General features: G+C 39.7%; 8 protein-coding genes across 11 annotated transcripts in view; 5 read left to right on the plus strand and 3 right to left on the minus strand.

Annotated features, from left to right (window-relative positions):
- Positions 1 to 386: 386 nt before the first annotated feature.
- Positions 387 to 18,256, plus strand: hcfc1b (host cell factor C1b). The gene is made up of 27 exons (XM_057356723.1): positions 387 to 1,570; positions 3,363 to 3,511; positions 3,668 to 3,828; positions 3,936 to 4,144; positions 4,242 to 4,326; positions 4,547 to 4,653; positions 5,201 to 5,380; positions 5,474 to 5,797; positions 6,392 to 6,543; positions 6,639 to 6,833; positions 7,008 to 7,232; positions 7,329 to 7,430; positions 7,520 to 7,730; positions 7,897 to 8,036; positions 8,139 to 8,277; positions 10,008 to 10,204; positions 10,302 to 11,802; positions 12,009 to 12,151; positions 12,341 to 12,586; positions 12,678 to 12,927; positions 13,127 to 13,396; positions 15,053 to 15,171; positions 15,267 to 15,404; positions 15,508 to 15,693; positions 15,796 to 16,093; positions 16,396 to 16,459; positions 16,572 to 18,256. The coding sequence occupies exons 1-27, from the start codon at positions 1,396 to 1,398 to the stop codon at positions 16,609 to 16,611; spliced, it is 6,006 nt and encodes a 2,001-aa protein (XP_057212706.1). The 5' UTR covers positions 387 to 1,395; the 3' UTR covers positions 16,612 to 18,256.
- Positions 18,257 to 19,412: 1,156 nt separating this feature from the next.
- cdk20 (cyclin dependent kinase 20) lies at positions 19,413 to 23,528 on the plus strand. Its single transcript, XM_057357552.1, has 8 exons — positions 19,413 to 19,713; positions 19,787 to 19,900; positions 20,106 to 20,294; positions 20,366 to 20,487; positions 20,567 to 20,629; positions 21,080 to 21,203; positions 21,271 to 21,426; positions 21,510 to 23,528. Exons 1-8 carry the CDS (start codon positions 19,639 to 19,641, stop codon positions 21,699 to 21,701), a joined length of 1,035 nt encoding a protein of 344 aa, XP_057213535.1. The 5' UTR covers positions 19,413 to 19,638; the 3' UTR covers positions 21,702 to 23,528.
- Positions 23,529 to 24,114: 586 nt separating this feature from the next.
- Positions 24,115 to 27,779, plus strand: gata1b (GATA binding protein 1b). The gene is made up of 5 exons (XM_057357551.1): positions 24,115 to 24,783; positions 24,939 to 25,337; positions 25,748 to 25,893; positions 26,005 to 26,130; positions 27,202 to 27,779. Exons 1-5 carry the CDS (start codon positions 24,594 to 24,596, stop codon positions 27,472 to 27,474), a joined length of 1,134 nt encoding a protein of 377 aa, XP_057213534.1. The 5' UTR covers positions 24,115 to 24,593; the 3' UTR covers positions 27,475 to 27,779.
- Positions 27,780 to 31,129: 3,350 nt separating this feature from the next.
- Positions 31,130 to 41,061, plus strand: hdac6 (histone deacetylase 6). Of its 2 annotated transcripts, none has more exons than XM_057357490.1 (28): positions 31,130 to 31,425; positions 31,741 to 31,838; positions 32,211 to 32,321; positions 32,833 to 32,918; positions 33,165 to 33,249; positions 33,318 to 33,358; positions 33,448 to 33,544; positions 33,655 to 33,752; positions 33,852 to 33,956; positions 34,088 to 34,156; positions 34,265 to 34,391; positions 34,754 to 34,819; positions 34,904 to 34,963; positions 35,050 to 35,139; positions 35,217 to 35,323; positions 35,412 to 35,479; positions 35,656 to 35,782; positions 35,889 to 36,017; positions 36,110 to 36,278; positions 36,371 to 36,573; positions 36,717 to 36,909; positions 36,992 to 37,141; positions 38,094 to 38,268; positions 38,359 to 38,753; positions 38,906 to 39,022; positions 39,135 to 39,281; positions 39,925 to 40,053; positions 40,285 to 41,061. In XM_057357490.1, exons 2-28 carry the CDS (start codon positions 31,758 to 31,760, stop codon positions 40,351 to 40,353), a joined length of 3,294 nt encoding a protein of 1,097 aa, XP_057213473.1. In that variant the 5' UTR covers positions 31,130 to 31,425; positions 31,741 to 31,757; the 3' UTR covers positions 40,354 to 41,061. The 2 variants fall into 2 exon arrangements, with proteins under 2 accessions (XP_057213473.1, XP_057213474.1); XM_057357491.1 differs by having other exon boundaries at positions 38,359 to 38,642.
- Positions 41,062 to 42,102: 1,041 nt separating this feature from the next.
- On the plus strand, positions 42,103 to 44,597 carry lhfpl4b (LHFPL tetraspan subfamily member 4b). Its single transcript, XM_057357236.1, has 4 exons — positions 42,103 to 42,236; positions 43,533 to 43,957; positions 44,070 to 44,303; positions 44,550 to 44,597. The coding sequence occupies exons 2-4, from the start codon at positions 43,540 to 43,542 to the stop codon at positions 44,567 to 44,569; spliced, it is 672 nt and encodes a 223-aa protein (XP_057213219.1). The 5' UTR covers positions 42,103 to 42,236; positions 43,533 to 43,539; the 3' UTR covers positions 44,570 to 44,597.
- Positions 44,598 to 45,759: 1,162 nt separating this feature from the next.
- pcsk1nl (proprotein convertase subtilisin/kexin type 1 inhibitor, like) lies at positions 45,760 to 51,419 on the minus strand. Its single transcript, XM_057357235.1, has 3 exons — positions 51,254 to 51,419; positions 47,334 to 47,818; positions 45,760 to 47,070 (listed from the first exon to the last, which is right to left on the minus strand). The coding sequence occupies exons 1-3, from the start codon at positions 51,326 to 51,328 to the stop codon at positions 46,680 to 46,682; spliced, it is 951 nt and encodes a 316-aa protein (XP_057213218.1). The 5' UTR covers positions 51,329 to 51,419; the 3' UTR covers positions 45,760 to 46,679.
- A 3,490-nt stretch (positions 51,420 to 54,909) lies between these two features.
- Positions 54,910 to 58,382, minus strand: LOC130568288 (uncharacterized). Of its 2 annotated transcripts, none has more exons than XM_057357038.1 (6): positions 58,128 to 58,382; positions 57,981 to 58,009; positions 57,824 to 57,896; positions 57,059 to 57,382; positions 55,724 to 55,846; positions 54,910 to 55,645 (listed from the first exon to the last, which is right to left on the minus strand). In XM_057357038.1, the coding sequence occupies exons 1-6, from the start codon at positions 58,174 to 58,176 to the stop codon at positions 55,530 to 55,532; spliced, it is 714 nt and encodes a 237-aa protein (XP_057213021.1). In that variant the 5' UTR covers positions 58,177 to 58,382; the 3' UTR covers positions 54,910 to 55,529. The 2 variants fall into 2 exon arrangements, with proteins under 2 accessions (XP_057213021.1, XP_057213022.1); XM_057357039.1 differs by having other exon boundaries at positions 54,910 to 55,573; positions 58,128 to 58,377.
- Positions 58,383 to 61,337: 2,955 nt separating this feature from the next.
- ssuh2rs1 (ssu-2 homolog, related sequence 1) overlaps positions 61,338 to 68,433 on the minus strand; it is a 10,135-nt gene continuing 3,039 nt past the window's right edge. For both annotated transcript variants that reach the window (XM_057356104.1, XM_057356102.1), the window contains 9 exons: positions 67,393 to 67,522; positions 67,191 to 67,251; positions 66,542 to 66,663; positions 66,023 to 66,085; positions 64,825 to 64,907; positions 64,387 to 64,479; positions 64,122 to 64,227; positions 63,122 to 63,229; positions 61,338 to 62,999 (listed from right to left, as the gene is read on the minus strand). In XM_057356104.1, the coding sequence (XP_057212087.1) occupies positions 62,859 to 62,999; positions 63,122 to 63,229; positions 64,122 to 64,227; positions 64,387 to 64,479; positions 64,825 to 64,907; positions 66,023 to 66,085; positions 66,542 to 66,663; positions 67,191 to 67,251; positions 67,393 to 67,522 (907 nt within the window). In that variant the 3' untranslated portion in view covers positions 61,338 to 62,858. The remainder of the gene's footprint in view (positions 63,000 to 63,121; positions 63,230 to 64,121; positions 64,228 to 64,386; positions 64,480 to 64,824; positions 64,908 to 66,022; positions 66,086 to 66,541; positions 66,664 to 67,190; positions 67,252 to 67,392; positions 67,523 to 68,433) is intronic.

Below are 68,433 nucleotides of genomic sequence, written 5' to 3' on the forward strand. Positions count from 1 at the left end.
CGATTTTTATAGTAAATTAACAAATCGGAACGAGTAAGTATTTTGTACTACGGAATGAAAGAATAATATTTTGCAGCTTTCTGTGACGGCTAACGGTACATTCGCCATTTTTTAGGGAAGCTAAGCGAGTAGCCAGGGACGAAACAACTGATGTTGAACTGTGCAACTCGAATAAAATGCCACTTGCTATTCTAACAGTAAATAAAACAGTAAAATGAAACATGTAACATTTTCTGTGTTATGCCGAATAAATATGTAGAATTGACAGCGTCTAACGGGATATTTGCTATTGAAGCTAACTGGCTGCCCACTGAATCTCATTGAACATTTTAGCTAGCATGCTAAAAACTAGCAGCCAATGTAAGTTGTATTTTAATATTATTTTGTGGTGAAAGTGTAAAATGAGAAAGTTTAATGCAAGACAGCGTATTGTTCAATAGCGTTTGTGTAAATGGTCTTTATTTAGAAATGCACATGCATTTGGATCATTGAAAAAAGCGCTAGATTTTTCTAAAAGGGGTGGATTGTTTGGTTTGTTTATCAAGATGGCGGCACCCAGACAAGGGAGGCATGAAAATCCACATATGAACTCTTAACACACAATCCTGCAAAATCAACCTCTCTAATAGCATTTTATTTTGATGCATACTGGAAATATTATTTATACGCCATATAAGCAAAGCCACATTTAACTTTGCGGTTTATTATTACGTTGTGATATTTCATAGTAACCACTTAAGCGAAATGTGATATTTTGTTTGGTTCACCGCCCATTTTTATTCGTTAGCTTGTGTGTTAGCATAGCCGCTTAGCTGCTAACTACTAGGCGCTTGTGCTGCAGCTAGCCTCGACAAGATGGCGGCATTCACATCTTCGCTGTGCTACTCATTATCTCAGATAAACATTTAACCCAGTGCCACAATTTTCTTCCAAAAATGCACGGAAGGCCAGCTGCATGTGACGATAAGGATTTGGGATTGTTTTTCTTTATTACTCCCCGAATGAGCATTTGTTGAACTGCCGGTATTTGTCTGTTATTCGCTCGTGACCGAAAAGCGTCTTTTGCCGCTAAAATGGCGGTTCGCGCATATTTGAGCTAACGTTAACCGGCTAACACCCATTACGCTCGCATTTTTCGTTATATTTTCTACCTTTGTGGTGTAAACAAATACAATATTCAGGTTTTAACGAACATTTCAAGTACGACGGCTACCGTTTGTTTGGGAAACCGTGTGGTTATCCGCCGCATTTCTGTGACCTATTTAGCTCGCGAAGCTACGTAGCGCGCTAATCCTGTTAGCGCTAAAACAATAGCTTTTGACACACGAATGCTGTTTCCATCCACACTAAACCCCGGGCTGTGCGTGGGATTTGTGTCTCGCTAGAGACGTGGAAATGGCTTCTTCAGGCACAACGGTTCTGCAGCCGCGCTGGAAGAGAGTTCTGGGCTGGTCCGGCCCGGTTCCGCGCCCGAGACACGGACACCGAGCTGTGGCCATTAAAGAGCTGATGGTGGTGTTCGGCGGAGGGAATGAAGGGATTGTGGATGAGCTGCACGTTTATAACACAGGTGATCAGTTTATGTGTTATTTGCAATAAACAGGTCAACTACTTGCATACATCTTTTTTTAAACGGGCTATTTTGTGCAGCATTCCAGCTGTTGTTATTTTGTTAGCCAGATAACGTTATTCTCCTGCTATGACTTGGTGGCCAGATTTAGTATTTTGCTGCTTCTGGTTTTATAAAGAAAAAACATATTCAAGTTGATTTTGAATGGTACGTACAGACACCAGCACAGCTTTCGTTTTAATTCTTCACCATCTAAATTGATTCCTGGACTAACTTAAATGTTTACAGCGTTAGCCCGGCTGCATTAGCTCGCCAAGCGGTTAGCAGCTAGCCACCCAGGAAAAGAAAATCTGCATAAATGATCAGCTACCCGAGCTAACTAGCCGTAAGGAATGTGCACGAATTTTGCAATAATTAGTTGAGGAGTTGAGACTCGCAACTAACAGTCCTCACATCACTGGAATGTCATGAATGAATTTGTTGCTAAATATGTTGTGTATTTGGGTGAGCTGCTTTGTGTTGCGTAAAGCTGTTGTGTATAACCCTCAGAGAGCTAAGTGTATGTTTAGGTGTCAGCTAGCCAGCTAACGCTATAGCACTAGCCGTCTTCAGCTAGCCAAGGTGCAGAACTGGTAACGTTACGCCAGAAAAAAATGCAAAGAGAAATGGCGGGTTAAAAAGAACGCCTGTTACGTCATCACAACACACACAAGCCCCGCCCACCGTATTTCCCGCATTGCTAAATAAATACAGTGGAAAGAATGAATGAACTAGAAACAACACAGTGAGTTTTTTTAAATGCCATGGAAACTTATGAAATCTGTTTGATACGTCCAGGAAATGCTATATGTGCATGTTATACATATGAGAAATACAATAACCCCAAAATATGCAGTGTATAGAGGAATTTTGTGAAATGTAGTACATGCAATAGATTAGGTTAAAGGGTAGTTCACCAAAAATTCTGTCATGATTTACTCACCCTCTAGTTGTTCCAAACCTGTATACATTTCTTTGTTCAGTTGAACACAGAAAGATATTTCACCTAATGCCCCATTGACTACCATAGTAGGAAAAATCACAATGGTAGTCAAAAGTGCCCCAGAACTGTTTGCTGTCCTACATTCTTCAAAATATTTTTTTTTGTTTTCAACAGAACAAAACAATTATGAAGTAATTTCCTAATTGTGTAGTCAATGGGGTCCAAGAACTGTTTGGTTATATATAAGCATTCTTCCAAATATCTTTCTCTTTGTTCATCAGAACAAAGACATTTATACAGGTTTGGAACAACCCGAATGTGTGTTAATGATGACAGAATGTTTATTTTTGGGTGAACTATCCCTTTTAATATAGTATTGATTATATGATTGTTAGTTTGATTATAAAGTGAGTAAATTAATGGGATGAGATATAAGATTATCATTCGTTCGTCAGTTGTTCGCCCTCATTTTCATTCCCAATCTTTTTTCTTCTGCAAAACATAAAGATATTATGAAGAACATTGGTAACTAAACAACATTGTCCCCCATTGACTTCCATTTTATTGACACAAAACCGCTGAGACATTTTTCAAAATATATTTTTCATGTTTTGAATGACAAGATAGTAAATAATGACAGTTAATTTTATAAACTACCCCCAGCTGACCACAATATTGCCTTGAACTTGTTTTACATTTTACAATTGTGCAACTTTTAGCATTTGAAGCAAAAAATCATTGCATCTCACCAGTGAATGACCATTTTTCATCACAGCACTTCACATAACACAGTTATATGTTTCTCAACAGCGACCAATCAGTGGTTTATTCCTGCTGTCCGGGGGGACATTCCTCCTGGCTGTGCTGCATATGGGTTTGTGTGTGATGGCACCAGACTTCTTGCCTTCGGGGGTATGGTCGAGTATGGAAAGTACAGCAATGACCTTTATGAACTACAGGTAAGCCCATCACCATAATTTCAACAAGTAAAATGTTGTATTCAGTGTGACCTTTTTTATTTTTGCATCAGCTCTGGTCATTTGACAATTATTGCTTCAATAACTGCAAAGATGTTAACTACTGTTTTGGATTAAAGAGTGTTTGTGTTTAAACAGGCCAGTCGATGGGAGTGGAAACGGTTGAAGCCAAAAGCTCCTAAAAATGGACCACCGCCTTGTCCCCGTCTGGGTCACAGTTTTTCTCTCGTTGGAAACAAATGCTATTTGTTTGGCGGGCTTGCTAATGACAGTGAAGATCCCAAAAACAATATTCCAAGGTACAAAACCAATTTTTACAGTTAATGTTTAAAATGGTTTTCGACAAGGTCTTATAGGAATGTTTGAGGAGCAGGTCCAGAGTTCCAAGTTCTTTGTCATACACCAGATACTTAAATGACCTGTACACACTGGAGCTTCGTCCGGGATCAAGCGCAGGAGGCTGGGACATCCCTATTACATACGGCGTGCTGCCGCCACCTCGTGAGAGCCACACAGCTGTTGTTTACACAGAGAAAACATCCAAAAAGTCTCGTCTCATCATCTACGGTGGTATGAGTGGGTGCCGCCTTGGAGACCTCTGGACTTTAGACATAGGTAAGTAAAAGCACTGGATCAAAACTTTCTTTTAGGAAAACACTTTTTTTAACTGATATATGTGAACTGTTTGTAATGATCCTTCTCTGTTGTGTAGATACTTTGACCTGGAACAAACCCGCTATAAGTGGCACAGCACCTCTGCCCCGCAGTCTGCACTCTGCCACCACTATAACCAACAAGTGAGTCTTTTCACATGCGCTGCAACGTGCCTAGCTACATATTTAATTTAGGGAGAAAATGGTTAAGATGTGGTTATTAATGTACATTAATGATCTTATTGTGCTTAGTGTAGCGGTGCATGTTATTTCACAAGTAGTAAAAACATTGTGACCGCTTCTGTTGACTTAGATTGGTTTGTGTGGGTTTTTTTTTTACTAATTTCGCCTATTTTCCTCATAGGATGTTTGTATTTGGTGGATGGGTCCCTCTGGTTATGGATGATGTCAAAGTGGCAACTCATGAGAAAGAATGGAAGTGCACTAACACATTGGCATGCTTAAATCTAGGTAGATACCTTTATCTATATTGTTCAGTAATCAAATCTGTTTAAAGGAGTAGTTCACAATCAAAAAAAAAAGTCTGTCATCATTTAGTCTCTTGTCATTTCAAACCTGTATGACTTTCTTCTGCAGAGCACAAAAGAAGATATTTTGAAAAATGTTGGTAACAGAACAACACAGCCCCCCATTCACCATTCATGTAAACAACATTCTTCAAAATATCTTCTTTTGTGTTCTGCAGAAGAAGTCATACAGGTGTGAAATGACAAGAGGGTGAGTAAATGATGACAGAATATTCGTTTTGAAGGTGAACTACTTCTTTAATATTTCCACCTTTTATCTGTGGTCAGCATTTTGTAACTGAGCTTTTGTCACAGTGCATTTTGCGCGTTCAATTCTGCCTTAGAATGTGATTAAAATGAGCGTCTTGGGGAGGTGGTATATGTTGCCTTTTGTAAAAGCATAATAATCGCCTGTGATGGCTTTAAATGCAAACTTAAAAGGTTTGTAAACAGTAAGTCATTAAAGCACATTTGACTTTTATACCTCTTAGATGCAATGTCTTGGGAAACTATCTTGATGGACACACTAGAGGATAATATCCCAAGGGCCAGAGCTGGACACTGTTCAGTGGCCATTAACAACAGGCTGTACGTCTGGAGTGGCAGGGATGGCTACCGCAAAGCCTGGAACAATCAAGTTTGCTGCAAGGATCTTTGGTACCTGGAGACAGGTAAGCTAAGCATAATCTTAAAAAAAGTAAGTCCTTCATTGCATACTACATTATTTTATACATTTTTAAAATGTATAATCTTCTCCTAATCAGATCGTCCTCAGGCCCCGTCGCGGGTACAGCTGGTCCGTGCCAACACCAACTCTCTTGAGGTCAGTTGGGGGGCGGTGCCCACTGCTGACACTTACCTGCTACAGCTGCAGAAATATGACATCCCTGCTGCAATGGCTGCCACATCTCCGACTGCCACCCACACCCCTTCTTTACCGACAAACTCGCCCAAGAGCCCTGTTCCCGCTGCTGCCGCGCCTGCCACTCAGAGCATGCCCCTGTCTGGGGTCACGCTGTTACAACAAGTTCCTTCACCCACCACCTCCATGCCAAGCAGTCCGCTGGCAGCCTCACCCCGTGGACCAGGTAGAACATCGCCTAATCATGCCAATAATCTAATCTGAGATATTAATGTGTCATTTTTTAAATTTAAACTGTAAGGTTGCCAGTTTGTGGTATTACTTCAATAACGCTTACTCATTCTCATATTACTTCTCTTTTGGTGATAATGCCTTGTTTTGAAAAAGACAAGAAAAAGCGATAGCAGTATTTCCCTTGAAATGGGAATTATTTATACAATGTTTTGCACTTGAGTGCAAGCACAAAATACACATGCAAGCACGCACACACATGCAAGCACGCACGCACACACACACGCGCACACACACACACACACACACACACACACACACACACACACACACACACACACGCAGCATGGTTATCACAGAGAAGCACACATGTAAGATGAAGGAGAGACAAACACGGGTCAAATATTATACAGACTATAAATTCCTTTATGTAATAATACATAAATTAAGTAGAATGTTACATTTTATAGTTATTTTAATAAATACGAAAACTTAAAATTCTTATGCTGTTGTTAGCAGCTCCCCCGGTCAGGCAAACAGTGCAAAACAATTTGTAATGACAATGTCCCGATGTTTTTCTCATTCACAGCTATTCTTAAAGTGGCAGCACCTCATTCAGCAGCTGGGGCTTCAGTTGTTACTGTGCACCAGGCAACCCCAGGGAGCAAATCTCCAGTCACAGTTACATCACTTCCTGCGGGAGTCCGCATGGTTGTCCCTGCGCAGAGCACCCAAGGAACTGTATGAATCCATCTTAAACCTTATTGTATTTTTACTTTGAAACGAATTCAGTTGATTTTGTTTTTAAAACATTTTTTGACACTGTTTTACTCTAGCCAATCGGCAGCAGCCCTCAGATGAGCGGCATGGCTGCTTTGGCTGCAGCTGCAGCTGCCACACAGAAGATCCCGCCCTCTTCCACAACCACTGTGCTAAATGTTCCAGCTGGAGCAACCATCATGAAAACTGTTGCTATGACTCCGGGATCCACAACTTTACCGGCTAATGTCAAAGTAGCTTCACCTATAATGGTAAGCAGGTTTCTTAGCAAATGGGTGTGTTGTACTGCAAAAGCACATTTAGGTAGAAACTTATGAACAGTGCAGACCCTGAATTTCTGCTGACCCTTAATACTAAATATTGCTTCCTTTTTTTCACTCTGTTTTCTCTCACTGATGTGTCTTGTTCCATCTTTTCTGTTCTAGGTTACTAACCCTGCTACCCGAATGCTGAAAACGGCAGCGGCACAGGTTGGCACTTCAGCCATCACTACTCCCAACACCCCGACACGCCCCATCATCACTGTACACAAATCAGGCACGGTGACTGTGGCTCAGCAGGCTCAGGTCGTCACCACAATGGTTGGAGGAGTCACCAAAACTATAACTCTTGTTAAGAGCCCCATCACTATGGGTAGCGGTGGCACTCTGGTAAGTGGACAATTTAGAAATTCAAAGCGGTTTATAATAATGTGTTAACTCAAGTACAAAAATGAAGAGTTTTATTGAATCATTTACTGTTTATAGCTCTCCAGCCTTGGAAAAATGATGTCTGTCGTTCAGACAAAACCAGTGCAAACCTCTGCTGTGACTGGGCAGGCTGGAAGCAGTCCCGTCACACTAATACAGGTCAGCTGCGCCGCCCTTATGGAGGAATTTAAAGGCATGGCTCTATATATGAATGCAAATTGGGTGAATTTCCTTTGTCTTTCTCTTAGACAAAGACTCCTTTGCCCGCCGGTACCATCCTGAAGCTGGTGACTTCTGCAGATGGCAAGCCCACTACCATCATTACAACGTCTCAGGCAGGAGGAACCGGAACGAAGCCCACTATACTGGGCATCAGCAGTGTCTCTCCAACCACCGCCAAACCAGGAACAACCTATATTAAAACCATTCCCATGTCTGCCATTCAACAAGGAGCAGCAGGTCTGTTTTTCTGCTCATAAAATTTGTGCTTATGCAGAAATTGAATGGACTTGCTTCTCAGCATTTATGTACTCGCATAACAAAACGCACATAAAATCATTTTGTTTATATGAAACTGTGGGCTTACAATGAACAACTTTCTTTTATTTTCTGTCTCTTTTCTTAGGTTTGACCAGCAGTGCTGGCATCAAATCCCCCTACACAATTATCACCACCAAAGTTGGCACTCCTGGCACAGGCACACCTGGCAAATTCATAACCACTGTGCCTAAGCTGACAGGCGCTGGACAACATGGAGTCACGCAGGTGAGTACTGTTTAACCCCATGACCTCTGAAAATGTAACAGTCATAACAAATAGATAAGTGACCCTTAAGCACTCATCCAAACGTATTGTATTTGTTCTTAGGTGGTCTTGAAGGGGGTACCGGGTCAGCCAGGCACCATCCTGCGCACACTTCCTATGGGTGGAGTGCGTCTGGTTTCTCCAGGCACTGTGTCAGCTGGGAAACCCACTGTTACGACACTGGTGGTCAAGGGCACCACAGGTATGAATATTCAGACTAATGCTAAACATATAATCTAAACTATGCTTTAATATTAGAGCTCCGGAGGTCACGTGACCCATTCTCTTTACACCACCATACTGGCTGGCAATGACAGTCGGGAGTGAATATGAAATGAATGGCACCAGCATGAGTTTCAAAGCAACAGAGTTCACTGCACACTTTAATTCAAAAGACATAGACATGTACATAGCAAAACTGAATAGATTAAACGTAACAGGTCCCTATAATCCCCCCGGGGTGCTTTTAACATGAATCAATAACGCAGTAATACTCAAATATGGCTCGCTAGATCCATTTTCCTCTAGAGTTTAGCCCCAACTCTGATAAACACCTGAACAAGCCAATCCAAGTGTTAAAGAACATGTCACGTTCGACTTAATGCGGGGCTGCGCAGATTGCTTGGCGTATGACATTAAAGGACCGCGAGAGCGATCGCGATTAGCTTGTTCAGGTGTGTTTTTTTTAGAGTTGGGGCTGAACTCGACAGGAGAATGGATCTCGCGAGCCAGACTTGAGTATCACTAGCCAGGTTTCCATTACCCTTCAAAATGCACAAATTGAAATGGCACATTGAAAATACGCCCAATGGAAACGCATCAATTTCGCAAAAACTCCCATGTATCGCAAAAAAGTTCTCACGCTCGTATGAGGTGTTTTTCAGGCAATACGATGAAGACATATTTCGCAAAACTGCAATGGAAACCCTTTTTGTCGTATTTACAAGTGGCGTATAAAAAGTTAAATGACCATTCGCGGTATGTTTTGGCAGAACATTTGAAAAGATAGGATGTAAGGAATTCACATTAAGTAATATATTATTTGATGGGCCAAATGCAGGAAAACGAGTGAGTGTAGTATGGAGATTTATTAGGAACAGTGAGGTAATATGAAAAAATATAAGGAAATATAGACATTTCTCTTCACTCTTTCACCACAGTAGGTGGCACTATGCACTAAAGTTTGTTTGCAACCTGCCATAAAACGTACAAAGTACGGCCAGAATGTCTTAATACACTTTAATCACATAACATCATTTAATGGAAAGGCAGTCATTCCGCGATATTGTTTTAATCGACATTTAGGGAACACCGCTTGAATTTTGCGCAAATCTGTAATGGAAACCTGGCTACTGCAATAAAGGAACGAATGGCATTCCTGACCTACACTATCCTGATATCTAACGTTACAACTACCTCATCAACTTTCCCTCGTCCTACTCCGGAGACTTTTTAAAAAGCCTGGAGAGGTACAAATGGAAGCAGTCTAATTTTGTGATAAATATTCAACTTTGGAGTGTGCCGGCTAAAACTGGCTTTGTCTTCACTGGAGGGTTTGTTAGCTAATGTAATCGACTCTAGCTGTCCTTGTTTGGATAGCCAGCATAGCTAAATCGTTGTAAGTAACTTTACAATAGACACCATTCATGAAATCAAAATAAAATGATTTCCCCTTTGCTTTCCCCCGCCTGTGCTGGAATCCTGTTGCATAGCATCTGTACACCATGTTGAAATAGTAAGGTCTAAACAGTCTTGTTTTAAATGATTGTTCGACCACTGTCGATATCAATGCTTCAGCCGCTCTAGCTCTCTCCTGAATACCTGCCAAAATGGCGGAGATTAGATTGCGTGACATCAACTTCCGGAGCTCTATATGCACCTTTCTCAAATCATTTAATAAAATTACATACGAATTTCCCTGTATGAATGTAGGTGTCACGACTTTGGGTACAGTGACTGGTACTGTGTCCACCAGTGGGGTTGGGGGCAGTGTGGCAAGCACAATCGCCAGCCTGGCAACTCCCGTCACCACCCTTGCCCCTGTAACTACTTTATCCAGCCAAGTTATCAATCCAGCGGCTATCACTGTATCTGCTGCACAGACAAGCCTCGCCACCACCACGATACAAGTGAGACATCTGATCCAATTTAACTGTATTTACTTTATTTACTTATTAGCAACACAGTTTTTTTATTCAAAATAAAAATATTTCATTTTTCTTATAGTCTGCTGCACAGCCTACTAAAGTTACTCTGATCACCACACCAAGTGGTGCTGAGGATCAGCCCGCACAGGATCTTCCTGTTTCTATCCTGGCATCTCCCACCTCTGATCAGCCCTCCAACACTGGTGCTGATGCTGGTGATGCCGCTGGCGAAGGTGCTGCTACCGTTACTATCATCTGCTCCAACCCACCATGCGAGACCCACGAGACCGGAACGACCAATACGGCTACAACAGCTTCTGCCAAGATCTGTTCCAACCCTCCCTGCGAAACGCACGTCACAGGCACCACCAACACGGCCACGACTGCCTCTGCTAACATGGGCGGAGTGCAGCAGGTGTGCACCAACCCACCCTCAGAGACACACGACACGGGCACCACCAACACAGCCACCACTGCCAGCTGCAACATGGGCTCTACAGAGATGGGCACGGTGAACAGCAAGACAGAGTCTTCTACGGCGGGTACATCCTCAGCCTCTGTTTCGGAACCAGCGGGTTCTGCTGGGGAAGGCGGTTCTGCTGGGGAAGGCGGTTCTGCTGCGGAAGGCGGTTCTGCATCTGGCACCATGCGTCCTGAGAATCAACGCACGGGTACCACCAACACCTCCACCACTGCCAGCTGCAACATGGGCTCTACAGAGATGGGCACAGTGAACAGCAAGACAGAGTCTTCTACGGCGGGTACATCCTCAGCCTCTGTTTCGGAACCAGCAGGGTCTGCTGCGGAAGGCGAGTCTGCTGCGGAAGGCAGTTCTGCATCTGGCACCATGCGTCCGGAGAATCACCGCACGGGTACCACCAACACCTCCACCACTGCTCGCTCCAACATGGGCTCTGATCAGACAGGAACAGTTCAGAGCTCCAGCAAGAGCCAAGCTGCAATCTCTTCCACGATGTTGCCTCTCTGTTCCAGCCCCTCTTCAGAGACGCTCCAGACCAGCACTGCAAACCCGGATGCCTTGTCTGCTCCAGGAGATGTCGAACAAGACTGCTCAAATCCACCTTGTGAGACACAAGAAACAGTCACAACCAATAGTGCTACACAATCAACCTCTGCGATGGGCAATGTGCAAACCAATGTTGCGCAGAGGGTGTGCTCTAATCCACCTTGTGAAACCCATGAGACGGTCACTACCAACACACCCACCCCAGCCTCATCTAATATTGGCGCTGGTCAGAATGCCACTGTGCAAAGGCTATGTTCCAATCCGCCCTGCGAAACCCATGAGACCGGCACTACCAACACACCCACCCAGGCCTCATCTACTATTGGTGACGGACAGAATGCCACTGTGCAAAGGGTATGTTCCAATCCACCCTGCGAAACCCACGAGACGGGCACTACCAACACGCCAACCCAATCTTCATCTAGTATTGGTCCTGAACAAAATGCCACTGTGCAAAGGGTATGTTCCAATCCACCCTGCGAAACCCACGAAACTGGTACTACAAGTACAGCCACCACAGCTACCAGCAGCTTAGAAACTGGAGATGGTACTGGTATGTACCTCATGCCACTGACCTTCTTTCTTATCCGTATATTAAATCTTAAGATGTTTATTTTTAAGTCAAATCTTGTCTAAAACAGCTTCTTAAAATGTTGTTGAATCACTTTTAATTTGGTGCGAGCATGTCAAACAGTGCAGTTGTGCTTTATCAAAGGTAAAGATTGTTGTTGATTGTCGTCATTGGTGTTGGTCCTTCAGCTCAGCAGGGTGGTGAAGAACAGGTTGACAGTGGAACCAGCTCAGAACCCACGTCCTCTACAGAACCAGCCAATCCCACAACACAAAGCAGAGCCATCACCACAGTGACACAAGCCACACCCACTCCAGGACCATCAGTACCGGTATGAATCTGTCATTGCATAAATTCCGATGTTTTGAGGTGCATGGTATCATATAAATGAGAGATGCGTGATGTAACCACCAATTAAAAACTTGTTAGATGATTTGTTACAATTGAATTACACAAATTCTATTTTCACAGATGCAAAGTACTTTTATTTCTGATTGTTTACTCATTTTCTCTCGTGCAGGAGATCTCATCCATGGCTGGTTCTGCAGTAGTGGCTGAGGTTCCAGGAGAGTCAGAGGCTATGGAGCAGACCAGTGCTGAAGCTGCGGCCGCTGGAGAAGAACCCATGCAGACAGAGTGCCAGGGAGACCTGGGTGAGGAAGCAGCCGTCAGGGTGGTTGCCATAGATGAAGCTGCGGATGAGGGCACCATGGTGCAAGTTCATGTTGCCATGGAAGCGCAGCCAGGCCAGGGAGATCAGGATGAGGTAACACCTTGGAATAAGGTTGACGTAGAGTAGTTTGTGTTTCATTTTCATATCGTGCAGCCCTAATCAAGCCAATGATTTCTTGTCAAAGCAGATGGAGGCTGGTGTTGAGGGCACAGAAGCGATGAGTCTTGCTCCTCAGGACTCAGACGCCCTCTCTCTACCTCAGGAGCTGATGTCTGCAGAAGGTCAGCAAACTACCCTCATGGTGACCGGACTGACCCCGGAAGAGCTGGCTGTGACTGCAGCCGCTGAGGCAGCTGCGCAGGCAGCAGCTACAGAGGAGGCCCAGGCCCTCGCCATCCAAGCCGTACTGCAGGCAGCTCAACAGGCTGTGCTCAGTAAGTGAAGACCACTTTACACCAGAACTTTGAAAGTTTATACTACATTTATGCTGTTTGTTGTTTAGAGAGAGACAGAAAACCAAAATACACCTTGCAGATCTGTTTATTTGCACCCAATCAGATGCTAAATACAAATGTCACATTTGCACGACAACATTCTCACCTTCCTGCCATTCCTGTCGATGTTCTGTATCAGGCGGAAATGCAGGTCAGGAGCAGCGGTCCACCACCATCCCTATCGTCCTGACACAGCAGGAACTCGCAGCTCTCGTTCAGCAGCAGCAACAGCTGCAGGCAGCCGCAGCCCAGCAGCTGAGTGCCGAAGCGGCCGCAGCTGCGCTGCCCACCGAGGGTTTGGCTCCAGCAGACAGCCTCAACGACCCTGCATCTGAGAGCAACGGACACGAGATGGCGACTGCCGTTACGGCAGCTGTGGCCAGTCTCTTACCGCGTGCTGCTGCTGAAAGTACGACTTTTTCCCAATAATATTACATTTATATAGTATATTTACACTGAAAAAAATTTGGAGTGAAGTTTACTTGAAAAAAGCTAGGCAAGGTTTTCCACTCAGGAAATGTTAGTAAATTGATCAGAACTGTCCAAGTAAATGCTAAACCCATGTATAAGTAGTTTTTACTAGAAATTCCCAAGTACGGGGTCAAGTAAATTTTACTCATCCTTTGTTTGTAAATTTTATTTAAGTAATGCTTCTAAATATACTTATTTTATACTTAATATTTCTTAACAAGAGTCCTAGTTATCTTTTCCTCAGTAGTCTTTACTTGTTTGTTTTTTGTAAATATTACTTGAAATCATATGAGGTATTAATATGTGTTAAGTAAAATGTATCTGAAGACCAAAAACGCTGACAGGTATTTCACAAAAATACTTTGATTCAGTGTTTGAATTCAAATATTTAACAGCTTATTTAAAAAAACAGAGAAACAAATAAAAAAGGTAATCAAATAAATCAATTCAGATCCATTAAACCACCTTCACATTTCCTCTGGCATCAGTTAAAAATGTTTTATTGGTGAGAATGGTGAGTCCAATACCTGTGGAACAGATGAACATGGATGTTAATGCCACAATTAGATTATTTGTCATTAATAATTCAAATGAATTTATTGACCTTAATGCATTGAACATAGGCTAACGTTATACCAATTTTTAAACGTTAGAACAAATTAGTTCAAGATCCACCATTCTATCTGTAACAACAACGCCAGTTCAGAGCTAGCTAAGGCAGAGTTAGCTAAGGGTAAGTTAACACAGTAGGCTACTGCAAGTTTATCAATATCATATTGGTTATATACGGAGCATAAACTTGATTTAACTTTATGAATATGCATTACATGGTTAAGTTATTTGTCTAAGTTACGTAATGTTAGACATACGAGACTTGACACTACGTTAGCAAACTGAACACTGTCAACATATTAATAGCTTAACTTAGCATCACGTTAATTCTATTATCCATGTGCATAATAAAAAACAACCGCGTTTGCAAACGTTGTCCAGAAATGTTAGCAATACCGAGACTCGATAACAAGAACTCGAACTCAAACAAACCAGCGAAAATAAAGTTTATTAACGCTGCACTATGCTGCAAACGTTACTACATGAATTAAAAAGAAAACATTTAATGACTTAACATAGTTTAATCCCCTCAGGCACTGAAAAAAATGTTTCGATGCGCAAGCTTTCCTCAGGCTCTTCGCGCCAGTTGTAATGTCCGAAGTGCGCACGCGCAGCTATTATATGGCTGTGTGGAGTATAATTTACTTGCGTTCATCAGTTTTATACATCGCTTAATTTAATGACAAAACACCAAGAAAATATTACTTGGCATTTTCATTTAAATTTACTTATGTATTAGAGCACAAATAATTACAAAGGAACCTCAAGTAACACATTGAATTAAACGCGACATTTTAAAGTAGAAAGACAAAATACAACTTGCTTGTAAAACATACTCGAGTAATGCTAGCTTTATTTACAAACTCAAAAAATCATTTTTTACAGTGTACATCACAACTTGATTAAATTCTGGTTAATTCACTTAAATAAAAATCTTTCATTATATTTGGTGTGACTAAAACGTTTCAATTTTTTACTGTAGCTGTGGCCCCATCGAGTACTTTCGCACTATCTCAGCCCATGGTGGTCGCCAGCCCTGCTAAGATGCAAGCGGCCACTGCTTTAGCTGAAGTGGCCAATGGGATCGAGTCAGCATCTGGGGTGAGTTCAGCCATGGATCTATATAATCAAAATCTGAGATGAGTGTCAATGCAGCTGACAAGTTTCATATTTGAATTCAACTACCTTCATTTCAGAAGCAAGCAGCCCCTCCAGCAGTGGTGAAGCCACCTGTGAAGAAAGAGAATCAGTGGTTTGATGTTGGTATCGTCAAGGTTACGAACACGGTTGTCACTCACTATTACGTGCCGGCAGATGATTCGGCTGTTACTGATGTAAGTAAAAATGCTACTTTTTGCTTTTTTAGTAGTTTATCAATATTTGTGGTGCCAGTTTTATACTACCTATAAAAATATCATCTTGGCTGTATTTTTGCAGGATGACTCTGGTGCCATGCCGGACTACAGCCGAATGAAGAAGATAGAACTGTCTCCTGGCACTGCGTACAAGTTCCGTGTAGCTGGTATCAATGCGTGCGGTCGTGGAACGTTCTCCGAGGTCTCCGCTTTTAAGACCTGCTTACCTGGCTTCCCTGGAGCACCGTGTGCCATCAAAATCAGCAAGGTTGGTCACCACAAGCTAAAGACGCTTGTGTTTAATGCCAATCTACCTTTGAGTTTGTTTTTGGTAACTAATATATTTTATTCCTCAAATCTTTGCTGTCAGAGCCCTGATGGTGCCCACCTGACCTGGGAGCCTCCTTCAGTGACATCAGGGAAGATCATAGAGTATTCAGTGTATCTGGCCATACAGAGCTCGCAGACAGTCGAGGCGAAAGCGTCTGCTCCGGCACAGCTTGCCTTTATGCGGGTGTACTGTGGACCCAGTCCATCCTGCCTGGTGCAGTCGTCTAGTCTCTCCAACGCCCACATCGACTACACCACCAAACCCGCCATCATCTTCCGCATTGCCGCCCGTAACGAGAAGGGCTATGGTCCCGCCACGCAAGTCAGGTGGCTGCAAGGCAAGTAGCTCAGAATCTTTGTTTTGAAGGATTTGAATGTGTTGACATGTATTAACCTCCTATATAAGCGTCCCTATTTTTGAGCATTCTATTGATTGCAAAAACAAGTTCAGAACAAATGTTGAATGTTTTGGCTTTCAAATGATGCATAGTTTGGGAAAGATGATTGAATAATAATAGAAAACAAAGGTCATTCAAATGAGATGTGACGAAAAACGCCATTTTCATGGGCCCTGTGCATGTTAAAGTGTTAAAGCTATGAAAATATTGCTTATTGGTGCAGAATTTGGTTAATTTTGCAGAAACCAGTAAGGACGGTTCCGCAGCCAAACCAGCAGCAAAGAGACCAGTGTCTTCACCTGATATGTGAGGTTCTTAAATGTCTCTGTAAAAACCTACAAAATAATCGTGGTTGTGTTACTGTAGCTTGTCCAGACTTGAAAAACATTCAACGCGTTTTGAACTTCTTTTTTTGTAGGAAAGGCACCGGTATGAAGAAAGCCAGATCTGACCAGTGAGAGCTCACATGACGTCTGACCTCGCCCGCCTCTATGAGCTAAACCGTGACTGAACTCCACTTCCTGCTGAATGACCTTCTTGCTTCCACTCGCTCCCCATTTTCATCCTCTTCAACAGGATACGGGAGCTAAAAATAGGAGAACGTTTCAGACAAAAAAAGGATAATCCATTCGTGAAAAATCAGCTCCCATCACCGGACATATTGGTGCCATGGTGTATTTTTTAAACGAATCATAAATGTTCCTTCCTCCAAGTCGAAAGGACATGCTTTTGCTTTCCTGACAATTTTCTCTAAAGAGATTTCAATGGCAGCGTTCAGTCTAGTTATCAGATATTCGTTCTTTATCCATCCTTGATATTCATTTATTTTTAAGCTTATTTCAATACAAGCAATAGATAACAAAATAACATTTGCTCTTTGTCGGTTTGTTGATGTTTTCATTATTTGAACAAGGCTGTATATTTCAACGGTGTGCTAAGAAATGAAGGAGGAAGCGCGGACGAGACTTCACTGGGAAACTTCGAGATACGATTACAATGAAAACGAACAGCACTTGGTGACGCTTGAGAGGGAAAAGACTCTGCCATTATTAATTCACTGCGAGTTCAGTAGCTTGTTTTACATCACTGTGTTCATACATTTGCTGTGAGGGACAGAACCCGAGAGGCATAATGCTGAAGAGAAAAGGACTTCAACCCATGTAGATGAAATCGTACTACTTTTGCATTGCGTCAACTAAATCTTGTATAAAGAGCAAAAATCCCAAAAATAGTAAATGGTGATACAGGAGTTCTTCGTGTGTGGTTTATTTTTGTATTTTTTTTTTTAAGAAAAGTTCTTTCCTTCTTGTGTACGTGTGCTTCAGAGCAGCGTTTTGAACCTCACACCTCTCCTGAACATGTTACCAGCTGATTCCTGAAGTCATCTTGATTGTGGATTTGATGCGCTGGCTAGTGTCTGAAGGCCACAGTTTTTCATATCCCATCGTTTATGAATGATTTCAACCTTATTTTGGGAATTGTAGTATAAAATGTATGTATTTGTTCAGAAAATTTTCCCACAGCAAGGTCGATGAGTGAGAAAATATTTTGCAACCTTTCGTTTTCCACCTTGCATTTTTATTCTTGGCATTTATAGAAGCCTATACGTTAGACAAAGATGCTTTTTATTTTAATCTTCTCCCTGTCACCCTTTGCCTAGTCTATAGTTTAATTTAATTTCTCAATCTTACCTTTTATATTCTTGGTTTTGTGCGTTGGTAGATATAAACCGGAGTTTTCTCAAATTGTGCGGCAGATGTTTTCAGAACCTTTTCTGCGGGCGGTTTTGGGATGGTTAAGGATGCAGGCCTGTGTAAATGCTTAAGTGATGGGATTTTAGGAAAGGTGTGATGGACATTTCATTTTTTTGAATGGATATTAGAAACTGATTATTTCTGTTTCTCTAGTGGTTGGAAAATGTAAAGACGGATTGTTGGCTTAGCCGGAGTGCGAACTCAGTTGTAAATTAGTTCTTTCACATAGCAAGAAGTAAAACGAAAAACTCTTTGCCTTTTTTATATAATTATCTGTAACAAAATGTTTTTACATGTTGTCATCTATGGTTGCTTTTGTGTCTTGACATATAAAAGTAATGGAATTCTGTGGGCGTGTTCGTGTCCTGTGTTGCCTGCCGTTTAATTTTTGGTTTGCTTCATTGTTTTGTTTGTGTTGCTGATTCTGTCTTAGTCTTGTCCTTGAGAAATGTTATGTACCATGAATACAGATTGACCAGCAGTGGATTAAAGATTATTTATATTGGGGAAAAGCAAAGTTTTGGAATACGAACATTTGCCAATACAGTAGGTGAAGAGAATGCTGTTATTGAACCCAATTTGATTTAATTACAAAATATACATTTGTTGTATTCAAGGTTGTATTGGCCTTGATTTGGATTTTAGAAATTGAAGAAATAAAGTTTGGCTTCAGTTACTTGTTAAACAAGAGATGAGGCTTTACATTTGTAAATATCATTTAGCTAACATGGACATTTGAGTGGCATTATTAGCCTACATGAAGAAATGTAAACATTTTAATTTAAAAAATACTTTAAAAAGTTACTTCAAAAGAGTAATTAATAACTACCAGTTAGTTTGGATTTAAATTGCTCAGTAATTAATTATTAGCTTTATCAATCTTGACCACGTGGACCAAAGAAAATGTTCAGATATCACCAACCCTGTTCAATTATAAATTACGTTTTTAACCGAAATGTGCCTTTTAATTCAATATTGTTTTGTACAGAATTCTTAAGAGTATGGAATAATATTTATTAGGCAAAGCGACTACCGATGAAAATTAGCCTTTGGTTACATTTACATTGAATCTTAATAAATGTTCACTGTCCATTTCGACATAAATATTGCACGCGCTCTGCATTCCTTCATTCTGATTGGTAGGTCGTGGCATTCCGCGGTCCGTTATTATCTTGATGCTACTTGTATGTTTATTGTATAACGTTACCTCCGCTGTGTTTTTCTTATAAGTTGAAATTGGTTACAAATAAGCCAATTAAACAAATAAGCTAATTAAATATTTCAAAAGAATTTTCGTTTTTTACTTGTGTGATAAGTAGCCATGTATAAAGTGGGCTTTTATCGCAAAATAAACCCCGGATGTATTACACTCGACTAAATTAAATACTTCTTCTCTTAAAAAGTAAGTGAAAGTAAGTATTTTCTTAACAGCTTATTATTGCACCAAAGTCAGCTCCTGTGAAAGTGCATTACGGTCTTCCAGAGATAAATTTGGACCCGCTTGCTTGCCGTAGAAGAACGTATTGTCTTGGCAACTGCTCGCGTACTGCAGCCAGATAAGGTCCAGCGCAGCAACCTCTAAAACAGCATTCAACTTAGCGTTTCTTTTCATTTTCTTCTCATTTTAATTGCTGTTTTTCTTTTATTGTCATGTAGTAATGAATGACTAAAAGTTGCTAATGTTTGAGAGACGACGTCCTTTTCGGTGTTGTTAGCAAACCGTCCTCCGTAATGGATCAGTACAGCATCCTCGGCAGGGTTGGGGAAGGAGCTCATGGCATTGTTTTCAAAGCCAGACACATCGAAGTAAGTCCATGTTACTGTGCGGTTTTCTTAAATACCTGAAGAAGCTGATGGCTCAGATGAATCTGTTTTTCAGACCGGAGAGACCGTTGCTTTAAAAAAAGTGGCCTTGCGAAGACTTGAAGATGGAATTCCTAACCAGGCTCTCAGAGAAATCAAAGCTCTGCAGGAGATTGAAGATAACCAATATGTAAGAATGTCGTTTGTGCCTTTAAACATTTACCACATTTGTAAGATATATTCTGAAAGAACTTGCGTCCTACCTTACTTTTATTGATGTTACAGTTGTTCATGTTTAATACAGTTGAATGTAAACAGCTGGGTATTCCTCTGTTGATTTATGCTTAAAATGACATATATTTAACATTAACAATAACATTATATGATTTCTGTAGGTGGTGAAACTAAAAGACGTCTTCCCCCACGGCACCGGCTTTGTGCTTGTGTTTGAGTACATGTTGTCAGATCTCTCAGAAGTCATTAGAAATTCTCAACGTCCTCTTACCGCGTCTCAGGTCAAAGGATACATGATGATGCTGCTAAAGGGAGTGGCCTTCTGCCACGAGAATTCCATTATGCACAGGGTAAGACCTTTTCTGTCCGACTTCAGAGTGTCTCTTTTGTGTGATCTGTGCATCATGTGTTTTTCTTGTAGGACCTAAAGCCCGCAAACCTTCTAATCAGCTCCACCGGTCATCTTAAGATTGCTGATTTTGGCCTGGCAAGACTTTTCTCCAATGAAGGGGATCGTCTGTATAGTCATCAAGTGGCAACCAGGTGATGGTTCACTTCTGTCAAGCTTCACTTGAAACTGAGATATGATAAGATTATAAATATCAGCTGTGTCATGTTTCAGATGGTACAGAGCTCCAGAACTTCTGTATGGTGCTCGAAAATACGACGAAGGAGTTGATCTCTGGTAAGTAACGTGAACTTCATTTAAGTTTATTTTATAAAGTGTAAAAAACAACAACTTAAGCCTATTAGGGAATGAGCTTTTTCTTTATTTGATATATAATTCTCGTGTCAATTTATTGTGATCAAATTTGGGGATTTTGGGATAGTTCACCCAAACATAAAAATGATCTCATCATTGACATTTACTCATGCTTGTCATTTCAAACAATCAAGAACATTGGTACCCAAACAACATTAAACCCAATTGACTTCCTTTTATAGACACAAAACCTCTGAGACATTTCTCAAAATATCTTCGTTTTTGTTCCACAGAAGAAAGAGTCACATACAGGGTTTGATTGATATGAGGGTGAAAAAATGATGACCCGAGTTATGTTGATCTATGTCCTGCTTTCAGCTGTCCACTAGATGTCAGAAGTTCACGCTTAACACACACTGCTTGTTGTTTTAGGGCAGTGGGCTGCATTTTCGGGGAGCTGTTGAACAACTCTCCTCTTTTCCCCGGAGAGAATGACATTGAGCAGCTGTGCTGTGTGCTCCGAGTGCTGGGAACTCCTAACCAGAAAGTTTGGCCAGTGAGTTTTTTTTACACATTCATTCAGTTTTTTGCTGCTTATTATAATCTCTTACATTCAAATCTAGGAAATAACAGAACTACCAGACTACAATAAGATCACGTTTAAAGAAAACCCACCCATTCCTTTGGAGGAGGTCGTGCCTGATTCTTCACCTCAGGCTGTGGACCTACTAAAGAAGTTTCTTGTCTATCCATCCAAACAGCGGATCAGTGCCAGACAGGTGCACACGCTTAAAATGCAGTGAGATTCTGTCCAGAGAAATGTCAGTGGTTTCGGTGACACTCATAATGTGTCTTTCTTTAGGCTTTGCTCCATCCGTATTTCTTCACAGACCCTCTCCCGGCTCATCACTCAGAGCTGCCCATCCCTCAACGCGGAGGAAAACCCTCTGGACAGCGCATGCAACCCCCCAATGAGTTCACTGTGGATCGACCCTTACACGAGAGCTTGGTGGACCCTGCGCTGATCCAAAGGCATGTGTGGGGTTGTTTCTGATTGCACATATGTACAGTTTTTGTTTACTTTACAAAAAAATGATACTTTATAGTTTACTATATGCATTATACTGTAATAGCTGTGATTAAATGATGAAATATTATGGCATACTTTTGAACAGCTTTTTCAACTACGCACTTCATTAGTTTAGTTATTTATTTCTACACAGTTACACATGTTAGGTTCAAAGGAATTGCCTGTTTGACTTGATAAAGCAGTTTGACCCTTCGGTGAAACGATTCTTTCTTTCTGCTGAACAAACTTTAACCTCATCGGGTTATGGAAGCTTGTTTTAACCGATCAGGTTGTATTCAGTTAGCAGAACGGGCTCATACAATTTTGTGCCAACATTATGTAAAACCATCTGCTTTGTTTAACACTAAATTGTGGCAGGTATTTCAAACGAAAGAGAATATTATTTTCCACAGTTACAGGTGATAAGGCTTTTCTCTGGTAAATAACTTCCTCCATTCCTTTCTGAAATGCAGAGATAACTTTCACGAAACCATTCGTGTGTAAACTCTGGGCCCTCGTTTGTCCTGTTAATGTTTTATAGCTGTTTTGATTTGACTTGCACTACTATACTTTACCAGTGTGAATTAAACGAATCTCTTCAAATAACAGACATGGATCATACACGTGAACTCTATAACCACAGCAGTAATGATGTCGTGAATGCATTTGCAAGTTTTTGTTCTGCTATACTTTACATTCACTGAGCCGAATGACAGCCCCGCCAGCACACTTGTTGATTCATCTCTCGAATTTCCCTTAAAACTGAACGAACAAAAGAAGAGAAAACGGTAAGCTTTGATTAACAAATGACTTTGACGGTCGTGCTGTGTGTTGATGTGCTCGGACTGTACATTTTTAAGATGACTGCTGCGTTTGTCTCTATTTGCATCACTGCAATCGCTCAACTGTCCTCTTGTGTTACATATTAAACTACGCTTTGCATTTTTTATTGGCTGCATTTTCCCTTTTGTTCCTTTTGTGGTTTGGCTTTTATCAAAGACTTTATTGTGCCGGTTAAAATTCTCAGGTTTCTAGTAAGTTTAAGAACTTTATTTCTTCACACTTCATTTTTGTTTGGAAATTGTCATGTTGGTTCAGTCTATAATTGTGTTTGACTGTTCATAGAAGATCCATTGGTGGAATATATGAATATTGATTGCATATGTCAGTGTTAATGTTTGGGTGTTAGTTTTGGCTGCAGTGTTACAACTTTACAACCATTGAAACTATTTTAGCAGATTTTAACAGATCATATTTTTAAGACCTTATTTGTATTTTCTAATTAATTTGTTTTTTTGAGTGAAAACTTGTATTTATGTCAAGTGCATGTATAATATTTAGGGATGCACCGATACCATTTTTTAAATACCGAGTACGAGTACCGATATTTTTTCTGGTTCTCGCCGATACCGATGCCTGTACCTTTTCACAACACAGTGAGACCAATAAAAATGAAATAACTTCTTAATTACAAACAACTCCACCTTAAACACATTATGAAAAATAAACAATTTCATGTGCTTTTCACAAACTTTCAAAGCAAATTTCACAACAAATTTCTGTCAGTTCTGTCACATGACGTATCGGTGTACGAGTACGAGTACATGAGCTTGGTATCGGTGCATCCCTAATAATATTTTATTAGTTTATAGTTTAGATTTGAAAATACTCTTACTTTAAAGTATATAAGATACATGTTATATTACTTTTCAGCTGGTTATGAGTTTGTACGTTAATTGTGTAACGTCGTTACCAATGTGAGACACATTTAATTATTGTTGTATGTCTCCACATATAGCAGAATGACAATAAAGCTCACTTGACCATATACATTTTCCTTTATATATTCTGTATTCTATATTGGAAATAAGATTTATGATTTATGGATTTATACAAAAAGTTAGTTTACGAAACAAATGAAGTATTAGCCCTACAAACTGATATTCTAAATCCTCCCTGAAGAAACGTGTGTGTGTTAGAAATATTTAACTTTTGCTCTCAGTAGTTTTGTAAATTTGAAAATGCTGTGATATTTCCAGACCTTTTCGTATTTTCCACATACACATTTGTGTGAAGCAACACATTTCCCAAAGCTGACCTGTGTGTAGCTCCGCCCACCAGACGCACATGTCTAACCTCAATCACCCACAATACCAGAGCACATAAACCTTCACACATCAAGTTCTGATCCATTATAGCAGAGCTGCACCCCACACTGACTCCTGTCCTGCGCACAGACTTAACAGATAAACTCAGGTATGTCACATTACGTCATTTCATTACAGTCTTAACATTCAAAACAAAGTAAGCGAAGCTGTTGGAGTGAATGTGATATATTTTATATTGGTTAGTAAGACTATTATATTGTTTTGTATATATAATAAATCTCCTTATTATAACTGATGCAATAATATGTATATATAAATATACATGTGCTTTACTTGAAGCAATGTGATGATAACGATGCCTTTTTAAATGGTGTCACACTGTTTAAAATATGTGGTGAGTTTATTTTTGTTCTATTTATAGAACTTTAAATAGGAAAGAGTTTACAAATTCGATTTTACCCTTTGAGGATAATTCACCCAAAACTAGCAATTCACTCTCATGTCATTCAAAACCTGCATTTGAGTCTTGCTTCTGTGGAACACACACGCACAAAGATATTTTTCAGAATGGTTTTGTGTCTAGACAATGGAAGTCAATGTTGACCAAAGCTGAAAGAAAGTCATACATACGGCATTGGGATGACATGAGGGTGAATGAATGATAAAATTATTTTCATTTCAATACTTTGGAATTCCCGTATCTCTAATCGATTTTTAACATTTTGTAATGAAATACAGCTATAGTCTCCATACATAATCCTTGATAGTCATGGAGACATCCGTCGAGTCTCGCTGGGCATCATCCTCGACGATGCCTACTTACCCATCTGAGTCCAGTTATCTGATCCACACTGAAGACGCCTCGACGTTCCCCTTCACTGAGACCGATCACAGCAGTGTGTCTTCGTTCACAAGCCCCATCCACAACCGTGGCCCTGGTGCTTTTCAACACGGCCCGGGTCAGTGATGCACATACAGAACTGACTAAGAATGATCTAGCTGAAAACGTTGGACATTGGGCGTTTTAGATGGATAGAAATATAAAAAGTGTATTATAAAATTATTTATGATTTGTTTTTATTTAAGTAACATTCCTGTTCTGTTTCTCTCTCAGTACATCCCGTTTTCTCCTCTCCGTTCCTGTCCTGGCTGGAAGGTTCAAACGGTCCCCCTCTAACCAACCTCCTCCCATCATCTCCATCGTCCTGGCACAACGGCAGCTTCTCCAAGACAATCTCTTCATCCCTCCATGTCTCCAAGCCCCTTTCCCCTTCCAAACAACCTCGTTATGCTCCATCTCCTGCCCTGGACCACAAGGAGACCATCGGTCTACAGGAGGGCATGAAGGTAGAGAGGCTGAGTCCTCCTGGAGGTGGGGAGGTGTTTGGGGGGATGTACCCTCTCAGCACATACTGCGGTCCATCTGTGAGACTGAGCCAGGATTACAACAGTTCGCTTCTCTATGCACCCTCACCCTTCTCTCCGAAATCACACTGCAAGATAACATTCTCAGGTGAGAGCATCGCTGACGGGCGGTTAGTTGTGGGTGATGATGGTAAAGAATCAAATCGCTTAGGACAAATTCAAAATAGAAGGTGTAAAACGAATGTAGATTGTAGAGGCAAAACAATCTGGATTTGATTTCATATCGAGATCGTCAATAGTATTGAATTTTGATTGCAGACTTGACAAATCTGAGCTCAGTTTGAGACGTTGTTGTTGAGATCTCTGCTGAAAATCAAATGGAGACATTTGTGAGATTTTTATTTTCAGAAGAAATATCTGAGATGCAGGTGATTTAAGCAAGAGTTGCTCTCCGTTTAATCTCATTGATGTCCAGGCAAAATAACTGGGAATAATCTAATCTGTGATTACGAAAAAAAAGGATTACATGCAAAAGTGATAAACGCTGTTTCATTACAGACACGCGGGAGTGTGTAAACTGCGGAGCCACGGCCACCCCTCTATGGAGACGTGATGGAACGGGTCACTACCTCTGTAATGCCTGCGGACTGTACCACAAAATGAATGGACAGAACAGACCCCTTATCCGGCCCAAAAAGAGACTGGTACACACACAACGACCAGTGTTCGTTTATGTAGCCAAATCTTGTTTGTAATCGTTGGCACTTTGATCAAGAATATGTGATGAACGCTGGTCTCTGACTCTCTTTCTGTAGGTTGTCAGTAAGAGGACAGGCACTCGGTGTGCAAACTGTCAGACGAGCACCACCACGCTCTGGAGACGCAACGCTAGCGGAGAGTCCGTGTGTAACGCCTGTGGTCTCTATTTTAAACTGCACAATGTGAGACTTCTTTTGTCATTTTCCCCACTATGGTAGTCAGTGGTGGCCAAGAACTGTTTGGTTACAAGCATTCTTCCAAATATCTTTCTCTGTGTTCTTTAGAAAAAAGACATTTATACAGATTTGGAACAACTCGAAGGTGGGTAAATGATGACAGAATTTTCATTTTTGGGGGAACTGTCCCTTTAAGGCCACAAGGAATGAATTTTGTCATTGTTTACTTAAACATGTAGCATTCTTTGCGGAACACAAAAGAGGACAGATTGAAGATGGTTTCTACCTCGCTTTCCCCCCATGCAATAAAAGAGAGACAGAAATCCACCGTTTGGTTTCAAAAGACCCCTTGGCGACTGTATTATAGAGTCAGACCTCTAGTAAATCTTTGCTCTTTTTATGAAAAAGTGTAGTCTAAAGCAGTGGTTCTCAAACTTTTTCGTTGTAAGGCCCCCTTTGTGTTAAGTGCATCGCTTTGCGGCCCCCCATATAAAGACGTATAATCTTAAACTTAGAATTTTAATTAATTAAACCAAAAACATTCAGTTATACAATGCTGGAACCTCAATTCTTTTGGTTGGTGGTGTCATTTTTCTGATGTTTGATTGCATAAAATCTATGATAAATTTCTATATTTCATAAAATGCCACAACATCTGTGGCCCCCTGAATCCATCTTGGGGCCTCCCAGGGGGCCACGGCCCCCAGTTTGAGAACCACTGGTCTAAAGGGTGATCGTTCACCCAAAAATAAACATGTTTTCATCATTTACTCACCCTCATGACTTTCTTTCTTCTGCAGAACACAAAGGAAGATATTTTGAACAATGATGCTAACCAAACAACATTAGCCCCCTATGAAGACATCTTAAATGATCTTCTTTTGTGTTCCACAGAAGAAAGAATCATATACATGTTTTGTACGACAGAATGTTTAAATTTGGTTGAACCATCCCTTAATGTTCTCCCTTTGTGGGAGAAAGAAACTCATGCAAGTTCAGAGCGATGAGGAGTGAACTAGTCTTTCATGAAGTGTGTTTTAGACGTTTGCATCTAATACCTTCGCTTCTTCTCACCAGGTGAACAGACCGCTGACAATGAAGAAAGAGAGCATTCAGACGCGCAACCGGAAAGTTTCCAGCAAGAACAGGAAAGAAAAGAAACTTAGTGCTGCGGAGGAGAATCTGCATTCCGATTTTCCCAAAAGCCTCGTCTCTGAATGTGACTCCTATTCTCTGGGGGTCTACAGTCACTCCTCCCATTCACTGCCCCAAAATACTGCCTACCACAGCCATGCCACCCTGCCCTACCCATGCCCCCCGCCGGCTGCCATCTTACCCAGCATGCTATGAGAGACACGAGACTATAAAACATTTATGGAATGACGGAAGAGCTTTGACAGGAGTTATTATGCAGAATTTCCCAGTCGGCCAGTTATAAAATGTTTGGTTTAATACTTTTGTTTGTAACTCAGTTGGCATTAGCAGTGTAGAGGTCATGGGTTCAATCTCAGGGAACACACATACTGATAAAATGTATAGATTTTGATCAACTGTTTGGATTAAAGCATCTGCCAAATGTGTAAATGTAAACTGTACCGTTTGTAGAAACCCTTTCTGCTGTTTGTAATCTTTTCCACTACAATAAATCCTTTTGAAACTGTAGTTTTGTGTAATATCTTTGAATTGGGTCAATTAACATGAAAACCAAAACTGCATGAGAGAGTGACACTAGAAACGTTTTTTTAAAGGATGTTTAGATGTTTTTAAGGGAAAACAAGACAAACAAAAGTTAATCATTTCTGTATTTTGGTTTAAGTCTTGAAACAACCCGGTTTGCAAGAAATCTTGTTCACATTTATTTCACAGAGTAAGTTGCTGTTAGCCGCTCTTAAAGGAGAAGTGTAAAGAGTCGCTTGAACAGACTTTGAATTCTAAACAAAAAGTCACGCTTGACGTTGTGGTTTTTCTGTGATGCCATTATGAGCGTTGCAGCTTAATTGGTCTGCAGTGCGAGTTCGGCCGTTACGCTGTGATGTGACAGAACGTATGCAAATTCAACACTTTCCGTTGTACAACAGAGCAGATCATGTGCGACATTGATACGCTCCAATGGTTTTGTTCAACAGTATTTGGTTATCATGCGAAGGAAATGACATCTATGATTTATTGTTTACATTCATCTCACACACAGTCCTTTTACATTTCTCAGTTGTTTCATTTAAATATCTCAGATGTTTCTCCTAAAATTGCTTTTAGGAAATAAAAACTTGTTGAAACACGAAGAGTCTGTTGGTGCAAAACGAATGTAGATTGTATAGAGGTCAAATAATCTGGATTTGGGTCAATTTGATGAGAGTTCGTATTGAGATCTTCAATAATATTGAATTTGATTGCAGACTTGACAAATCTGAGCTTTCTTCTAAAATTCAAATGGAGACGTTTGTGAAATTGGGGCCTTTTCTCAAGAAAATGATCTGAGATGCAGGAGATTTAAGTTTCTCTTTAGGCGGGCCTACTCAAAATTGAATCTCCTTGATGGCTCGTGGTTGGTGGTCTGTTCAAATCTTCTAAAAAGTGATGCTAGTAAACCCCTAGCAAACAACAGAGCAGTTCACCTCTCCTCATAACTGTGGCCAGGCTCTTTTAGCAGACATCTTCCTTCCATCAGCCCATTCTTAAATTGACAGTATTTTGTGCAACATACACGCCAAAACCGCCAACACAGGCTGGGTCGCAATGGAAATTCACCCCAAATGCCGTGGAATATGGGGTTAGGTCTCAGCGACGTTGAACTTGGGTTGGTGATGGTATTGCTGATGCTGCCCCTCCCCTCCCTTCTCCTCCATCTGTTTCCATCTCTCAGGGTTGACCACACAGCTCTGCTACCCTGGCTTCTAGTGGAGCCTCATTGTGCAACGCAGGCAGCTTCTGGTTTTCCGGACTCTATAAAAAAGTGCAGAAGGGAAAAGGAGATGCACAGAAAGAGGTTGCAAGTGAGGGCATGGGCCTCGCTGGTTCGTTTTTTTCAAGCATGGTACACCAGGCACATCGTTCGCTTTTTTTGTCAGTGGCTTCCTCCGTTTAGGGTGAACCAGTGTTATCTGGTTTACTGGGCAACTTAGTAGGGGGAAATGGTACTGAATGACTTGGAGAGATTAGCAACCACAGGACCGGTCCAGCCAACACGCAGGCCTGTAGCGCTCAACCACTTCTCTCGCTCGCCAACTTGCCACCTCTTTTCCGTACACAATGCGCTATGAAGGGTTAAAGGCTTTTTAAATCCCATTAACAACGATATCTCTGTATCTGTTCTCCCCAGGTGGTTTGTTCAGGGCCCTCCCTTCAGGGGAAGCCATCATCTTTAGCTTAAAAATGTGTCTGTTCTGTTTCAACGGGAGTGTGAATAAACTGTTTTGGCTTATCAAACAGTAAATGAACTGCATGTCTGCTCATTTTCAATATGTTCGCTCGTTCAAATATTCCATATGGCCCAAAATGATGAACCTCGCCCTGCCCGAAGAAATAAGAAAGTCACTTTAAAGTCACTTTTAAATGCTTTAAAATCCAGTCTTAAACTTTTTTCTTTACACCAACTTTTGTTTGTCTACTTTGTTTATCTTCATATGCATACATTCTTATAGTTTTATCATGCATGGTTTTCTTTACTTTTTTCTACTACACTCATAAAGATAATAAGTGATATTCGCCTAAATTCTGATTCTGGTAAAATATATCTTAGTGATCTTAGTGCTGCATTTGACACTGTCGATCATAACATACTTCTAGAGAGACTAGAAAACTGCTTCGGTCTTTCTGGGACGGTCCACAAATGGTTCAGGTCATACTTAGATGGGAGAGGTTATTATGTGAGTATAGGAGAGCATACGTCTAAGTGGACGTCAATGACATGCGGAGTCCCACAAGGCTCTATTCTTGCGCCACTCTTGTTCAGCCTGAGTCAAATAATGAAAAAGAACCAAATTGCATATCACAGCTATGCAGATGACACCCAGATTTACCTATAGGCTTATCGCCAAATGACTATAGCCCCATTGACTCTCTCTGCCAATGCATTGATCAAGACATCAAGAAAATTTGGCAACAGACAGGATTAATGTGCACATTGACTACACTAAACACATTCCATAAATCACAATAAATAAACAAACAAACATAAACTTACAACCTATTGAATCTTGTCAGTCTAAGGTTCATTTAGATGTGAGAAAAAAAACCTTTATAGACTTTATAGTGTTTCTACTGTAGAAACAGTTTATAGTCTTTTTATGTATGGGTTTTGATCATCTTTTATGTGAAAGTGCTGCTTTAAAATAAAAAATAAATAGCGCAAAAACGTAACACAATCTAAAAAAAACATATCTCTCTAAGAGTGGAATTATATGTGCAAAAACAATATATTAAAAATATTTCGTTTACATTTTTGACCTCCAGCGTCACTGCTCCTCTGCGCGTCACGTCGCACACGGCTGCGCGCAATCCTAAAACATTTCGACATTATGCAGCGCTGCACAGACTGCTCAGCGTATGACATCAAAGCACCGCGAGAACTAGTCAAAGCAGACTGCTCTGTATGCTCTAGAATCGCTCTCGCGGTACTTGATGTCATTTTTACACCGACCCGTCTGGGCAGCGCAGCGTGAAGTTGAACACACACACCTATAGTCATCAAAGCCAAATGTGTATTTTTAATTTAATCATTAACAAAGTTCCTCATTATGATTATTAAGCGAAATATTCTCCAATCCGCCGCTGAGGCATCACATGATTAGTCACATGATAAATTACACTTTACTCAACGATGTTGAAAATAAACCAATCACAGTCCTTTGCAGTTACTTGGTTAAATCATTATAAAATTCGTTTTTATAGAATAAAGTGGTGCTTATTTTAAAAGTGTATGACAAATAATTAAAAATAAATGTAAACACGAGTGTTCGGGTTTAGCGCCCCCTCGCGCCCCTAGACGCATATGTTTTGAAGCGAGTCGATGGCGCGCTCCTAGTGACGTGAACTGTTAGCCGGTTAGCATTTCCAAACAAAAAACATTGCGTGTTTACATTTACGCTGATGCAAATTGATCTTAACAGTTGTTTTCGCTATGTTGCCCCAATTTTGGCACGTCCAGTCCTCACTTTTATGTCCAGTGCAGAGAATAAAAGCAGACATTGAAACTTAAGGGTGTGTTGCTCATACGACTGGCAGATCTGAATCTCGAATAAGCTTTGAATTGCAGTGCTTTTTGATCTGTGCAAACATACACGCGACATATTTCGAAAAGCAGTAAGTAAATCTCGTTATGTATTTTCTTGTTTATTTTCTGCAAGTTATTTTTAAGCAATGTAATACTACAATGGTTTAATATGTAGCCACTTTCTTATTATATATGCAGTAAATATATGCATTTGATCTTTTTTAGGCCATAGGTATAGCTATAGATAGGTACAATAAAAGATCTATGGTCAGTTCTAGTTTATTCTGGTACTGTTATACTACACCATTTATTGTACTACACATTTTTCAGACATGCAGTTATTTAAATGAGGAAATAAACCTGATAGGTATGGTATCACATCTCTACTTGGATCTTTGATGCAGAGTCATAAAGTCCTGCAATGGATTCTGCACCTGATGAAAATGGAGACTTCAAAGGTTCCTCTGGATCTCCAAAAGGGACACGAGAGAAGCGAAGCACTGTAAGCCAACATCCATCATCTATTACCAAGAGACGGTTCATTCTTATTTTTTATTAATGCACAGTTTAGCACCTGTCAGTCATTGTATGCTGACGGTTTACTTTTGCCTTTTCAATGTGACACGAGTAATCTCATTCATTAGTAAATAATCCACAGATATGTTTGGAGTTTGCCCACTTGCTCTGGGCAGTTTCTTGCTCTGTTTAGCACCTTCAGAACATGTCAGGCATGTGAGAACATTAGATTTCAAATATTCGATCCATCGTCTTGAATATCGAGAGTACGCTTATTGGGCAATGCTTAACCGGTTGAGCTACAGAAACCGGGTTTAGGGGGTAGATCTTTGTGTTTTAAGACGTCTGTGCTCTCCAGAGAGATAACAGCAAGCCGAGCCATAGGAAGAGCCTGCAGGAGGCACGGAGGAAGGGAAGAATGGATCGGAGTAAAGCAGAGGAGGAGATGAGCGGTCGGCTCCAAGACCTGGTAAATTCTTTGTCGTCAAGAACCAATGGATGGATCGAAATAGGAACCCAACTGTTGGGTTAAATGAACCCAGAAACTATTGGGCTTGTCCCTTTTTGACCCAGCCATGAAAGTAACATGAAAGAATGTTTTTCCAGAACATAATTTAGTTTTTGTTGTACTTACAACTTGTTACAGAACGGTTTGACTAACTATCTGTAGGTCAGTTAATAAAAATGTAATAGGTCTGTTACTAATCAAATAATAGTATAACAGTAAAATAACGGACTGATATAAACTTAAATAAAGGAAATAATTAAGAAAGCTCAACCCCAAGCTTCTTAAAGGAGTAAAAGCACAATACATATTTACATTTGATGTGTTGATGCAGGTCACATATTGACAGCTCAACCAACAGCCAATAGGTTGAACAGATGTTGTGTCTTTAAAATATTGCCAATACAAGTGTCTGTTTGTGATATATCCTCAAAGATGTGCTTGTGTAAGCGGGATATGTTTTTATCTGTTTTAGGATGTCCGCGGGAAGACTAAAGCGGCAGGAACCGGTCTCGTCTATGTGGACGCGTTCATTCGCTATCACTGCCTCTGGGACAGCAGGTGACGCTTTAGTGTTGTCTATTTTGACTGGATTCACGTATTTTAGACTTCAAGGGCTACACAACATTCCAAGACACAATTGAAACGAGCATTTATTTAAATGTGTGTATGTGTGTGTTTTGAGTTATAAGCTTAATAAGAGCAAAACTACTATTCTTCACTTTTTAAACCATATTTCACGAAGGTAGTTTACAACGGTTCTTATATAACAGAAGATTGAAAGTTGTCTTGTTTTTTTTTCTTCAGTCATCCAGAGCGTCCAGAGAGAGTGGCTGTTGTAATGGACACGCTGGATAAAGAGGGTTTGCTGGCACGCTGCGTACGGGTCGAGGTAGTCCTCATGTGATTTGATGTTTTAAACGGTCCTGTTATTGTGCTTCATGCTTGTGTGTGTTTCAGGCCAAAGCTGCATCAGAGGACGAGCTCTTACTCGTTCATACGTACGTAAACATTTACATTCACTGCAGACGCTTTCATCCAAAGTGTCATTCAACAGTAAAACTCTGAGCAATGTGTTGTGTTTGTACAGGAAAGAGTACATCGAGCTGATGAGATCCACACAGAATATGACAGAAGAAGAACTGAAGACGCTTGCTGATCAATATGACTCTGTCTATCTCCATCCTGTAAGCCCGTCATCAAATCACACGTCTTCTTCAGTCCTGGAGCTCTTTCATTCAAATGTTTTGGACGGAAGCTTTCGGTTTTAATGTAGAAAGTTTGTATCTTTGTACAGGAACTTTTCGCTTCGGCTTGTTTGGCGGTGGGATCGGTTCTCCAAATGGTGGATAAGGTGATGATGTCACAGCTGCGTAACGGGTTCTGTGTCGTCAGGTTGTGCAGCGCTTTTTCTTTTGCATTACCATCGTCTTGCATTTTTTGTTTGTTTTGAATCATTCATCGATCTGTTTTTGTTTATCTGCATACACACAGGCCTCCTGGTCACCACGCTCACGTAGATCAGATGAACGGCTACTGTATGTTCAATAACCTGGCTATAGCGGCACGATACGCTCAGAAACGGCACGGAGCGGAACGGCGAGTGATGACCACTTTTAATACATGCACAGTATTTTTTTAAAACAACATAAATTCACATCCAGTCATGTCCAGGCCCACATTATTATTGGTTTGACATGCTTGAATGTTGCGTTTTTTTTCTTCCCCAGAGTTCTGATTGTGGATTGGGACGTGCATCACGGCCAGGGAATCCAGTATATGTTTGAAGAGGATCCCAGGTACACCTGTGTTAACTCCTCTTGTTTATTCATTTGCCACAGATTAAGCACCATGCGATGGGTGATGATGTCATCGTCTCATCTCTGTTCTCTCTTTTTGTGTGTCAGTGTGCTGTACTTCTCAGTGCACAGATATGAAGACGGCTCGTTCTGGCCTCACCTCAAAGAGTCTGCGAGCAGTTCTGTAGGTTCAGGAGCGGGTCAGGGCTACAACATCAACGTACCCTGGAACAAGGTAAATAACGCTAAACCCTCCCTCCAGTGAAGTCTTGGTGGTCATTCGACTGCCCATGTTTACATACTGTATAAGCACCCTTTCCATGTTAAGCAACTTATCTACCACCCAGATTTAGCTAAAAACACTTTGAAAGATGAATTTTTGTGCACCCGCTGCAATTATAAAATGATGGCAGTGATGATTTTCATATAGATGTCTTAAAAGTTACTATATGCGCGTCACCCATTCCAAAGGATCCAGAGGAGTACAAGCTTCATATTGCAAGGACAGAAAATGATCAGGGAAAATATACAAATGTAGAACATGGCTCCTATAAGTAAGTAAGTACGTCAGTTGAGTGACCTCTGAATGTTTTTCAGACAGGAATGGAAGATGGAGATTACGTGGCAGTTTTCCAGCAGGTCCTCCTGCCGGTGGCGTACGAGGTACAAACAGCTCTCGGATCGGTCACATGGACATGCGATGAAGTGTTTGTTTGATAATAATGATGTTGTGTGTGTTCCACACAGTTTCAGCCGCAGCTGGTGTTAGTGGCGGCAGGCTTTGACTCTGTGATCGGAGACCCGAAGGTGTGCAACAGATTTCATATTTGATGCTCTGCATGTACGATCAGGCGTGACGTCCTTTTGTAAAGCAGTTCATTGGGTATGTTTAGGGTGAGATGCGAGCGAGTCCACGGTGTTTCTCCATCCTGACTCACGTGCTGAAAGGCATCGCTCAGGGGCGACTCGTGATGGCCCTAGAGGTAAAATCATATCGTGGCATAAAAAACGACACAATATTTCTTATTTCTTCTCGCGATTAAACATCTCGTTCTGTTAGGGTGGATATAACCTGGAGTCCACTGCTGAGGGTGTTTGTGCATCTGTGAGGTCACTTCTGGGCGACCCCTGCCCTCATCTGACCTCTCCCGGTACCCCGAGTGAGAGGTGACGGAGCTGAGAAGCTCATGGTTTATCTGCATCGTATCTTCCTTCTGCATTTTGGTTTTGAACTATTTTTCTTGTATCGTTGCAGTGCACTGAAGTCCATCTCACAGACCATCTCAGCCCTGTATCCATTTTGGAAGAGTCTTCAGACGCTTGGTATGAGCTGAGAATTATTATTTACAAACAGATCGTTCTATCAGTGTAATATGTAAAACCGATCTCCTGTCATCCTTCTTCAGTCCTTTTTTCGTTTCCCCAACATTCGCATAAGCGTTTCAACTAGTTTCATATGGCAAAGACATTTCAACACGTGTGTGCATGTTGATGTTTAGAGGGCGGTCCTCTGTCTGATGTCACACCCCTGCCCGCACCAGTATGTGCAGACGTAAAGGTTTCTTCCTCCGTCACCGGGCTGGTTTATGACCAGATGATGATGCTCCATCACAACATGTGGGATAGGTGAGAGCCGAGCGGCGCTGACCAAAATCATCCTGCATCTTTGTGACGTGGGAGAAGAGTTTTTATTATGAATCCATATCAAATAAGGAAACCTCTCTTCCCACAGTCATCACCCAGAACTCCCTCAGAGAATCTCACGAATCTTTGCCCGTCACGAGGAGTCGGGCCTGCTGTCTCGTTGCCATCGGATACCAACTCGCTTAGCAACGGAAGAAGAGCTGGCACTATGCCACAGGTAAAATGCCTGCAAATATTGTATTTCAGTCAAAAATCTGTATTTTATGATCGTTTCTTGGGTTAATGTATGTTGATTCTCTCTTGTGTCAGTTCGGAGCACATCAGCACTATGAAGAACACAGAGCGCATGAAGCCCAGAGATCTTCATCGACTGGGGAACGATTACAATTCCATTTACATCAGTAACGAGAGCTATAAATGTGCCCTGATGGCCGCCGGAGCGTGTTTGAACTCCGTACAGGCCATTCTCACAGGCCAGGTCTGCGTTATTGATTCTTCTGTACAAAACTTCAGATGTCAAATTATCGTTGCTTATATTTGAGATGGAGAAGTGTTTGTTTCGTGTTGTAGGTGAGAAACGGTGTGGCTATAGTCCGTCCTCCAGGTCACCATGCAGAGGAAGACAAAGCCTGTGGTTTCTGTTTCTTTAACACGACTGCGCTGACGGCACGCTTCGCCCAGAGCATCACCAGCCAATCGCTGCGCGTCCTCATCCTCGACTGGGACGTTCATCATGGAAACGGCACACAGCACATCTTTGAGGCGGACGACAGGTTTGTCCAGTGTGCTGAGTGTTAGCTTCTACAAGCTAGCTACCCTTTGCCTAGATTACAGTTCTGCTCACATTCTTTCATGTAAGTTCATCTAGTGCATTATGGGACATTTTTCAAACGTTAAAGTGTTTCCTGTGTGCCAGCGTTCTGTACATCTCCCTGCATCGCTACGAAGACGCAACGTTCTTCCCCAGCTCTGAGGACGCTAACTATGATCAGGTGGGACGAGGGAAAGGAAAAGGTTACAATGTCAACATCCCCTGGAACGCAGGGAAGATGGGAGACGCCGAATACATGGCGGCTTTCCATCATGTAGTGATGCCCATAGCCAGAGAGGTAAACACACACACTCATTCTCAAAGACATCTTCAATGTCTAGAAGCATGTTTGGCGGTTAATGCAAGTTTTTGGGTTGTAGTTTGCTCCGGAGCTGGTGCTGGTGTCTGCTGGGTTTGATGCGGCACGGGGCGATCCGTTAGGAGGGTATCAGGTCACACCTGAGGGTTACGCCCATCTCACCCACATGCTAATGAGTCTAGCAGCCGGCAGAGTGCTGGTCATACTAGAGGTGAGTGTTTGGAGTTTTGCCTTGTTGTAGTTTTATTCATATTTATTCACATTTATTTGTAAATGTCCATGTTAATTTGTTTATTTTTTAGCATTTTTGTTGTTTGCTTAAATATTACCTATAAAGTACTTTTACTATTAATATTACTGTTTTCTGTTTTTTGGCCAATGAAACCACCTACTATGTTGGAGTGTCATCCAGATACTGTATTACTTATATTTATATTTATGCATTTGGCAGATGCTTTTATTTAAAGCGATTTAAATTGCATCGTACTATACATTTGTTTCTAAGTATGTGCAATCCCTGGGATCGAACCCACGACCTTGGCGTTGCTACTGGAAACCACTGAGCTACAGGAAAGCTTAAAGTGATAGTTCACCCAAAAATAAATATTCTGTCACCATTTACTAACCCTGTCGTCATTTTAAACCTGTATGACTTTCTTTTTTAGGCAGATTACAAAAGAAGATATTTTGAAAAATGTTGTTAACTGGACCCCATTCACTTGCATTGGTTTTGTCTCCGTACAATAGAAGTGAATGGGGTCCAGTGCTGTTCAGTTACCAACTTTCTTCAAAATATCTTCTTCTGTGTTCTGCGGAAGAAAGAAAGTCATAAAGGTTTGAAATGACAAGAGGGTGAGTAAATGATGACAGAATTAAAAAAATTTGGGTGAACTATCATTTTAAGATTTTATAATATGTGTAGTATTAACACTATATTAATATGAATACTTCAGTTATTAATATCACGATTATTGTCAGTACCGGTATATTGTGAAACGCTTAGCCTCAAACTAAATGAAAATGAGAAACACCTTAGCAATAAACTGAAAGTTTTTCAAATAATATTTAGGCCTATATTTGAATAAGCACCCTCTATGGATAGTTAAATGTCTTAGTCTGTAGTATTTTAAAGAGATTTTAACTTCTGCCGTGTTCTATCGCAGGGAGGATATAACCTCACCTCCATTTCTGAATCCATGTCCATGTGCACCAGTATGTTACTGGGAGATTCGCCTCCCGCTCTGTCCAGCCTAAACCCTCCTCACCCCAGTGCTGCTGTCACCATAAACAATGTCCTGCGCGCTCATGCCCCCTACTGGAGATCCCTGAGAATACAGCGTGAGTTTGCACTGAACTGAGGCGGACACAGAAATGTATCACAAAATGTAGAATCATATCGGTCAAATTAAATGTGTTTGTCTGTTTCAGTACCAGAGTCTCTCCGCTTGTGTTTACCATCTCCAAAACCCAAAGGCAAGCGGACGTCAGTGGGCAAAAGTAAGAAATCTCCTCGCCAGTCCACCCCCTCCCAAAGTACCAGACAGGTACCGCAGCATCACGCCTCCCCCGAAGCCTCGGCTCCGCCCACTGCTGCCCACGAGCAGTCCGGCCTCGATGACCTCACTCAGGGCATGCTCGCTCTGGATCTATACACGAGTGCCTCATCTAACCCCAGCCCTACGTCAGTTCCCATTGGAGGAGCCAGACGTAAGGTAAAACCTTCAGCCGGACAGATGTCAGGTTCACCTCTAAAATTGGTGTCAGAGAACACCAAAGACGAAAACGGCACGAGTGTGACCACGGACATGACATCAGAGGGATCTGTAAGCATTCCTGTTAACAAAAGATTACAATTTTGAATGTTGTTTAAACGTTTTGCCAACGTTGTTTAAATGTAGATAAAACAAATAGAGGATTAGGATCACTTTAAAATCAAGTTTCAAATATGACGTTCTCTCTGTTAATTGTCTGGTAGACCCTGAAATCCGAGGCCACTGTAGAATCAGGTGGTGCCGGTGACCGTAAAGGAGCCTGTGGTCACACAGAGAAATCAGTGTTTGAGCTGGTGTGTGGAGCCCAAGATGTAGATGGGGTAAAGAATCTGTGTGTAATGTAATAGCAGAGTGCCGTGGTTATCTCTGCTCTCTATACCCCTCCACTCAAGGATTTGAGCGCTAATCTAATTGTGCGTCTTTTGTTGCTAGGAGACGATGTTCGTGGTGGACCCGTTGTCATGGTGCCCACACTTGGAGTCCGTGCGGCCGGTGCCCGCAGGTGGCGTCGACGTCTTCCTGCCGTGTGAAGATTGTGGGGGGGATGCTGAGAACTGGATGTGTCTCTTTTGCTACAAGGTTACTCTTGTGCAAATTACACATGTGTATTCTGACAGAGTGCTAGAGGGACATTTTATTTATATGTGAAAATCCCATCATTTACACACACTCATGCCATATCAGCTTTTGATGACTTTGGTCCTCCGTTGAATACAAACAAAAACTTTTGTTATCTTCTTATATAGAAGATATAAGTCCTTATATATATATATATATGAGACAAAATGTTCAAACTTAAAAAGCAAACACATCCAACATTAATGTAATCCAAATGAATCCAGGAAGCAAAACAATGTTGTGATGGAAAATGATTCATATTAGCAAAATTATAACCAAAACAAAGGCATAAGAATGCAAAATTCCAATTTGGTAACATATTGATAACTTAAAATCTCATTGGTTACCGATGGGTTGCCATATCTTTTTGCTAAATAAGCTTTTCATATTTTATGGCATTCAATGCTTATCTTGTTTTCGTGTCATGTAGATTACATGTTGAAACCTCTTCTTTTTAGGAAAAGTATGAAATTTAAAAAGCGAAAATGACCAATATTGGTGAATTATGAAAAATATAATGTTCAAATGACATACCGTTGACAGTGACAATATGAAACAAAATGTGGTTTCATATCTCTGTGTTTGTGGTGCGGATGGTTTTCAGGTGCTCTGCGGGCGTTATGTAAACCAGCACATGGTGACCCACGGCCAGCTGTCGGGTCATCCTCTGGTACTGAGTTTCGCTGATCTTTCGGTTTGGTGCTATGCCTGCGAGTCATACGTCCACAACAAGGTGAGTTCAGCTCACTGACGGACTGACATTCTGACTTCTGCTCGACGTCACATTAACATGTTTATGAGCTTAATTTAGTTAATGGGGTAATCTGATCTGACTTCGGAGAGGATTTATTCTTTACTGTGCGATTTCTGAAGGCTGGTGAAGAGACAGGAGCGCAAATGAAAAACAAAAGCCAACGTCAATTCACCTGTATCTGTCTCTCTTTCTTTCTCTCTGCACATGCAGGCGCTCTATGAAGTCAAAAACGCGGCTCATTTATTGAAGTTTGGAGAAGAGATGGCTCCTTTCAACTAAACCGGCAGATGGCAGGATTCATAGCCAAACAAGCAGAAGAAATGTGTGTTATTGTGTGCATGTATTTTGTTCTGTAGTTTGTGTGTGTTGAATTCAAGTATTTTTTCTCGCTCGCTTCTGTCACCTTTATCTTCATCTGGAATGATGTTCTTCATTGGTTGTTATCCTGCCAACTATGAGGCCATTTGCCAAAATACTTATTTTAGATTTATGTTGCAAGCTATCCTAAATCTTGATCAAAATTTTAATTGTCTGTGCAAATTCACGTGTAACTTTTTTAATTTACTGTAATTTGATTTTATACAGTTACCCCGAAAACAATAATAGTTTACTAGTAGCATGGTGCTTAATTCACAAATCTCCACCAGCCTTCTTTATAGGATTTTGAATGATTTGTTTATCAAGTCACAGGCAACGTTTTGCACTGTACTGTTCAGATTTTATTTTGTTATTGCTCAACTCCAGGCCACGATGATCAAATAATAACAAATATAATACCTTGATGATAAAGCAATATATAGTGCAATATATCCCGTAACAGTCTGAAGACTCTGTGTCGCCAAGCTATTTTTCTGTTACATTTCCTTTTGTTCTTTTTGCACATGATATAGTAACACAATTATATGCTCTTATGTTATCTGAAAATCAACTTTGTAACTTTTGGTACACATTGCAAAGTAAATAATAAAACCTTCCAGTGTTCTTACAAACCAATGTTTATCTTATGATCTTGTTTGTGAAAGGCTTAAGTCTTTTTTTTTATGCATTTGGCAGACGCTTTTATCCAAAGGGACGTACATTGCATGATACTACACATTTTTTTGATTTTGGGTATGAGCAATCCCTGGGATGAAACCCAGGCACCTTGGCGTTGCTAGCCCCATGCTCTAACCGCTGAGCTAATATTTCAAATATAAACATATATTTGCTTCACACTGCAAAAATGATTTTCTTAATTAAATATTTGTACTGCAAAACAAGACAAAAATACTAAGTGTTCTTACGATACATTTATTTGCAAAGCAAAAATACATGATATTAGGCCAATTTTGTAAAAAACAAAAGTATGATTATTACTTTTATTCTTAATTTATATAATATATATAAAGTTGGCATATATTTGTTCAGCATAGACTATATTCTAAATATATATTTTTCCAAAGATTTGCTTCTCAAGTAAATGGTTTTGAATTTAAAATTTAAGTTTTAACATTTGAATTGGAAAACAAGAAAAATATATCTATTTTGCTATGTATTGCATGAACGCAATGCAATCTAGAAGGGGAATAGAATTGAGGTTATTAATGTGATTTTGAAAGCGATAAAACATTGTAATGTCCATTCTTGATTTAAGAATGTAGAAATCTGTATTGGAAAACAAAGCAGAAATACTAAGATTTTTTTTGCTGTGATCATGGTTGGGGGGGTTTTTGCATTATAAAATAAAATGTCGCAATGTAACAAAAACGGATGCATTCATGTGATACACAGATGATGTTTCTCCCACTAACATTCGCATATCTAATGGATTTCTCTCCATCTCTCCATCTCTCGGTCTCTTGTTCTGACGTACATCACCCCTGCATCAAGTCAATCTAACACTCATGACTCTCTCTCTCCTCACAGAAAATGGTAAATCACCCATCACCCATTTTTTCTGTTTCTGCCTGTGTGTGTATGTATGTGCGCAGAGACCCTTCCCACCAATCAGAGCATCCCTGACCTCCCTCCCTCCTCTCCTCCTCTCCCTCCTCTCCTCCTCTCCCTCCTCTCCTCCTCTCCCTCCATATGTGCACGAGGAAGATGGTTGCCACTGCTGTGGGCCTGTTTTTAATGTCGCACGTCCTGCCATAGTCCCACAAGAAAAGAAGCCCTGCTTTCAGGTCATTTTCTCTCTTTCTCTCACACACACTTTTACAATAAGCTGTTCTGCCGTGATTACATGTGTTTGTTATTGATGTGATTTTTGCCACTCACTTCCTGCAGAGCCTCACTTTTCTATTTATTTCTCCTGTTTACATTGTTTAATGTACAGAGATAAGCTTTTGTGCTTTGGATTGTGATGATTATCTGTCAGCATTATATTTCTCATCTACCTTTCTCGTTTTATTTGCCGTTTTATCTTTTTGTGTGTGTGTGTAATAAGCTGGACTTGCGACATAAGTGCAATGATATTATAGCAATACGATGTCATTCTTTAAAGGGCCAGATTTGTGTCATTTATACAAAAGGTCATGTTTTTGCTTCCATTGATGCCCACAAGATGCTTTTGAAAGAAATCTTAAATCCTCACAAACTGGAAAAACATCACAAACTTGTGGAGTTCAAGTGCTGCTGTAGGACATAAAGATGCTGAGATGTTCCTAAATCAAATATTTCGATTCAGTTTTTCACTAAAATTATTATTGTGGTTTACATGAAACATTATTTCAGATTATAGCATTGAAGACATTTAAATCCAAACACTATAAGAAAGCTTTACATGCATGAGAACATTTTTGCAAGGTTTTATATTAAAATATTACTGAATGTACTGTACAAGAGGATGTATTTTAGATGGTCCTGTCGCGATTTCATTCAACTTTTTTCAATTACATTTACAAATACACAATTGAGGTAGTCTCTGAATTAGTTTGAGCTTATAAAACTACAGCAATGATCAAAAGCGATGTGCAAAGGACATTTTTGTAAAATACAGTATTTGCTTTTATTTGTACCCATCATCAAAATCTGAGGTACGAAATGGACCGAACACTAAACTTTAAATGATTTATTGGATAAAATGATTTAACATAAAAGGCATATCAGAGAATATGGGTTTGTATACAAAAACAGGGAGAACAACAAAAAGCTCACGGCAAATAAAGCAAACATCGACTACAGTTTTATCTGTTATGAAAATTTGTTCATCCTTTCTTTTAGTAATATTTTGTAGTCATTTTCCTGGGCCTTGACTCAATACGTTCCTTTTCAAAGTTGAGCTTCGCTTTTGCACAACTTTGCAACATGTATACAAAATTGTTAAAACATTTTTTAAACAACATTTAAAAACAATTTATTTAAACAAATAGAGCAGGGACGTCAATTTTCCAACACTCAACGATCAACATTGGAACCAGATAACGCAGTAAATATTATTGCTTGAACAGAACTGAATATGGACTGTTTTTTCTCTCCAGCTGCAGAATGCAGCATCACTCCCCCGAGGTGGCCCGTCTGTATCAGACGGAGTTTATCCGGAGCGCCCGGGCGGTGGGAGTGCTGTGGGCCATCTGCACTCTCTGCTTCGCTGTCATCGAGGTGGTCATTCTCATCCAGCCGTCCTGGGTGGGCACACGAGAGCTGCACTACAGAGGCGGGGGTCCGGCCCCTCCGACCGGGACCCTGGGCCTTTTCGAGGTGTGCTTGGAGACGGATTGGCCCGTCCCGGAATGCCGGGGGTCTCTTCACACCCTGACGCCTCTGCCTGCGTTCCAGTCTTCCGCTGTCCTGGTGTGCATTTCTCTCACCATGGTGTGGGCCAGCGTCGGCTGTCTCTGTCTCTTCAGGTTCTGTAATGCAGCCACCGTCTATAAAATATGTGCGTGGCTGCAGCTGACGGCAGGTGAGACTGTTTTTCTGATTATTATTACATTTTACTACATCAGCTTATTTGGACACCCAGAGCATGAAATTGGGTAAATATCACAACATGCATTTATTTGATGTCACTTCAGGGTTCTGTCTGGCCCTGGCGTGTGTGTTGTTCCCTGATGCTTGGGCTTGTGCTGAGATGAGGGCTCTTTGTGGGCAGCGTGTCAGCAGTTTCTCCCCGGGAAACTGCTCTGTTCATTGGGCTTACATACTGGCCATGCTGGGAGTGCTGGATGCTGGTATACTGGCCACACTGGCTTTTGTTTTGGGAAATCGACAGGATGCTCTGCTGCCAGAAGATGCCAAGGATGGAGAGGGTAAACACATCATCATTCCCTGATAATGTCTCTGTTTGTTCATTCATAATTTTCATAATGTTCCCACTTAGAATATTCTTTTGTACATTTTTGCATTCCACTATATTATGGTTTTATATAAACAATAATAAATATTATAGAAGTGATACATTTTGACAAAGTTTCAAAAGGTACTCGATTTTTGTTTTATGATGATGTTTCATGCAAAAAAGGTGTTTAATGTTGCCTCCCTTTTCACTTTCACAGTTACTGGACTGTTACTGTGAGCGTAATCCAGACACAAGCTATCAGAATGGTAAATTATTTGAGTTTTTCTGTAGTTTTATTCATATTTTTTATTAGCGTTGATTTTTGTATTTTTTGTGAAAAAAATGGATCCTATTAAAATGAACTTAAAATGGATCTCATTTGCAAAAACAGATAGAAAAAAGGATAAAATCATGTTTTTTATTATGTTATCATGTTTTATAATGTTAGTTAGCTGTACTTTTTTTAGTTTAATTGATATTAATTGGAATGCACAATAAGAAAATGTGATTTAAAAAAATGGTTAAAATGGAGTTAACTCTTGATTTGTGATTAGGGAAACATTTAGAAATAAATCTGACATTTCTGTCATGATTGTTTTTATATTTGCAATACCTCCTCTGTTCTCCTCTTATCATCTCTGGTTTTCTGTAATTGATGTCACTTCTCATCCTGTCAGATGGCCATTTTATCATCTTATTGTCCCCATCTCTCCAGACAAACAATGATGACCAAATGGTGTTAAGAGACGCTTCTCTCTTCCACCCGAGCATTACGTCATCATCCTGTGAATTCTGCTTACATAAGCTGTCTGCATAGAAACGGTCACCTGGCAACTGCGTCTTTTCACCCCGGACGGAGGAACCTTCCGCTCGTTTCATGGTGGCTTTCAGTAGAGCAGAGAACAGACCGCAGGTCGCAGGATTTCAGTTTCATCTTTACTACATTTACGCTGAGTGTAGTCGAGGTCTCTGTGATTTCTTGCGCTGCACAAACATAAACCAACGTGATTATCTTGTCAGCAATCAAAATGACTGTTATTATGTCTTCTGTGTTAGTGATCTTCAGGGATTTGTCCTGCGCATGAATACATTTTGATGTTTTGTTACAAGACGTGTGAAGAACAGTTCCTTTTTATGTCCGATTTGAATGTTTGTGTCAGTCTTAACCTTTAGATAACAGATATATTTTATAATCTTTAATGTTAGTGACTGATAGGCTAACGTGTTCCGATCTAAAACCGCATGAACAGATGTGTTGTATTTGCATTTTTCTTCACATGCTGTAAGTTCTAATCATAGGCATAGATTTTATTTTCAGATTTCTTCATTAAAATGCTCATTTACCATCATTTTACCAGCCCAGTACGTTAAATCTTGAACGTGATGTGAGATTTTTGCTTGCACTTATATTAAAGCAAAACAAAACATTTGTGGTCACATTCACTTTATTAACACTTACAGTGATGGTGAGGTTTGACAGAACGTACAGTGCAGAGATATGTATTTTTTATACAAGATTTCAGGACTGGATGAAAAACGAACGAGCCCAGCGGGCAAAAAGATCAGGTGGGACAGAAAACCAGTTACTATACGACAACCAGATCGATTTAAGGACACACATCTCACTCTATACAGATACCACAACCAATCAGAGGAAAAGAAAACCGGAAACTCACTCTTTAAACTCATTTCGTCCGCCGCAGCTGATCTGAATGTGTTGTGCAATTTAACCATGTAGCAGTTCTGAACGTATCTGTTCTTTTATGCAATAACAGTGATGCTGCAATAAATCATTCCAGAGATTTCTGTCTTAATGGATTTATTAAAGTTGTCCGTGTTTAATTAGCGTTCAAATTGATCCAACTCATGGTTGGGTCAAACGGGCAACCCAACTGCTGGTTTAAATTAAGATGGGAAATAACCATATTTGATCCAACCATGTTCTTAAAACAATCTTTTTTTTTTACTCTTGCATGACCTTGATTGTAATATAACATCATTTGGAGTCAAGAATCTTAATGTGATTTTGATCCTGTTGATTCTGACAAATACAGACACATGTTTGTACGAGACACTTCTACAAGCCAATGGCTAAAAGTATAAATGATCCATTTCAATAAGATCTTGTTATGCCTGCACGAAATGCATTGTTTTGAAAAACAGAAAGCATGTTAGATAAGCTGTTACGTGTGGATTTTATTATAGTATAACATCGAACCTTGGCAAGCAGGCCTGAACTGACTTTAATGACAATGCTGGCATGTCTGTAAGCGAGTGATATTTCCCTCTCTGTCTATATTCTTTCTCTTTTTATCTCACATTCCCCCTTTAATTTCTCCATATCTCTTTAGGCTGGTAGGTACTGCAGGATGTGCTGTGCGATCAGGTTGGGGTCGTAGGTCAGAGCCCGGCGCTTGCGGCTGTTTTTTTTGGGGGGTGGCAGGTCAGTGTCTATGCGCTTCATCCTCTGCAGGCCGACGTGTGGCGTTCTGTTGCTCTGGCCTGTGACACCTTCATCGTCGTCATCATCGAGCCTCTTCACCCTTAACAGCGAGGCCTCGGCCTGGGTGGAGGGGATGGGGGCGGAGTCCAGGGAACGCCGGGTTCGTTTAAGGGCGGAGCCTCCAGCTCGCTCCACGTTGGACACGGCGGCCAGGTCGCGTTTTGCGCGCTGGCTGGAAGGTCCTGCTTGGTTGCCGCCCGATGCCAAACCGGAGAGGATTTTCTCAACAAGGTACCTTTATAATGCATAGGAAAGAAAATAGTCAGATGCAAAATACGCTTGGACGACTTCAAGGGACAAAAATCCTATCATCGTTTATTCATCCTCATGTTTGAAAACCCGTCTCTTACTCTTGTGGAACACACGAAAAAAGATATTTTGAGAAATGTTTTAGTGGTTTTGTGTCCATACAGTGAAAGTCAATGGAGTCCAGTGTTGTTCGGTTACCAACATTCTTCAAAATATCTTCTTTTGTGTTCTGCGTAAGAGAGTCATTACCTGAGCATCTCTTGATCTCTATCCTGGTGTCTCTCAGGAATCCTGTTGGCACTTCCGGCCTTCATCAGCATCTCTTGCTTGTAGCGGTTGAGCAGGGCTTGAGTGAGCTGAGGATCCAGAACGCCCTGCCATGATGCCTGGGGCTTTGCCATACTCACCGCCTGCTCCGTCTCATCGTAGTCCTGAGGATACGGACCCTGGAAATCCCCCTCATCCTCTTCCTCCTCCTCCGCTTTGCTCTGTCCGTTATTCTGCGCGTCGTTCAAGAGGCGCATCAGAGATGCCAGATAAGCCGCTTCCTGTTCCCGCCTCTGGTCGCTCTCCACCAGTCGCTGGAGGGCTTGTCCTAGACCTTGAGCCCTCAAGGCCTCTGGCTGGTAGTAAAGATCATTGCTTCTCCCAGCGGCAGGATATGACATCATCTGTGCCTCGTAGGGCGCTGCGTCACGGAGGTCTCTGCGGAGACGAGCTGCTGCAGAGAGAGACTGCGCAAAAGAGAAGAGACATGAACATTTCATTTATTTTTGTTTATCGTCTTGTTTTATTAAAGACATTTATTGGTTTGTAAAGCTTACATTTATGAGTGTCACTGGGTTACGAATTGCTTAGTTCATCATGTTGAACTTTTTTATATGATTTTGCAAATATGCAATCACTTCCAGATGATCAGGTGGGTCTGTTTCTGCTTCTTGTGACTTTTATAAAGGACTTTAGTTGTTGAAAACTAACGTTGGGATAATTGAATCCCATCAGAAAGAAAAAATCTTTCTAATATCTCAACTTTTTCCATGGAAACTTATGTTTCAAACTGAGCTCAGATTTGTGAAGGCTGCAATCAAGTCAATGTAATTGAAGATGTCAATGTCAACTCAAACATTTCTCATCAAACTTACCCTTTATCGTTTTATCTCTACGCATTCCACACCTCCACACTCTTTATGCATTTCAGACACGAATGCGTTTGACTCAGTGTAGCCACATTTCATTCAGAGGAAGCATTAGTAAGCGTGTTGTCATCTCATTTACACCTCTTCTCCATCCTCAATGAATCAGAGGTTCAATTACACACACACGCAGCTGCTTCAGAGTGAAAAAGAGTCTTTTCTAGGACCCGAAATCACTCCGGTCTGCACAGCAAGCACATTCAGACCGTATGAATGATCTGCTCCTCCTCAGCCAATATTACTTCTGTAACCGATGCTGAAATCTCCTTCCACCATTACTGCCAGAAGACCTGTGTTCCTCTGCCTGTGCTGTGATTTAATGTCGCGATCGATTCATTTTGGCCATTTGAAAGCCTGAGGTTATCACCAAAGTGCTGATTGATTGGTAATATACCACCCCCATGTCTGTGTGTGCAAAGCACAAAGTACTAAACTGCAAATCAAGCACTAAGAGTCGGCTAGCATCTGTTATTATAAATCATATTCAGCATCAGCTACTTACAAATGATAAAACAGTCAAATCATTTGCAGCATCTCTGTCGGGTTCCGGTCTGTTTGAATCTTTATGTCGTGTAGTATTTCAGTGTCTGGAGGAGTTGCTCCGGTTAATAATGAATGAGGCAGACAGTGACGCACACATTCAAGGGAGCAGGATTCCTCCGAGCGTTATGCGAGTCAAAGAGCTGGTGAGTCAGTGCTGGTGCATTGTGACGTCTGTACCTCCACAGACAAACGCACGGTGTGTGGGTGAGAGATCTCGCTGTTCATATCCTGAGTCCAGATACATGTGCTTGGTATTCCTTCCTCACCATCTGTTCATCAGTGCGCCAATGAAAACATTTCCATTCTGAAGTTCTAAAGACATTAGGCAGCAGCTGAAGATCTAAATAGGTCCTGTGTGTTGTTATAAAATGCATTAGGTTTGCATTGTATTTCACGAATGCCCCTTGAATTAGTTATAAGAAAAAGAAATGAATTTATTAAGAAGTGACCACGTGAAAAATCCCTTTAGTATTTACTACATAGAAACTACGGTGATTTAAACCTTACCATAGTAAATAATTAAGTTTACTACAATATTTACTACAGTTTATCAATTCACTGTAGACTATAGCATGCATTAACAAAGTGTAATCATTTCTATAATGTACTAATGTAGTTTACCATAGTATTTTTTCTATGTGGGTTTGGTTTTACAATATGATTGCCTAAATTCAATTATTTCTAGTTAATCTATTTTGTAGAAAGCACTATACAGTATAAGCAGCTAATTGTCTCAAGTCGGAGAGAAAGAGAGAGACACTGACTGTGTTCTCTGAATGCAGTTGCTATGGTAGCATTCCTCCTCCGCTTGGAGCGAAAGACCGGCTGTGTTTTCTTTTAATGACATTGTGTTTGCACCCCTATTGATTGTATTCTTTGTTTTGTCCTTCAATACAGCTTCTTATCCTTCAATACAGCTTCTTATCCTATACCGTTTACTTTCACTTCGAAAGCATCTACATTCAATTCAACTGAGCTGTGGCCGCTGTCCATGGTGCTGAAATTCATTTGAGTTAACTGCACATCTGAATTAAAAAACGGTTGTGACTGCGGTCCACACATCTCTCCAAATTGTAAAATGAAAGTATTAAATAAATCATTTTAAAGTATTAAAATCAGTCAAGCAATTGCCCTACATCTTTTGAATAATGCATCAAACGGAGCTATGATTTTCGCCTACTTCGAAAGGTCTTACTTTGGGAGAAATTGAACTATAGAGGAAACGGAATATGTTGGAGAGCACCAAACCAATAAAAACCATTAGCACCATAGCGATCACATAGCAACGCTCAAAAATCCTCTTAGAACACCATAGCAACGCGTTGGCATGACAGTTCTCAATCTTATCTCTCTTGCATCGTTCATAGATACACCTACATTATCATCAATTGTCCCAGAAAAAAATATCAGCAGTGGTTGAAATGGCTAAGATGAACTTATTTTATATTTGTAAACCATATAGAAAAGTCCACTCTATTTCTGTTTGAAATTTGCATTGTATTTGGAGGTTATTACATGGCTAAAAGCTGAAAATCCTTTACAATTTGATTGCATCATTTGTTGCCTCTTACTCAATGATTACCTCGTGAATCATGCTTGACGTTATTGATTATTAAACATAATATGATTGACATTTTATAAATGCTTGTTGCAATGACAACCAAATACAATATCCAAGAACGCAGCCCACTAAAAACAACAGACTTGATATTTGCTCAAATAACGTGGGTCGTAGGATACACATGCTTTTCTCCACGATAAACCAGCGTTGCATGAGTAAACATAAACAAGACAAACATCCTCTCGAGCACAGGAGGAGATATTTGATTCATTGTTTTGATATACCTCATTTTATGTGTCGTGCACAAGAAACCCTGAACGTGTTCTTAAAATACATGCAACTAATGTACAACATTACTGTTTATCCAGTTGATCTAATGTGATCTCAGGTTGTTATTTACCCTCCAATCAATTCTGGCCATTGCCTTTCTGAGAAACTTCCAGAATTTAATCAGAGGCAACAAGGCCTTGTTGATTTATCCTCCGTGTTGCCAGGCAATGTTGATTTGTACGCCCTATTTCACGCCATCTGGCTTGAGTGATCTCATTGCTCTAAGTGAAATATCAGTTATGCAGAAATTAAAAGTGCTGTCATACGCACGCATGCACACCGAATAGATGAACATGTCCTTTTTACAGAGAGTACACCATGTTCTATACAGTATGATACACACAGTATATTTAAAATAATGATTTATTTAAGACTAAATGCTTTGTATAACCATCATATGTTTAAAATGACATCATGGCGAAACCTCAACACAGTTTGGGTTAAAGAGGAATTTAACATTTTTCAAAATGAAGTAAGCATGCAGACACACAACACATTTATTGTAATGAAACACAGTTGATGATTGTGGTGTTATATGTTACCTTTGCCTCTAGTGTTGGATTTCTGAGCAATGTCAGGGAGAAGAGCAGAAGAGAGCTGGTCAGAAGGCCCGACATCCTGGAGATAAGAATGTAGCTGCCCCTGCAGTGAAGAGAAACGCTGCCACTGAGCACCAGCACAGAGACAGACACATACACTCACACACACACACAGCAAGTCAAAGATGGAGGTGGGGCCGGAGGGGGGTGTGGCCAGGAACGGTGGGAGGGTTTAGTTGTTCCTCTGAACAGAGATGCTGGTTAGCCATTTAGAAATAGGGAGAGAGTCGGTGGAAAACAGTGCGTGTGTACAACTATTGTAAACACACTATTCAATGGTGAGCCAAGAACATACTTCATTTAGATGCATTATGATCAGGAGTGCAGATAAATGACAGAATAAATGTTCTTATTTCGAATAATATAACACAACAATAATGCAATTGTGAAAGGGACGCAACTGGGGAATTCCACGAAAAAAAAACATTTTGTCATCCTTATATTGTTCAAAACCTGTATGTGGAAAATAAAACCCATTGAAATCATTTCAACCAGACAGGCAACAGAAACAACACACTTCTGCCCCCTACTGGATGTATTCTGACCATTCAAGTAAAAAACAAACTTTGTACATATAAGAGTTCATCTTAACTTTATAAGTGTTAATCATAATACAATATAGCTCTATATAGTTCTCTTTTGCCTTTATGCCATGTTCTTTCCTCTTAGGACTAATAATACATTGAATGATTGATCTCAGAGGAACTTGTGAACATACACGTGCACAATTGCTGTACATACAGTACAACGTTTTTTGCTGTGTACCATAACTGTATTCATCACTGGACCAATAAGAGGGAATGCAAGTCGACCAAAAGCTGAAAATAATCATTATTAAAATATACAGCGATAATACGAGTAAAAAACCATGTAGCTACATGATGTTTCATCAAAAGCTCCTTAACAAATGATGAATGCAGACACAAGCAGCTCTACTTAAAATGCCCAAAAGATTAATGTGACATAAGAAAAGAAATATGTTTTGTTTTTTTGTTCGGGTTTAGAAGAGAGTAATCTGTGTGCAGATGAAGTGGTTGTGAAGAGTTAAAACACGCTACACATATTCAACATAAAGCTGTCCTCTTCTGTTTCCTTTTCTCTGTTCTTCTCCCTAGAAAGCCGCAAATTCATGATTCGTCTTCATAATCATTGTTGGTAGCTGTCATGGTGGGTTCTGTGTTGTACAAAGAGTTTGAGAAGTTACTTATATAAAGAACGAGAAGCGAAAGGTCTGGTGTGAATGTATAATCCGAGCGATAAGCAAGATCAGAAACAAGGTTTCTAGGGGCTAAAACTGACAGAACCCTATTTTGACCTGACTGCAGCCATAAGACCTTTTGTAATATTAAATGTTGTTACAAATTAATAAAAGATAAAAACTCACCTTTAGTGTTGCTCTTAAAGTTGGTCACTATCACTGCAGCAGTCATGATGATGAGACCAACAGCGATAAAAGAGACAAAGCCGATGTAGAATGAAAACACTCCTTCCTCATGATCCCCACGATGATCTAAAACTACTAAGAAATACAAAAGAAAGGAAAACAACAGAGAAATCTGATTTGTCTGACTGTAACGACTTCAGAATAAGGGAACGGTTTTACAAAAAGTAACAGATCACTTTGAATACTGAATCTAAACCCACTTGAGACTGGGCCTAACCAACCTGACCAACCCATTAGTCAGTTAAGCACAACGTTAATAACGAGATTTGAAAGAACACTGATTGACAGGTTACCTGAAACGTTATTATCCTGAAGATCTATTTTTCGTGCCTCAGTGTAATCATGAACCTCACTGTGCAGTTTTCCACTTCGACGAGTCTCACACATACAGGTGAAGTAAGCAGGTGGGGTCACAACGACCTTAAAGACACGCTCATTATCTGTTGAGAGTTCTGTTTTCTTCAAGCTGTAGTGGTGTTCACTCTTCACGGCCAGCTCACAATATCTCAAATGCATATTCCACTCACATGTACAAATGACTAACATGTGTCCCCTGTCCTCCATCTGCTGGTACACTGTAATGTTTATTCCTGAAACGCAACAAACCATTTAGCTGTTTAAATTGTGCCTGCAATCTTCATTAGACCTTCTATGTGATGTGGATATTTTAATAATGGCTGTTGACTGTTACAACAGTCTCAGTGCTTTCTTCAGTTTTTTTTAAACTCTAAAACGTATATGTAGTAATAGAAATCTTATGTTACTAAAATGCCATTATTAACAAATAATAAAAGCTTTGAAATTAAAACTTGGTCAAATCATTCGACTTTTCAATATAGAAAAGAGTAAACTAATAAAATTAGAGTCGTACTTCTCGCAGGGTCGTGTAGCACAGGCTCAAGGCCGTCACCCCTATCTGTGCAAGAAAAGCAATAGTTCAGAAATAAATACACATTACACAACTAAAACTATGACAAAGGATTTAAGTTAAATAAAAACCATTAGAGAAATACAACATATTTTGCTCACGTAAAGTTAACCAACAGACCAGCAAAAGAGAATTAAACAGAGATGTCATCCTGCTTTGATCTGTTTTTCACGCAGGACAACAGCTCAGTTTGAATTCACACCTTAGATATTTCCTGCGTTAAAAACTGCAGAGCGGAATTCTTCGCTATGCAGTTGCTGAAATTGCAGTTGCCATTATTAAACACTGATTTCTTCTTTTCTAGTATAATTATATATGTAAATCTATAGGATTTTCACCTATTGTACTGGCTACCATGATAAATGAACACAAACTTTAATAATAAATATGACAATATAGGAATGGCAGTCTTTAACATTTTATATGCATATTCATTATACAAGTTATTTTCAGCAAAGCACGTGTCACCTTTACAACCTCCGAGTTTCTGTTGACACAGACCACAACACAGCGACCACAGTCAGTCATATAGATATAAAGTTTAAATTAGGGTGAAGACATCAGTTTTTGAAAGTTGGACACCACCTTTCTTTATAGAAAAGGTTTCTCAAGATTTATGAACTTTTTCACTGCAAACCAAATCTACATACACATAAAATGACCTGAACCTGAAGGAGTCTAACAATTTCATATGAATAATAATTTACTGTATATAATAAATTCTTGCTTGACTTCTCCATTATTTGCAGTTTGTGTTTCTAGAAATTGTGTTTAAGATCACGTCACATTCAGATCTGTCACCACAAAACCATCACAGACTGATTATTTATGTACAACTCTTCATTAAACCGCAACCATAAAAGAAAAACAAAACCTGCAGCCAGGTGGGCACACTGTGATGCTTAATATACACACATCCCTTGAGCATTCCATTTTTACAAAAAAAAGCAAAACAGGCAGAATGTTCTGGCTTGTACACTTGTGATACCTTACACAGTCCACAGGACCCAGAATCAAGCCCTAGAAACACTAACAATCACATGTGAAAAGCTCAAACACGTTTTTTTACATTTGACATGACTGTATGCTGTCTTAGAACACACACATACAGACAGACCAAAGTAAAGAGGGAGGCGTGGATAGGAAGGGGTGTTGCCAGATCAGGTGGGAGGGGCTTCGTTAGTTATGAACACATTGTACATATTTAATATACAGGAGCAGTGAAGAGAAAATGTAATCGTACTTTATTGATTATAACAAAACCATACTTGTTAACTTGGTTTCTACAATTCTTATTCTCTAATAAAAATAAACGTAATAAGGACTTCCTTGAAACAAGTATTATGTAACAAAATTAAAAGCATGAAACTTTTATAGTCAGATGCCACAACAGCTAGAAAAAAGGGTATTTAAACCTGTGACTCAAAACATCTACGTATTTGTCTAAATAAAACAAAAACCTTAACACAAAACCACAACTACAGTACTGTGACCTACTGTAAATAATCATTATTCAAATCTGCAGATGAAGGAAACAGCCGAAAAGCATATGCATGTATTCATTTAACAAATGAGAAAGACAAACATTTATTTGATTTCATTTTTAAGTGTGAAACAACAAAAATAAAATTCTAGATATGTTTCTTTTTCAAGTAAGGGTTAAAAAGAACAAGTTGTTAAACAATTAAGAAATTAGGAAAATATTTGGTAAAACACCTGTGTGTAACAATTAATTAAAGTAAACTCTGTAATAATTATTTTAATAGATTTTTTTTCAAATACTGATCAGCTGGCTGTGTTTATCTTTTCTCTATTTCTCTCTGTTCTTCTTCAGAAAGCTTCAAGATTTAGGCATCCTCATAGTCATTGCTGGTTGCTCCAGTGGTGGGTTCTGTGTTGTAAAAACATTTTAGAGTTATTCTGTTGGCTCTTACTGCTGTAGAAGGAGATGGGATGGACCTGGCTGATGAAACATCTAATGCTTAGGCCACACCAAAACAGAATGATGTTATAAATGAATAAAGATAAGAGAAATAATTACCTTTAGAGTTGCTCTTAAAGGTGGTCACTATCACAACCACAGTCATGATGATGAGACCAACAGCAATAAAAGAGACAAAGCCAACGTAGGATGAAGACACTCCTTCCTCACGATGATCTGAAACTACAAAGAAATGCAAAGCCAATGACAGGCAAAGGGATGTTTTGGCTTGTATACTTACAACACACAGACCACAGGACACTCAAGCCTTGGAGTTTTGAGTCTGACAATACCTTAACCCTAACAATGTAGACTACCTATGCTCCGTGAACGTACCAAAAACACGCCCACGTGATGTCGTCTGACTCGAAACACCAAGGATTTTGTGAGAGCCCACAGGACCCAGAATTAAGCCCTAAGAGACACTGTCCGCTAAATATAATTTATCCTTTATAGACTTAAAGGTGTCATGAATTTTAACCCGAGCTTTTGTAAACGTATTTAAGCAAATATCCTGTAAGTGTCAGAACTGAAAACGCCCTTATTACTGAAATGACAACTGTTATTGACACCAGGCCCAGCGAACGCCAGGTCCTGGAATGCACCTATCTATGACAGGTTGAACACCGCCTCCACAGAAGAATATCAATGACTACTTCTCTAGCCCCGCCCACTGGTTTGCGCATGACAGTACTGAAGTAACACAAGTGGCGTGGAACCAGATAGAGCGAGCAAGCAATAAACATGCCGTTACAGATCGCAAAATATTGAGGAGTGACTGGTTGCGGAAGAACACAGTCGCTGCATAACCTTCCTTTGGATTCCGACATTAGGATTTTAAGATGTTCCAGCTCCCGTGGGTAAAACTTTGAACGTTTGTTCGCTTCATTTCACAGCGGATTCCTTTGTGAACAAGGCACAGGTCGACGCTGGATTTGCGGAGAGACTAAAATTAAAAAGCAGTGCTGTGCCGTAAAAATTTGAGCAAAAATATCTGTACGATGCGTCACTATTGCTATGTTAGAGATCGCTTGATATGTCCTGATAATGTGTAACCTAACGTTACGTGTCTAACCAAATTCACAGAAGGCTCCACAAACTGCTATCCAATCATAGGAGTGGGCGTTTACATCCAAGTCTTCAATGCGGCACGCCCATTTACACCGAACGTTTGTCGAGCCGGCCTCAAAACCCGGGTAGAAAATAGCCTATTAATGATTGATTTTGATGTTTTTGAATGTAAAAACCACGCGAACGTCACAAGTAGACCTCAGACAACAGTATAAAACAATAAACAAGGGCCAGGTCATCACACCTTTAAAATGAAGACAATATTGTGATCAGCGGTGTCAAAGGAAACACTGAGAATGATAAGATCAAGGATTGACAGATTACCTGAGATCTTATTAACCCGAATGGTCGGGTAGCCAGACTGATTGAAAATGTAAGTTTCACTGTGCAGTTTTGTGATGTTCCCTCTGAAACGAGCCTTTTGCACACAGGTGAATGAAACAGGTGGACTCACTGTGATCTTATAATAGTTCACATCATGTTGAAAGTGAATCACTCTTTCCAGGGTGTAGTTATTATCACTCTCTATGGAGAGTTTAGAAGAGCTCCACCCACTATGGCTCCACAGTTTATTTGTACACATCACTATAAAATGTCCTCTGTCCTCCACCTGCTGGTACATTGTAATGTTCGGCGACACCAGGACTTCTTTAAAAAACAACAACAACAAACCAACATGCAAGTGAAAATGCTGACTCTTTTTTTTTTTGCAGTTTTACGTGCGCTTTCAATGTTGTGCATCTTTATTTAACACCCTGATGTGATTGTGACACTGGATAGTTTAATAATGACTGCAGTTTTTTGGAAGATGTGATGTTATTCATCTCAACCCTTATTTACAGAGTTTCAATGCTCCTTTCATTGCATTATAAAAAACAACTGGGAGAAATGAAATACTTTCATATTAAATTATTACGTGTGAGATGATATTGCTTTTCTCGTGGTACTAAAAGGACACGATTTACAATCATAAAAAAAGAAAATAAATAAAAAATCACAATCAAAATAGTTCACTTGTTCACTGGTTTTGTAACTGTGAAAATAAAGCTTTTAAAGGACCTTCACCTAAATTTAATTATAGTTGGTTACCTTCCACAGGGTCATTCGGATAATCCGAATCATCAGCAAAATCCATAAATATATTAAATCCATAATTACTGTCCTGTCCAATAAAAGCATATAAAAAGTTAGTAACAGAATACATTATACTATTGAAACAGTAGCTTCATCAGTTGTCTTAACTTACATATTCATCCTCGGTATCTTGACACATCTCTAGACAAAAGAAAGATGACAAATTTGAATAATTTAGCATAACAAATGTATGGTATTGGCATATACGTTAAACACGCACAAAGCTAGTGAGTATAAACAGTGTATTTTTTTTACTTACGAAATGTAAGCCAAGTGACCAGCAAAAGAGAATTAAAGAGAAACTTCATCTTGCTTTGAACTCTTCCCCACAGTATAAAACACTGCACAGCAGCGTTTGAGTTTTCACTACTATTACTGTCTATTTCCTGTGGTAAAAACAGCACAGCTGAAAAAGGATTTGTCTTCCTTGTTTGCAACAGAAAGCTTTGAGAAAATATCTAAACAAGTTTTTTTTATGTAGATTACATAGTTTTATTTTAGAGTGTGTTGTTTATTGGGAAATATCAACAAAAGTGCAATATAATCTGGTTTCTGGATACGTCACACATTTCATAAATCTAAAGGAGGGAAGTTGGACATAACCACTACTGTTTCTCAAGATGTCTGAACTTGTTCACCGCAAACCAAAACTACAACTAAAGTTCAGCCATGATAAGTCTTGGGATACATTTTAGCCTCATGACATGTCTATGCATTAGACCTTTTTTAAAATTCATATGAATAATACACAGCAGAGAAGCTTCTTTTCTTTCATTTACAATAAATTTTTGTCAGCTTGACTTCTGCATTTGTTTTTTTTTAGAAACTGTGTAAGATCACCAAGTCATTCAACTTCCCTTTTTATTTGGAAGAGTGAATTTTATGAAGAGTCTTGACTTTCAGTACTGTCTGGACTTCCCTGTCTGACTGCATCTCTCACCCCCCCAAACCCCCCCCCCGAATTGTGTTTAAATAACACGCATGCGACACCCCCTATTTGATAAGCCCCTGTCTGCAGACTGCAGATCGAGGCGTGGCTACCCCTAGGGAGGGGCTACCTGGGTTACTCCGCCCACAGGCCATTTCATTGGTTAGTTGCAAAGTAACCACGTTGACACTCTGTACACTCAGTAGGTAGCGGTATTGCACCATAAAGTTGGATGCCATCCGCCATAAAAGAAGAAGAACGACTTTTTTAATTAACTGAACATTCGAAATTTGCTCTTTTGGCCTGGCACAAAAGAGCAAATGTCGAAATAGACATCAGACAAGCATTACAAAACAAAATAAAACAAAATAATAATTATCATATACCTTTGTAAAAACGGCAATTATTAACAGAATAACACAATACAATATAAAAAAAATAAAAAATAACACACACTAGGGGTTCTCCGCAAGTTCCGAATCCTCCACTAAGTTACACAAATAGCATTTCAGACATAAGTGATATTATTAACACGTGTAACCTTAAAACATACATAAATAACATGCAGATAAATTGTAAATAAACAATAACATAATCGTTGACATGGTGATTTATCGTTTATAATTTCCAAAAATGTGACGGTTTAAAAACGGTAAGTGAATTCTTATTCCATGTGAATGAAACGTTTGCCAAACACAATGATCAATTTCAAATAGTTTGACGCTGTTACCAGGTACTAGTAATTAATGGAGTCACTGTTGTGTATAATATATGGATATGTGACAAAAAAGGACACGGTTTTAGGGAGACGACATACTTGGATTTCTGTGTATTAAAACGCACAAACCAGAAGCATTAATACCTAACAAATGGACAAGGAATGCCGCTTCATATAAATAAAATAGTTGCTTTAATTTTCATTTTATGAAGAATATGTATCGTTATGTTTGTAACGATCGCGAAATTAGCACTTATCTGACTGGAAAAATTGCTTTAACATCTCGAGGAGAGACCTCACATGGGTATTTGAACCACCAAATGTAAATATATGTGCTGTTAGTATAATTAAACCCTTTGGTGGTAACTTTATTGGTAAGACATTCACGGAATTGCCCATTTCCTGTTTACCGTGGCATCGACGTCATTACGTTGCCACTAACCAATGAAAAGGCATGTGGGCGGAGCAACCCAGGTACCCCCTCCCTAGGTGTCCCGCCTCTATCTGCAGTCTACGTTTACATTTAAAATAACGCGCGGAATGTGAATCGGGCCAAATACGTACGCCAAAGTTCAATTTTCCGTGCATGGAATACGCCAATTTAATCGCGCGTGCATATTAAACGGCAATTTGTCTTATTAACCTGTCCCTCTACCCTAAACCAAGTGTTATTTTAATTATTTCAGAGTTTCCTCTTTATGTACAGTACGTTTGAAAATGGCTGCTCGATCTCCACCGAAGTGCACGCAAACACTGGCGTATCATAGGCAAGCAAAATTGAACTTTGGCGTACTTAATACACGATATTGCAACAGCGTGTTATTTATACGGAATTGATGAGAACGGGTTGCTTAGACTTGTTTTAATGACGTCATTCTATGTTAGAAAACATCAGCATGGTTTAATGAACGCACAATGATTTAGGAAGGACATGGAAAGTGACAGCTAGGTCATGTTTAAATTGTTAAAATAACATTTTCAATTGTCATTCTCAAATAATACATGCAAATAATGGTAATGATGTCTGGCAATAATAATGCTTCATTCAAGTCATACCAAATTACAGCTACTGTCCCCTAATGGACATACTAACATAAACACATTTAATTTAGAGATTGAACTGTGTATGAATAGTTGTGGGTGAAGTGCTGTGTAGGCTAAGGTTAAAACATTCCAAACATATTCATAAATCTGTCTTTAATTTCTTTATTACCGTTCTTATTCAGGACGCTGCAGAATTATTCATGGATCCTTATTGTCACTGTTGGTAGCTGTTATGGTGGGTTCTCTGAGTCTGAGGTATAAAGAGTTAGAGTTAATCTGTTGTGTACTAGAAACAATGACTTTATCAGGTCCGGTTTATACATCAAAACCTGAGCCCAACCTGAAACCCATCAGAAACAAGGTTAATAGGGGGCTGAAACTAAAAGAATGTTGGTAAACCGAACAGTGGAGGCAACCATTCACTTGCATTTTATGAGTGGCGGCACCAATTCAAGTGAATGGGGCCCGCCACTGTTCGGTTACCGACATTCTTCAGAATATCTTCTTTTGTGTTCTACAGAAGAAAGAAAGTCATACAGTTCGAAATGTCAAGAGGGTGAGTAAATGATGACAGAATTTTCATTGTTGGGTGTAAGGTACATTATCAAAACACAGCGACTGCCCTCTGCTGGATATTATATCAACTCCACAGCAGTGATCAAACAGGAAAGCATGCAGATGTTTCTATTCATCATAAAATACGTCAAATATATATTTACAAAGGTGTCTTCTTTTTTCAGTAGTTTTCAATATTTATGTGTCTCATAATCATTGTTGGTCTCTCAACTCTCAACTCTCAACTCAACTCAACTTTATTTATATAGCGCTTTTTACAATTTTCATTGTTACAAAGCAGCTGTACATGAGACATATTGACTATAAGCAAAACAATTAAAGTTGTACCTGCAAAAACAAGAAAAAGTTGAAAACACAGAAGACAGACATACCCACATACAAAACACTCCACACACACAATATGCACACGTACTAACACACAGACTATAAATTCCTATATGCAATATTAATTAAGTAAAACTTTAAAATTCTAAAGCAGCCCCCCGGCCAGGCAAATAGTGCAAAAAACAGTATGCAAATGGTGACGAGGAACCCAAAACTCTAATCGAGAAAAAAAACCTCAGGAGAACCCAGGCCCAACCAGGGGATTCCAGTTCCCCTCTGGCAAAAGCTGCTGCCTCTGTACAAGCTCCAGAGAGCTTGCACAACAAGGCTAAATAAAATAATGGTGGATTCTATGTTGTACAAAGAGTTTGAGTTATAGTCTGTCGTGTACAATGGCTCTTACTCCTGAATGAGACGGGAAAGGCCTGGAGTAACATCTAATGCTAAGCTTAAATCAAAACTCATTACAGACAAGGTTTTAGGGACTAAAACTGACAGAAGTAAGACAAAGTAAGTCTGAACTCAGAAAATTAAATCAAAATATTGATTATATTGAATGGGACAACTTATGAATTCATGTCTTTAACATTTATACATGCATATTATATACTGTATAATGAAGTACCGTTGCTTTTAACATTTCAAAACCACAGAGTTTGGATTGACGCAGTTTTTAAAACCACTGAACAAAAAAAAGCGATGAAAAATGATTGTCAGCTTGACTTCTTGACTTGGTTGAGGTTATTGTTTCTGGAAACAGGAACAATTAATAAAAAAATAATTCTCCAGGACATTTAGCTCTGCGACCACATACACCAACCACAGGCTTACCACTGATATTTTTTACAAACAAAACTTTCCATTGAACAGCAGCACGAAAGTGTTAAAAACAGGAAGGACTCCAATTAACCTCCAAGCAAATACAAATAAAACATCATTTAATGACTGTTTACAGGCCCCATTAAACTACACAACCCTTCTATGCAGTAAAGCAGACGTTGGTAAACATGCAGTAATCTTACTTTTATATAATATCAATAATGACATGCTATCTGTAATCTATTTCAGAAGAAAAGAGGCAAATTGGTGGTATGTTTCTATATGAAAATTACGTTTATTTGGACGGCAAATTTCAACTGCGTCATCATTTCACAGTTTTAGTTATTCACATTTACATTATAAAGGCATGTTACGAATACATTTTGGATAAGCACATTACAGAAGATTAAAAAAGAGCTTCTCTTTCATAATTCATCGTCACATGAATTAGAATCTGACCTCTGATGAACAAACTGCTGATGTTCAGTGTGCGCATCATGATGATGGTCGTATGTACAGCTCTGTGGTGAATGTGTAAAGTGAAGTTATCCATCACAATGACGAACTGTATATCAGGTGTGTTACATCACAGAGCAGCAGCAGGTGGCTGGGTAATCTTCAGTGTTCACTTCGAACTCATTTCCGTACACAAAGTACACATAGGATTTTCCTTTCCACATGTAGTTCACTTTGGTAATGGGAATCAGCTCTATTGTCTGTCTCTAGAACAAGAGTGAGAATACAGATCAATTAACACTACTTTTTATTTTTTGGATTTAGAAAAAAAACAGATAAAGGAGAATACAACATAAACTCTTATGCAAGAACACAACTACATCCGTACCTGTTGTAAGATGCGGGAGGTTTGGGCGTATTTGGCCAGGTGCTCTTTCAGAAGACGGTCGGAAGCTTGTGCGACAGACACATCAGGAAAACCCAAAACTGGATACAACTACAGCAAAGACACACACTGTTAATTCTCTTCTTTATTTTATAAAAAGTACACAATGATATAGCCATGTACACTGAAAAAAAGAACTTATAGAATTTACTTCATAAAATCATTTTTTTATTTTTTTAGTCAAATCTGCTGCTATAATTCAAGTACAACTTACTAACCAGAATAAAGTAAATGTATTAATTTATTAAATTAAATACATTTCGTTTTCGTTAAAATATCAAGTAAATGTTACTTAAAGTAAACAGAAAAATTACGCTGAACAAAAACGTGTGTAACTCAAACTTCACGGATCGATTACTTTCATATTGAAATATACTATTTTTTTTCAACATAGATGGTCAAGTAAGAAAAGACTGGTGGTCTCTGTACTGGCATTAGCACAGTTAAACACACAACTTAAAAATAATACCAAAACTCTCCTAAATCTCAAAGATAAATAAAGTCTTTCTTTTTACTGAAAACACTTAAAATGACAGTTAATCTTGAAAATTAATCTCCTAATGCAGTCAGATACAAAGCATGCTGGGAACTACAGATAAACTGCCAAGGTAGTTATATCTACAAAAATCATTTATGTAGTCTCAACACAAAATAAATAAGTACACTTAATTTGACCAATTTAAATGGGTTTAACATAATACAACTGAGTTGGGTTTACTTAATAATTTGTTCAATTAAAAATACTCAAACAAAATAATTAAAATCTTAACAACCAAAATGAGTAGATTTTGTTCCCAAGATTTTTAAGTTATTTTAACGATTTTTTTGTTAAAAACAGGAACATAATTAGTAAGTATATTTTAATTTTTTTTCATAAAATCTAACATGAGGCACATAATCATTTTTTTCAGTGTATGTGTACAATGTATAAGTTTGTGATTACCATATATTGGGAATCTTGAAAGAGCTGCTTTCCTGAAACGCTCTCAAGGTTTTGCACTTTCAGACCGCTTGACTGCTGTGCTACAAAATCGGCCTTCTCAGTGGTCCTGAAAAGATCAAACCCAAGCATTCGGTTTCACTTACAGGTCTGACCTGAATCAAAAGAGCTCAACCTCAAATCTTTACATTATTTTGGTCCCTATATGGCATGAGTTTGGTAAATGTGAATCTATAGGATTTTGTCATCCACCAGGAAAAAGCCTTACCATTTAACATTGACATTGATGTAGACGAGCAGCTGTCTCTTCCCTCGACAGGTCTCACACTGACGATTGCCTTGGCCACTACATGAAGAACAGCTGAAAGACATCACATAAAAATTCAGATTCAAGAGCTGCATTTGAATTTAACCGAGTAATGCACAGTACTGGAAAATACGTAAAATCTCAATTTAAAAAATACTTTTTCAGGTATCCATAATGAAAGTTATATCATCATTTATTCACCCTCATGTCACTACAAACCTGTTCTGCAGAACACAAAAGATATTTTAAAGGACGTCGGTAACCAAATGACATTGGCCGCCACTGACTTCCGTTGTATGGTCACAAAACCACTGAGACATTTCACAGATTATCTTGTGTTTCACAGAAGAAAGAATAATCTAGAAATAAAACAGGTGAAGCTCAAAGAGCTCGACTTACTTCTCTCGTCCGCGGCCCGTGCAGTGCATACAGCGGTCGTCGGTCTGACGATGTCCAGTACCATTACACCAACTACACACTTTCTGCACATGCACAAAAAAAAAGACAGATTTCATAAAGAGGTATTTTCAGTTATTTGCACTGAATAGGGATGTAACAATATTATCGATATTGTGTTATCGCAATAGCAAAATTGTCTTGATATTATGGTGGTCAGTATGACTGTATGAAACGATAGGTCTTCCAGTGTCATGACAAATCGAGTCCCCTCTCGAAATCGGTTGCCTTTAGGACCCCGCGTGATTCTATTAATTTCTAATGGGTACACTTTTTAGCGCCTGATTGCAATTCTTACAAAATTACATCACGATTTATGTCGCTAGTACTTTGTTAAAATGACCATTATTGTCTTTTTCACTTCATATAGTAGTACATAAATGAGGCTATTGGTAGTGAAATCAAACAAATCTCATTCTTACTGTTTAGTTATTTACTATAATAAAACCACGGTAATTTTGAAATATCAAAAGTGATGCTTTTTGTTTGTTAAGCAGATGTTGACCCAGAAATACTGCCGTGTATGTTGCATCAAGCTATATATGCTCATATGTTTTTCGTAAACTAAAATTTTAACATGTCATTTTAATGCTTTTATTTTACCCAGCGTATTTAGCTCGCTAGAAGCTAACTCAGCTTCGGTAGCAATACAACAACATATCGAGATAACAACTTTGTGATCAGGCATTACAACTACCTACTAAATTGGATCCTAAGTGGGCACAATTCACAAAGGGACCGAATTTTTCATGACACCGGGCCTAACAAAGAGAATTTTTGAAAAAATAACTGATGTTACCTTTGGCAAGGCCCATCTGGTGCAATTATTTTATTTTATAAAAGGGATTTTTAGGTCATTTGACCCATCTCATACTATAACTCATACCTCTAAGCAACAGTTATGATTAGATGATGAAGAAAAGAGGATGCGCATGGCACGTTTCCACTTTTAAATATCGCAACAAATATCGTACCGTGGACTTTACACCGAGGTATTATCGTACAGTGAGATTTTGATATTGTTACATCCCTAGTACTGAATAAAAATGTTTTGTAAATGTGTGGCCTGAATGTTGATGTTCAACTGAGAAAAGAGACGCAGAAACACAGTTCCTAATGAAATTCCCATGATGTCACTCACGTTTCCAGCCCCAGCGCATGTGGTACAGGGACCTCTTCCCATCCCGAGACACGTGTGACAGTTCTGAAGAACAATCAGAATATAACGCTCTAAAATATGAATGAATAAATGTAACATCTGACTTGGCGAACATCGATAGCACACAAAAACATAGAACAGTCATCATTCACCCTCACGTCATTCAAAACCTGCTTATGACACTTTTGTGAAACACAAAAGAAGATATTTTGAGAAATGTCTCAGTGGTTTTGTGCCCATACAATGGAACCAAACAGCTGCCAATGTCGTTTTGTTACCAACATTCTTCAAAATATCTTCTTTCGTTTTCTCCAGAAGAAAGAAATTCGTACAGGTTTGACATGACAAGACGACGAGTAAACGATGAAAGGATTTTTTGTGAACTGTCTCTTTTTTGTACATTATAGTAATTGCCATCATGTACTGTATATGAACAGATCGATTAGAGTCCGCCAAATGCATGAATCTAAATGTATGCAAAATCTAAATCTGTGATCTAACCTTGACAGAGGAGGTATAAGGCACTTTGATGGCCTGCTTCTGGTCCTGAAAGAAAGTTGGAGGTTTGGTTGCGATTTGCCACGGCGTCGGGGCAGGCTGAACACCGGCATCCACGGTCTGCGCTGTCAGACAGAGCCGATGAGTTATTAAGAGACGTTAAAAAGAGAACGGTTTCATCAGTGTAAAAACTGTGCTAAAGATTGTACACATTACGGCTCTATGGTGCTTTCAAGACATTTCTCTGTGTGTTTGAGTGATCTGAGATCTGTCAACCAATGGCATGTATTGAGGCATCACACCAACATGCAGTAATGATGGTGAGTGTCGTCAGAACATGTATAGAATGGAATTCCTGTTTTGCAAGACGAAACGCCTCACCCTTAAAGAAAAAGCCTGAGTCAAATTTCTGTCATCATTTACTCCACCCCCAGGTCTTTTGAAACCCTTCTTCACAAAGGTTATATATCAAAGAATCCTAAAGCTGCCTATGCTGAATTGTGACCACGGCTAATTCACAAAGAAAGTCACGTGGGTTTGGCACGACATGTTGCTGAGTAAATGACACAGTTAGTTTGAGTGAACTATCCCTTTAAGCAAAAGCTTCAACGATTAGTGAATGAACACTTCAAAACACGACTTTATTGACTACCTGTGTATGGCTCATTGCTCCATTCAGACGATCTGGACTCTGTGAACGTCTCCAAACGATACTGAGAACAGATAAAGAGCAAAACAGACCTCTGCTTATCACTACTAACCCTTGCTTCAACTTTAGTTCTACGTGTGAACATGGCGTTGTAAACAAAATGTAAAAACATCAGTTTGATACAGTCATAATGACAAGGTCTCACCCTGTAGGTATTAAACGTCTCCATGTTGGTTATAACTCCTTCATTGACAGGAGCGGAACTATAGCAACACTTGCTGGAGACGTATGTTCTGAGAGCCACCCGAGCTCTGTCCTCGGAGATGGAGGGAATTCTGTTACAAAGGAGAGAAGAATCAATGCATGGGTGACCTTAGACCAAGACATGCTGCTTTTCAAAAGGGTGTGTGACTGTGTCTAGTACAATGTTATCTAATCTGGCTCCTAGAGGCCACCTACCCTAGTCATGTAGTGTACTACACTAAAATCTGATTGTAGTGCAGTTTACTTGTAGTTTGTATTTTTTGTTATTATTGTTCAATCTTTGTTGTTCTGTCAATAAGCGGGTTTCCATCACTCTGGTTTTATTCGCATTTTGAAGTGTCGCATCAGAAACGAGTGATGGAAACGCCAAATTTCGAATTAAAAACCCTTAATTCGCAAAAAGTTTTTACGCTCGCTTGAGGTGGTTTTTCATTTTTGCGAAAAAGGGTTAATGCGAATAATGGGAGATGGAAACGCATTTGCCGAATAAATTCCTCCAAAAAGTCACGTAACTGCACTATGAGACGGCGTAACCTGACTAACCAGAGTAATGATCTTGTTACACAGCATCAGAAATGTTGTTATGGTCATTCTTAAATGCCTGAGCAAAGTCGTCAAAGTATTTCTGTAATTGCCTCTTAGAACTGTCACGACTGTGTTTCCCAAACAGTAGGCATCCACAAAAGCACCGCATTTATTGTGTTTCGTAATCGTCTGCTTGCGCAAGTATTATTCTATATGAAAATCATTATATTCCGTGGCTTCTCTTACTTTTCTTACTGATATTTAGTGGCAGTTTATTAGGAAAGTGACGGTTGACTATTTGGATGGAAACGGTGCTTATTCGGAAATGTTTTATGCGATATTCCAGTTTTGCGCATAAGATACATTCGCTACTTTGGATGGAAACCCGGCTAATGTTTCTAAAGGGTTGACTGTCTTATGCAAAAAAAAGAGTGTGTTTAAGCGGTGTTAAAAGTAG

This window comes from Triplophysa rosa, linkage group LG17 (genome assembly GCF_024868665.1).
Source record: "Triplophysa rosa linkage group LG17, Trosa_1v2, whole genome shotgun sequence".
In the NCBI taxonomy this organism is placed as follows: domain Eukaryota; kingdom Metazoa; phylum Chordata; class Actinopteri; order Cypriniformes; family Nemacheilidae; genus Triplophysa; species Triplophysa rosa.

What these genes read in the sequence shown, in the direction of transcription:
- LOC130568288 (XM_057357038.1), bottom strand. Translation starts at nt 58,176, where the DNA reads ATGAAGTTTCTCTTTAATTCTCTTTTGCTGGTCACTTGGCTTACATTT. An exon ending in GGTCACTTGGCTTACATTTC is followed by an intron (nt 58,010 to 58,127) that starts GTAAGTAAAAAA and finishes TCTTTTGTCTAG; the next exon opens with AGATGTGTCAAGATACCGAG. An exon ending in CTTTAAGAGCAACTCTAAAG is followed by an intron (nt 55,646 to 55,723) that starts GTAATTATTTCT and finishes ATGTTTCATCAG; the next exon opens with CCAGGTCCATCCCATCTCCT.
- cdk20 (XM_057357552.1), top strand. Translation starts at nt 19,639, where the DNA reads ATGGATCAGTACAGCATCCTCGGCAGGGTTGGGGAAGGAGCTCATGGC. An exon ending in TCAAAGCCAGACACATCGAA is followed by an intron (nt 19,714 to 19,786) that starts GTAAGTCCATGT and finishes TCTGTTTTTCAG; the next exon opens with ACCGGAGAGACCGTTGCTTT. An exon ending in AGATTGAAGATAACCAATAT is followed by an intron (nt 19,901 to 20,105) that starts GTAAGAATGTCG and finishes TGATTTCTGTAG; the next exon opens with GTGGTGAAACTAAAAGACGT.
- hcfc1b (XM_057356723.1), top strand. Translation starts at nt 1,396, where the DNA reads ATGGCTTCTTCAGGCACAACGGTTCTGCAGCCGCGCTGGAAGAGAGTT. An exon ending in AAGTAGCTTCACCTATAATG is followed by an intron (nt 6,834 to 7,007) that starts GTAAGCAGGTTT and finishes TTTCTGTTCTAG; the next exon opens with GTTACTAACCCTGCTACCCG. An exon ending in GGATCGAGTCAGCATCTGGG is followed by an intron (nt 15,172 to 15,266) that starts GTGAGTTCAGCC and finishes CCTTCATTTCAG; the next exon opens with AAGCAAGCAGCCCCTCCAGC.
- gata1b (XM_057357551.1), top strand. Translation starts at nt 24,594, where the DNA reads ATGGAGACATCCGTCGAGTCTCGCTGGGCATCATCCTCGACGATGCCT. An exon ending in TGCTTTTCAACACGGCCCGG is followed by an intron (nt 24,784 to 24,938) that starts GTCAGTGATGCA and finishes TTTCTCTCTCAG; the next exon opens with TACATCCCGTTTTCTCCTCT. An exon ending in CTGCAAGATAACATTCTCAG is followed by an intron (nt 25,338 to 25,747) that starts GTGAGAGCATCG and finishes GTTTCATTACAG; the next exon opens with ACACGCGGGAGTGTGTAAAC.
- hdac6 (XM_057357490.1), top strand. Translation starts at nt 31,758, where the DNA reads ATGGATTCTGCACCTGATGAAAATGGAGACTTCAAAGGTTCCTCTGGA. An exon ending in ATGTTTGAAGAGGATCCCAG is followed by an intron (nt 34,157 to 34,264) that starts GTACACCTGTGT and finishes TTTGTGTGTCAG; the next exon opens with TGTGCTGTACTTCTCAGTGC. An exon ending in CTGTGATCGGAGACCCGAAG is followed by an intron (nt 34,964 to 35,049) that starts GTGTGCAACAGA and finishes GGGTATGTTTAG; the next exon opens with GGTGAGATGCGAGCGAGTCC.
- lhfpl4b (XM_057357236.1), top strand. Translation starts at nt 43,540, where the DNA reads ATGCAGCATCACTCCCCCGAGGTGGCCCGTCTGTATCAGACGGAGTTT. An exon ending in GTGGCTGCAGCTGACGGCAG is followed by an intron (nt 43,958 to 44,069) that starts GTGAGACTGTTT and finishes ATGTCACTTCAG; the next exon opens with GGTTCTGTCTGGCCCTGGCG. An exon ending in AGATGCCAAGGATGGAGAGG is followed by an intron (nt 44,304 to 44,549) that starts GTAAACACATCA and finishes TCACTTTCACAG; the next exon opens with TTACTGGACTGTTACTGTGA.
- pcsk1nl (XM_057357235.1), bottom strand. Translation starts at nt 51,328, where the DNA reads ATGTCGGGCCTTCTGACCAGCTCTCTTCTGCTCTTCTCCCTGACATTG. An exon ending in ATCCAACACTAGAGGCAAAG is followed by an intron (nt 47,819 to 51,253) that starts GTAACATATAAC and finishes TCTTTTGCGCAG; the next exon opens with TCTCTCTCTGCAGCAGCTCG. An exon ending in AGAGATCAAGAGATGCTCAG is followed by an intron (nt 47,071 to 47,333) that starts GTAATGACTCTC and finishes TGCATTATAAAG; the next exon opens with GTACCTTGTTGAGAAAATCC.